Source organism: Lynx canadensis, chromosome D1, assembly GCF_007474595.2.
Source record: "Lynx canadensis isolate LIC74 chromosome D1, mLynCan4.pri.v2, whole genome shotgun sequence".
NCBI classification, from domain to species: Eukaryota; Metazoa; Chordata; class Mammalia; order Carnivora; family Felidae; genus Lynx; species Lynx canadensis.
Window position 1 is genome coordinate 111446987 of NC_044312.2, and position 68134 is coordinate 111515120.

The 68134-nt window shown below is 57.8% G+C and overlaps 2 protein-coding genes across 7 annotated transcripts; one reads left to right on the plus strand and one right to left on the minus strand.

Moving 5' to 3' along the window:
• Window positions 1-14834: 14834 nt before the first annotated feature.
• Window positions 14835-28137, minus strand: MRPL21 (mitochondrial ribosomal protein L21). Its single transcript, XM_030332804.1, has 7 exons — window positions 28034-28137; window positions 24054-24111; window positions 21920-22005; window positions 20581-20744; window positions 17420-17472; window positions 16352-16455; window positions 14835-14951 (listed from the first exon to the last, which is right to left on the minus strand). Exons 1-7 carry the CDS (start codon window positions 28131-28133, stop codon window positions 14887-14889), a joined length of 630 nt encoding a protein of 209 aa, XP_030188664.1. The 5' UTR covers window positions 28134-28137; the 3' UTR covers window positions 14835-14886.
• An 85-nt stretch (window positions 28138-28222) lies between these two features.
• IGHMBP2 (immunoglobulin mu DNA binding protein 2) lies at window positions 28223-55041 on the plus strand. Of its 6 annotated transcripts, none has more exons than XM_030331309.1 (15): window positions 28223-28355; window positions 30719-30888; window positions 34220-34403; window positions 34635-34732; window positions 36315-36478; window positions 39117-39317; window positions 40906-41053; window positions 42476-42650; window positions 45238-45420; window positions 45735-45853; window positions 46249-46343; window positions 47277-47400; window positions 48179-49024; window positions 51223-51395; window positions 54023-55041. In XM_030331309.1, exons 1-15 carry the CDS (start codon window positions 28270-28272, stop codon window positions 54218-54220), a joined length of 2964 nt encoding a protein of 987 aa, XP_030187169.1. In that variant the 5' UTR covers window positions 28223-28269; the 3' UTR covers window positions 54221-55041. The 6 variants fall into 6 exon arrangements, with proteins under 6 accessions (XP_030187169.1, XP_030187174.1, XP_030187170.1 ...); XM_030331314.1 differs by lacking the exon at window positions 54023-55041 and adding an exon at window positions 49178-49253 and having other exon boundaries at window positions 51223-51306; XM_030331310.1 differs by lacking the exon at window positions 39117-39317.
• Window positions 55042-68134: the final 13093 nt, after the last annotated feature.

A 68134-nucleotide genomic window follows, 5' to 3' on the forward strand; every position in this document is an offset into this window, starting at 1 on the left:
TTTTGACACCATCCTTGGGTGTGAAGGAGTGTCTCATTACGGTTTTGATTTGCGTATCTCTGATGGCCGACCGGTTTGTTGACCTGGATTTTCTTATGAGGAGTGTTTTCTGTAGTCAAGTCCACTTTCTTTTCTAGCTTCTGAATATTAACTCATAGAGAAAACTGTCCCCGCTCTAGGATTATAGAGAGATTTTCCTATATTCTCTTCTAGTACATCTATGCTTTCAGATTTTACCTCCCAACTTGGATCATTTGGATTTCAGTCTGGCAAATGAGGGGAAATATACATCAGCCTCTCTCTTTTTTTCCGGAAGCATGCTGTGTCCTGGCACCTCTGTGGGGAGGGATTCTGAGCAGGTGGTCAGGAAGCCCAGTGCCAGGAGGTGACATTTGCACGGGGACCCGAGTGGTAGGCGGAGAGAGCAAGCCTGCGTCGCAGGTGAAGAGATATGCAAACATAGGGGCCTGAGAGTGGGAAAGAGCTCGGCAGTTTCTAAGAACAAGACGAGGGTGGCTGCGGGTGGTGAGAGTCCAAGAATGTAGAGATGGTTCTCGGAGGTGGCCAGGTCACGGAGGGCCTCCTAGGGAGCTGCGAAATGGGATTTTATTTTGGGTTTAATGGCACTGGACTGCTGCACGTAAGATCCTGACAGCTATTTCCTCGGTAAGAGAACACCTAGAAACTAGGTTCAGGGCAATTCGTATTTTTCAGCGCATCGCCAAATTGTTCTCCGCAAAGGCTCTGCAAAATTTCCCCCTCCCCCCTGACTCCCCTCACTTTGTTACTTCAATGCTATTTGCTGCCGAATTCAGGATTTTCGAAACGTGGTTTAATGACAACATTAAATGTGTTTTTTTGTTGTTGCTTTTTTAATGTTTTAGCATTCATTTATTTTTTGAGAGGCAGAGAGAGACAGTATGAGCAGGCAAAGGACAGAGACAGAGGGAGACACAGAATCCAAAGCAGGCTCCAGGCTCTGAGCTGTCCGCACAGAGCCTGATGCGGGGCTTGAACCCACGAACAGTGCGATCACGAACTGAGCCAAAGTCAGGCACTTAACCGACTGAGCCACCCGGGTGCCCTGTTTTGTTTGTTTTTAACATTTTGTAAAATGTTTTTTGTATCCATTGGGAGAAAGGTGGGGAGGGGCAGAGTGAGGGGAGAGAGAGAATCGCAAGCGGGCCCCGTGCTGTTAGCGCAGAGCCAGATGCGGGGCTCGAACTCACAAACCGCGAGATCAGGACCGGAGCCGAAGTCGGACTCCTAACGACTGAGCCACGCAGGCGCCCCTCCCTGTGGTTATAATACTAGAAATCACGCTCAGGGGGTGGAGCTTTAACCTGCTCAGTAGATGCCCCACAGAGGCAGCATGACCTCTGAGCGTGCGGGTTGGTAACGAATCCCCCCCACATGCTTCCACGGCACTCTTTTCCTCGCCGGTTTCTTTAAAACAGTCCGTGGGGAGTCAGCCTGAGAATTCTTTGCTCTGTGTGGCCCGCACCCCTTGCCGGAGCATAAGCCCCAACAGAGCCTTGCCCGGGACCCGTTTGGCCTCTTGTCAATTTCTTATCGCTTGGCGAGGCCCCGGGTGGGTTGGGTCACTCGCCCTCCATCCCCAGGCAAAGACCAGTCTGCTTTTTTGATAACTGCACAGTGCCCGCCATATGGCTGTCACCTGCTTGAGAATTCCTCTATCGCTGGGCGTCCACATTTATTCTATCTTCGCTATTTCTTAATCCAGCTGTGATATACGTCCTTGCACATGTGTATGTCTCCACACACCTGATTATCTTCTTCTTCTTTTAATTTATTTTTATTTATCGGGACGCCTGGGTAGCTCAGTCGATTGAGGGTCCGACTTCGGCTCAGGTCACGATCTCATGGTTCATGGGTTCGAGCCCCCCCCCCCCCCCCCCCCCCCCCCGCGTCGGGCTCTGTGCTGACAGCTCAGAGCCTGGAGCCTGCTTCCGATTCTGTGTCTCCCTCTCTCTCTGCCCTCCCCTGTTCTCGCTTTCTCTCTCTCTCAAAAATAAATAAGCATAAAAATAAATAAATTTATTTGTATTTATCTCTTTTTTTTAAAAAAAATTTTTTTTTTCAACGTTTATTTATTTTTGGGACAGAGAGAGACAGAGCATGAACGGGGGAGGGGCAGAGAGAGAGAGAGACACAGAATCGGAAACAGGCTCCAGGCTCCGAGCCATCAGCCCAGAGCCTGACGCGGGGCTCGAACTCACGGACCGCGAGATCGTGACCTGGCTGAAGTCGGACGCTTAACCGACTGCGCCACCCAGGCGCCCCTGTATTTATCTCTTTTTGAGAGAGAGAGTACCACGCATGCGCCAGCGGTGGGGGGGGGGGTGGGTACAGAGAAAGGGGGAGAGAGAGAATCCCAAGCAGGCTCCTGACTCTCAGCGCAGATCCCGTGAACCGGGAGATCCTGATCTGAACCAAAATCAAGAGTCGGATGCTTAACCGACTGAGCCACCCAGGTGCCTACACACACACACACACACACACACACACACACACACACCCCTACCTCTCCAGGTGTGGTTCAGATATTTCTGCTTGGAATGAGGGCTGGCTGTTTGGGGAGAGGTACGTTTGCGGCTGAGAAAGAGACAAACATTAACCTTTGATGGGATTGCCTTTGCCCCGGGACTCTAAGGCAGTCCGTGCCTTGATGGGGTCCAGCCCGCCACAGCCCTCCCTCCGCCACCCTACACAATTCTGGGGGCTCTACACCCGGGATGGCGAGATAAATACCCAGGGTCAACTTCTGTACCTGGCTCCTCCAGGAGCGACCGGGGTGGGGGGGCAGTTCCGAGGCGGGTGCAGGGGAGAAGTGGGTTTGGGGCACTAGCACTCCCCACCCCACAATAGGCCTCTTTGGCCTTTGGGTTGCTTTGAGCTAAGAGCCATTGAAAACCAGCAGATTCAGCAAAAGCTCTAAAAACCAGGCACAAGGGTTTTGGGGTTTTTTTGTAAAGGAAATTTACATTTATAAAGGTAATTTCCATTTGTAAAGCGTCTCCCTCTCTGGTACGGAAGTGGAGGACCCTCCACGCTAATCAGTAGAGGCGGCTGGGACTTGCGTCTGAGTAAGGAACCCACGGTTGCCATTCTCTTCTTGTCACCCCCGTCCCACAACGGGTCTAACACCCTGAAGCCAAATCCCCTTCCCCTTGGTTTTAGCCTAGGTTATTGTTATGGTTATTATAAGATGGTATGTTTAGGTCCAAATTCTGACCACCGTGCATGCTCCCATTTTTGTGCGCGTGTAGTGTGCACGTTAATACGCTTCTGTTTGATTTTCTGCCTCTAATCTGCCTTTGGCCGGTCCGTTCACAGGGCCCCGACCGCGGAACCTAGGGTGGGCAGAGGAAAATATTTTTTCCCTCCCCTGCAGGCATTGTTTCCAAAAATGCATCCTACATTATATAACACTTAATAGAGACAAATGCGTTGAAAAAAGTCCGGAAGATTTTGCCATAAATTGTTCCTTCTGGAGAGGATGTGCATTTGAATAACGGCCAATAAAAAGGGATTCTTTTTCTTCCTCCTCCCTCCCTCCCTCCTTTCTTTCTTTTTTTTTTTTTGTCTTATTTCTTTACGTCCTTCTTCAGGATATTTATAAGATTCCGCACAGTTCCTCCACGGAAGTTCTTCTCCGGCCTTCCTCCTGCAAGTGCCTCCTGCAATACGGCTTTCCTGGCATCCTTCTTCTTTCTTCTTTCTTTCTTCCTTTTTTCCTTCATTCTTTCTTTCTTCCTTCCTTCCTTCCTCCCTTCCTTCCTTCTCCTCCTTCCCTTCCTTCCCTCCTTCCTACTTCTTTCTTTCTTTCTTTCTTTCTTTCTTTCTTTCTCTCTTTCTTCTTTTCTTTCTTTCTAAGGCAACAACAGGCCCAAAATGGAGTACCTTCACTCTGGCCCGCCAACACTTCTTACCTAATCTGACTGCGGTTTCAGCCTCTCCCAGGCCTGGGGCTTGAAACCAAAGGTCTAGAATTTCCTGGTCACGCTAGTGAGCTCATCTGCTTGATAGACTCCCCCCAACCCCTCCCCCACCATTCTCCGACCCTGCACCCGAAAGGGAGGTGACCTTGCCTGAAACAATCCTTTCCTTTCTTTTGCTAATATCCTCCTTGTCCGCCTGCTCTGTTTCTGCCCCTGAAATCCTATAAAATCCTTCCGTTTTGCTCAGATCCTCAAAGCTCCTCCCTACCTGCTAGGTGACCTGCTTCCCAATTCATGAATTGAATCTGTTGAATAAAGCTGATTAAGTCTTTAAATTTGCTCAGTCTCGGGGCGCCTGGGTGGCTCGGTCGGTTAAGCATTCGACTTCAGCTCAGGTCGTGATCTCGTGGTTTGTGAGTTCGGGCCCCGCCTCGGGCTCTGTGCTGACAGCCTGGAGCCTGTTTCAGATTCTGTGTCTCCCTCTCTCTCTGCCCCTCCCCTGCTCGCGCTCGGTCTCTGTCTCTCAATAGTGAATAAATGTTAAAAATTAAAAATGTGCTGTTCCATTTCTGTTACGCTCCCAGGTAGGCCACTGTGTGTGTTGTGGCTTCTCTAAGCTTCAGGCTTATTACCTGTAAGGCGAGGATCACGAAACCTACCTTGCCGGATTTATTTTATTTTATTTTATTTTGAGAGAGAGCTGGGAAGAGGGAGAGAATCTCTAGCTGTCTCCACACTCAGTGTGGAGCCCGACCTGGGGCTCGATCCCCTGACCCTGGGATCTCGACCTGAGAGAAATCAAGATACTCTACCCCCTGAGCCACCCAGGGGCCACCTCTCCCCCGCTTTCTAAATATAGTTAACCCACCCTACAGGATTGCAGGATTGTTGTGAGAAATCCATGGGCGTGATGCTTGATTTTCTATCAGCCTGACTGGGGCGTCCGGAGACCTGGGAAAACGTTATTTCTGGATGCGTTCTGTAAAGGTGTTTCCAGAAGAGATCAGCCTGTAGCGGTTAGAGTGAAGAGGGTGGCCCCACGTCCCCAGGGATGCGGGCAGACACTGTCCCATCCTCGGGGGCCTGGATGGAACAAACCGGCACAGGAGGGACGAACCTGCCCTCTCGGCTTGGGCTGGGGCCTCCACCTTCGGTCCCCGGACACTGGCCTCTCCGGCCTCCGGCTGGCTCTGGAATCACTCTTTCCAGGGTGTTCGGCTTGTACGTGGTAGATCACGGGCCTTCTCTGCTTCCCTGCCCGTGTGAGTCAGTCTCTCACGATAAATCTCCTCCCGTGTGTCTCCGCAAATCCTGTGGGTGCTGTTTCTCCGGAGAGCCCTGACTCCCACGGCGCGCCCATTTGGTGACGCGCAAAAGGGCTATGGTGCAAAGGGTGCCTCCTTGCCCTGAGAGACGCACTCGGGCCAGACCCTGGCGGCAACTTCCAAAGATATTCCGTGTTGTGACGCACATCGACTTGTCTGCAATTTTTTTCCCAAGTGAAATGGTGTCTGAAGACGGCTAGCTCAGGGGCACCCGGGTGGCTCTGTCGGTTGAGCGTCCGACTCTTGATTTTGGCTCAGGTCGTGATCTCACGGTTCGTGGGTTCGAGCTGCGCGTCGGGCTCTGTGCTGACAGTGTGGAGCCTGCCTGGGATCCTCTGTCTCCCTCTCTCTCTGTTCCTCCCTCACTTGTGTGCCCTCTCTCTCTCAAAATAACTAAATAAATGTGAAAAAAAAAAAAAAAAAAAGGAGAGAGAGAGCAGCATAAGCACCTGAATGTGCCCGGCCGAGGACGTCCCAGCTCTGCGTCTGGGTCACCAGTACTGCGTGGCTGGGACCCTACACAGGAATTTGGTTTCACCTGTGTGCGAATATTTTTTGAGCATAACTGGTCTGAGAAATCAGCTTGCCAGGCAGGCCTCTCTTTAAAACCAGCATTCATTCATTCATTCACTCATTCACTCATTCATTCTTCCTTTTATTTACACAGAGTTCACGTCATATTTTGTTGTATACCCTTCATATGACTCCATGGGGTTTTGACCATTTTGCAGACAAAAAGACTGAGGCAGAGACAGGTTAAGCAACTTTGTCCGAGCTCCCATGGCTCACAGGGGCAGAGCTGGGATGCCAACCCCGAAGGTACCCTCCAGCGGAGACATGCAGCACTGGGCTCCACCAGCCCAGGTCGGGGAACGGCTTGTCACCTTGCCCCGTGTGGGGTGCCGGGCCAGGCTTTGTGCAGAACGCTGAATCTACGATTATGTTGTCCTTGTTTGCGAGGAGCTCAGCCCCCCTGGCGGATAAACAAAAAGACTTGGGGAGCTTCTGAGTGCGTGTGTCAGGACCTGGAATGAAGGGTGAACCCCGAGGCAGGGAGACCGGCCCGATGGCTCGTGCGGTGACCCAGGCATCGGCTTGCCACTATGGGGCCAAAGGAAACAAATGGATGTCCCAAAGGAGGGACAATCCAAGCGCTGCTGTGAAGGTTCAAGGGCAGAACTCCTGAGCCGTTGGTTCGAGGAGGAGGAGGAGGGGGAGGGGTGCGTGATGGTGCCGGTCCCCGTCGGGTTCCTGGAGCAACACGTGGCTGGGGGCCCAGCCACGGTCCCCAGAGGATTTCAGAAAGAACTCCTGATCCCATTACATGCCCCCTGGGGCTGGCCTCGTGTCCCTGCATCTGAAAGGTGACGTTTTTCATCACCAAAAAATGTACTATAATGGGTTCAAATGCACATTCACTGGGTTCCACTCGCCCCCCTCCCCCTGCTGTCTGTGGCCGCATTTGGGGTTAAGGGATCGGCAGGGATGGGAGTCAGAAGGAAGGAACAGAAGTTGGAACCGGAGTTTTTGTTCTTAGCCGCCCCTAGGATGTCTGTCACGGGAGAATTTAGATCCATGCGCCTCGAGGTGACGTCTTAGCAGCTCTGTCTGGCAGGGACTCGAGGTGAAGGGTGACAGGCTGGCGGGTGGGCCTCTGGGGCCGGTGGGTTGGCTCATTCATGACTCCAGCCAGCTGGCGCTGGGCGATCCCTGGAGGGGTGTGGGATGCCAGGGCGAGGAGGAACCGGGTCTCTGGGCAGCTGGCTTGGCCTTTGAAGGAAAATGTAACACATGTGGATCGAGTCCATGGCTAGACCCGGGCAGGGCCACAGGCTGGGAGCCGCGGGGCATGTCAGCAGAGCTCAGGGCTGACCCAAGGATGTGCCTTTGGTGTCTCCCCCACCCCCGCCCCGTCTTGACCACTGTCTTGGGCTTGGGTTCCCGGGCCTGCTGGATGAAGGTCCCGCAGACCGGGGATGGGGGGCGGTGGGGGGTTCACACGATTTGTTGTGTCGCGGTGCCGGGGGCTGGAGTCTGAGATCACGCCGTGGGCAACGCCACATTCCCCCGCAGGGGCCGGGCAGGCGTGTGTCCCGGGGCCTCTCCCCTGACTTCTGGTGGCCCCTCAGCTTGTGGCTGTGTCACATGGTGACCTCGCTATGTGTGTCCACATGGCCCCTTTTCCCCAAGGACACCGGTCACGCTGGATCAGGGGCCACCCTAGTCCAGCGTGACCTCATCTGAACTCATCACGTCTGCAATGACGCCGCCTCCGAGTAAGGCCGTGCTCTGAGGTGCCACGTGGGCCCGGGGAGGGGGGACACAGTTGAACCCGTGACCACCACCCACCCCGTGTTCTTTTGGCCTCCCTTCTCCGTGTTGGTCCCGGTGGCGGCTACACCTGTGTGTGTGTGTGTGTGTGTGTGTGTGTGTGCCCTCGGGGTGGGCTGCTTGAGGCTGGGCTTTGGCTTCCCCTCCAGTAGCCTGAGGCCCGGGACTTGGCTCCTGGGTGACCAGAGGACGGCTGGGCCCCTTGCGAGCAGAAGCAGCGCGTGGCTGCGGTCAGAGAACCGTGTCCCGATAGGTGGCTCTTCCCCGTGTGGCCGTGAGCAGAGTTGAGGAGACGCGCCTGCCCACGGCCTCTCCCGACCGCGCGCAGCCCGAGAGGCCAGCTGCCTTCCAACCTCTGTTCACGTCCAGATCGCAGATTCCCCGACAGGTGTTTCCCGAGGGGCCCCCGCGTGCCAGGTCCAGTCGCCACCCGGAGCCCTCGAGGGGCTCCGCTCTGGGAAGCCGGCCCAGCCGCGATTTGTTCGACGCGGGCCCCGGAATGCGGCTCGGGCGCATCCGGTAAGTAGCGAAGCGTCTTGAAACTCAAAACGCATTTGCGTCAAAGCCCGTAATTTACTCTTACCCCGGGGAGGAAGATTTCTGCTCCACGGTCCAGCTTTTTGTCGCGGAGTCTCTGGGTCTCTCGCACGACACTGGGTCTCACTGTGGACTCAGAGATGGTGGAGTCTCCCGAGATGTTCTCCGTGCGCGTGCGCGCGCGTGTGCATGCATGTGCGCGCGCGCATGCATGTGCGTGTGCGTGTGTGCATGTGCTCGTATGTGCGTGTGTTCATGTGTGTGCGCGTGTGCACGTGCGCGTGTGAGTGCGTGTGTATGGGCATGCGTGTTTGGCATGTGCTCGTGCGTGCGTACATGCGTGTGCTTGTGCGTGTGAGTGTGTGAGTGGCTTCCCCAAGAGCAAGGAGCAATGGGCAGTGCTTTGCCGTGTGCTGAGCATCATCACACATGGGATTGTATTGAATTTGCACAAGTGGCTGAGGGGTGGCTTGCTCTGAATTGTGTGTGGGGAATAGAGGCTCCCAAAGTTTCTGTTTTGTTGGTCCAAGTGTATGTCAACTGTGTCTCTGATTTTCTGCATTTCTTTTTCTTATAAAAATTTTTTTTTGAAGGTTTATTTATTTATTTTTTTCAGAGAGGGAGAGAGAGCGTGAGCAGGGGAGGGACAGAGAGAGAGGGAGACTCAGAATCCGAAGCAAGATTCAGGCTTCAAGCTGTCGGCACAGAGCCCGATGTGGGGTTTGAAAGCACAAATCATGAGATCATGACTTGAGCCGAAGTCGGAAGCTCAACCGCCTGAGCCACCCAGGCGTCCCTATTTTCTGTATTTCTGAGGCTCTGGCAACAGGGGCCTTGCTGACCCTGGAGGGACAGCCCCTCCCAGGGTTAGCGATTCCTAGAGACAGCAAATAACTAGCCTGAGAGGGTGACTTTCAAAGGAGCCCACGCAGAGCCCTCTCTCCCACCTGTCTTACTGGGGTCTCACCCTCAGGACCACGGTCCCTTGCCCTGATCAGCCCAGGGCAGGTCCCAGACAGCCGGGACAGAGGCCTTGAAATTATCCAAACTAGCCAAGCCCCAGCTTGTTCATTCCGCCTGCCTCTTCCTTCCCTCGAAACCACAGTGATGGTTCCTGCCCCCAGCCCCGTCTCCCTCTGCCTCCTGACCGACCCCCGTGTGGCTTTCCCGTGTGGCCTCCTCCTCTCGGGCTCTGCGAGCCGCAGATCTGTGGTCCTCACTGTACCTGAATGACAATGAAAACCTAGATTTAAAAAACAGAGGGGTGCAGAAGAGGGGAGGAGGGAGGTGGAGCAGGAGGACCCCAGGCTCGTCTGGTCGCAGACATGACTAGAGAAGCCATCGGGTCTGAAACTCCCAGAAATTGACCCGACAGAGCAGACTTCACAGCTGCAGAGAGAGAAGAATGCTTTTTGCTGCACAGAATCCCACCTCGCGTATTTTATTGCACAGAAAGCGTAATGCAGAATTTAACAAGCCCAGTTATAAAAGACTTACGCCAGATGCAAAAGAATAAATAATAAGAGACACCACAGAGGGACGCAGCTCCCTGCCGGCCAGGAGAAGACGTTCACATAGGTGACCACCTGGCACAGGCGTTGTGGTCCTGGGCAAGGGTACCGAACGGCCAGGGAAGGGGTCATCGTGTCCTTCTGGATACTGAGACTAATGGCCCAGGCCAAGTGCCTCCTTGAGGTCAATAGCACTGTGGCCCCATTTGGCGGAGGCTCGGGAGGCGAAGTCGTTTGCCCATCAGAGCTGGGACTCTGAACAGGGTCACCTGTCCTGAGGCGGTGGAGGAATCCCACCAGAGCACCCCATACGGCCCCTGCAGAGTGAGCACGGCAAACTCATTAATGCTACGTGTCGTTCGTACAGTGATGTTAAAAATCTGATATAATTGGGGAGGGCACGGGGGAAAAACAGGTGGGCTTTAGGGGGGAGGGAAAGGTGGTGTGGGGGAAGGGAATTTTCTGGGGTGACGGAGGGCTCTGAACCCCGGTCTCAGATCCTGCCCCCTGAAATAGCCCCACTTCTAGAATCTTCTCTTAACATCCTAGGATTTTTTTCCCCCCAGTTCAAACATTCCAGGAGAGAGAACTCCCCAAGCTGAGCTCCAGGAAGTTCCGGGCAGCAGACAGAGGAGGGGCTGGGGGCGTGTGCAGAAGGAGACATACTTGGCTTTCACATCGGGCATCAGGCTGGTCAGGAGAACAAGTTCCCTTAGGCTCCTTCGGAGACTTGGAAGGTCTCCTTAAGGAAAACACTCCTTATCGGTGGAAATCCCAGTCTCATTTCAAAGTATGGGGTTGACAATTCAGCAGAGTCTTCCCTGGAAGGGCAGGCAAATCACGAGAGGCCACATGTCTGCATTGCATTATCCTGTGAGAAGAGTCTTTCCTCGGGGCGCCTGGGGGGCTCAGTCAGTTCTGCATCCGACTTCGGCTCAGGTCATGATCTCACGGTTCATGAGTTTGAGCCCCGCGTGGGCTGTCTGCTCTCAGCATAGCCCACTTTGGATCCTCTGTACCCCCCTCTCTTTGCCCCTCACCTGCCCTCTCTCCCTCTCTCTCTCTCTGAAAAACAAATAAACATTGGAAAACATTTAAAAAAAAAAAAAAAAGAAAGAAATTGGGGCACCTGGTGGCTCATTGGGGTTAAATGTCCGAGTTCAGCTCAGGTCATGATCTCGTGGTTAGTGAGTTCGAGCCCCGCTTTGGGCTGTTTTAGATTCTGTGTCTCCCTCTCTCTCTCTGCCTCTCCCCTGCTCTCACTCTGTCTCTCTCTCTCTCAAAAATAAATAAGCATTAAAAAAAATAATAAAACGATCCTTTTACATTTTTAAAAAATGTTTATTTATTTATGGGCTCTGTCCCTCAGAGATCATTCCCAGAGACAACCTGTTAAACTGCTGACCCTGAGGTCTGGTGAGGAGCCTGGGGGCAGGTAAGACCCCCCACCTCGCAGTTCTGTTCCGCACACGGAGCCCAGACCCCTTGGCCCTGCCTGTCGTGGCGGCCTTCAGCTGGAGGAAAGAAAGAAGAAACCTGGAGGGCGTCTTTCAAGGACATCAAGGACTGGGTTTCTGTGTCTCCAGTCCCTCCCGTGTGGCTGCACAGGAAGCGGGTCAAAGTGCACCCAGCCTTCCAGCTGCTTGGCTCTCGTCTCCTGCGGCCGCTGCCGTGCCCGCCTCCACGGAAGTGGTCCTCGGGCCCAGGTGTCCGGGAGGCCCTTGGTGTGGGGATGCCGGGAGGAAAGGTTCTGACCCTTGGGCTCCCGGAGCCACGTGCAGACAGGTGAGCTCCGTGGGCACCACTTTATTATTTTAGTTTAAGATAAGTGTACTCTTTTTGATCTATATAAAGTTCATCCATTTATTTTGGGAGAGAGAGAGCATGAGTGGGAGAGGGGCAGAGAGAGAGGGAGAGAGAGAGAATCGCAAGCAGGCTCTGCACCCTCAGCACGGAGTCCAGTGCGGGGCTCGAACTCACAAATGTGCCATCACGACCCGAGCCGAGGCCGGACTCTCAACCACTGAGCCACCCAGGCGTCCCCCTGGCCGACCGTTGTAGACATCGCTGAGTCCCACCTGCACTTTAATGCTTCCAGGGCTGTGTCTTTCCGTGGCTCTGTAGACGCTGGGCCCCACCTCCTCCACAACCTCCCGGGTCATCAGCCTCGCCGGTGAGTAACACAGAATCTCATCCTTATCCTGGAGCTGGCTGTCCAGGGAGGGGGGAAGGCCAGCGAGAAACCCGGGGCAAATAAATACACATGTGCTGACCCCGGGGAGCAGACAGGGAGCGGACAGCGACCCAGGGGAGGGTCCTCCTGAGATGAGATGGCCTGGCAGCCCCCTCCGAGCTAAGACGCAGATCCCTCGCAGCCGGGCGTGCGGGTTAGTGCGGGACTCATAGCCCTTGTGCCAAACCCCTGGGCTGTCCTGCCTCCCAGTGTCCCCTTTCATGCTTTTCTTAGTCTGCCCCCCCACCGCGTTCTCAGGACATTCCAGGATCCGCTGGGAGGCTCTGAGAGGGTGAGCAGACTCTGCAGGCCAAGGTGGGTGCAGGGAGCAGGGGGCTGGGTTAAAGGGAGGTGAGGCAGGCAGGTGCCTGGCCACACCCCTCCCCTCCTCCCCCCTCCCCCGTTGTTCCTGGAGCTGCAAGGTGACCCCGTGGAAAGAACGGAAAGCTGGCCTAGGGGAGCAGGGAGGTGCTGAGGCCCCCCTAGCGCCCTACCAACCCCGGGGGGCGGCCTGTGGCGTGGCTTCCGCCCCAGAACAGCACAGCTGTCGGGAAGGGCCTGTAAGGAAAAGTTCACACTCTGCAAAAATACAGATGTGGATCTTTTTTTTTTTTCAATTTTAAAAAAAATGCTTGTTTATTTTTGAGAGAGCAGGAATGGGGGAGGGGCAGAGAGAGAGGGAGACACAGAATCTGAAGCAGGCTCCGGGCTCTGAGCTGTCGGCACAGGGCCCGACGCGGGGCTCGAACCCACGGACTGCGAGATCATGACCTGAGCCGAAGTCGGACACGTAACTAACTGAGCCACCCGGGGGCCTACCAACTTAACCATTTTCTTTTTTTTTTTTTTTTTTTTATTTATTTTATTTTTGGGACAGAGAGAGACAGAGCATGAACGGGGGAGGGGCAGAGAGAGAGGGAGACACAGAATCGGAAACGGGCTCCAGGCTCTGAGCCATCAGCCCAGAGCCCGACGCGGGGCACGAACTCACGGACCGCGAGATCGTGACCTGGCTGAAGTCGGACGCTTAACCGACTGCGCCACCCAGGCGCCCCCCAACTTAACCATTTTCAAGCGACAGTTCGGGAGCATTAATGACTGTCACAATGGTGTGCAGCCATTGCTGCCGTCTACTTCCAGGCTTTTCCATGACCTCAAACAGAAACCCTGTACCTATCCAGCAAGAACTCCCCGTCCCCTCCCCCCCAACCCTGCTCTCAGCCCCCGGGGAACCTCTACGCTTTCTCTACGGATTTGCAAATTCTAGACGTTTCATACACGTGCAATCGTACGGTTTGTGTGCTTTTGGGACTGGTGGCTTTCGGCATCGGGTGCTCAAGGTTCACCCGCGTGGTGACAGGTCAGGGCCCCGTCATTTTTAGGGCTGTACGACATTTCACTGTGTGCCCACCGCCCACATCTATCCACCCACCTGTTGACGGACACGAGTTCTTTCTGCATTTTGGCTACTGTGCACAGGCCTCGTCCAGTATGCTCAATGCTTCGTGGGCACCCGGCCAGCTCCCCGGAGCGGGGGTTCCGCCTCTTTCTAGGTGGTGCGCGCGGTCACTTCTTGTCACCCGAGTCCTCACAGCCGTCCAGCGAGGCGGGCACCGCACGCCCGGCTCCGTCTGGCTCCAGAGCCGAGCGGTACGGCCGGAATCGGTTCCGCGTTCCGGCGCGTGGATGCGCCAAAGGCAAAGAACGTGGAAGGCGGATCCCGTCCTCAAATGTGTCAGCACGAGGACGGTCCTCAGAAGTTCCTGGCGTGGCCTCGGCGGGAGTGCACCCCACGCTCTGGGGCTGGCTCCCGCCACCCCTCACGCCCAGCATCACGGGGGGGGGGGAGGGCCTGCTGTCCACTTGCGCGGGGCCCCGTCCTGCAGGGCTGCGCCCCCTGCTGTGCACGGAGGGCACTACGGGAGGGAGAGCCCCCCAAGGGTGGCCGGCATGGGGGGGGGGGGCTCCGCCTACAGAGCTGTCTTCTTCCTTCCCTCCCCTGCCCACCCCCTTGCAGGGAGGACCTGACAGGCGACTACCCCCCCTGCCCATGACTCCCCGACCCCCCAAGCAACTCCCCAGGACTCCTGCCGAAGAAAGCATTCACTCCGGTTCCACAAAAGGTTGTATTGTGCGACTTACAAGCCCTAACTGTTCTTTGGGAGGAAGGCCCTGCCTCCGGGAAGGACACAGAACAGGGGACACAGAACAGGGGGAGAGCCCCTCTCCCCCACTGGCTCCCCCTGTCCCGGGCCCACTCTGGGTTCAGGACCTGTCGTCCCTCCTTGCCTGGGGGGTTAGCTGGCCTGACTCCCAGCACACAGATCTGGGCGGCCCCAAAGGCTTCTGGGACAGGCGGCTGCTTCCAGGACCCACTTGGGAACCCCTCCCACCCCTCACCGCTCCAGGCTGCCCACTGTCCCTCCTCCCGTCCCCGCTGCCCCGCCCTTGGTGAGAGCGCCACCTCCCTGCACCGCAACCCTCCTTTCCTGCTGGACCGAGAGCAAAGGACAAGAACAGGGACTCTGGGCCCAGAAGGTTCGAACCCCAGCTTCTTGAAAAACCCAATCACTAGACACAGGTATACTCGGAGATGGGGTCCACTCGCTTTGTGTCCACCCACCTTGCCCAGAAGTGGAAGCCGGACTGTTTCTCTTGGCGTGGGCTCCCGGGTCCCGGCTGCGCCCCCCTCCACACCCTCGGGCCCCACCGCCTGCGCTGGGGTGGAGGACAGCCAAGAGAACCACAGTGTCCCTTGCACAAGCCTCCAGGCTGCAGCCCCGGGAGGGCCGTGCTTGTAATTCTTCCCGAATTCCAGGCTTCTCTGGCTCTGGGAGGCTGGCTGCTTAAAAAACTATGCTCACAGACGGGGGTTCAAGCTACAATGGCCTGTCACGGGCGCGCGGAGATTTTACGTCACAACTCAGAAACCCGGTCTCCGGAAAACGGGAGTTTATTTTTATACTCTGTAAATAGTAGCTTCGCTATCAACACAAACACGGAGCGATCTCAATGGTGTTCACCCGGAGGACAGTCTGTGGGTTCACAATAACTGGAAAAGACAGACAACAGGGTCACCGCTCGGCCACAGAATCTGCCGCTGTTCGTGAGCTATAGTGAAACCCTGCTGCTGGGCCACCGGAACTTTCCATGGGGTTGGCCTCACACCGGCTCTCCCCAGGCGGCAGGCACGTGTGGGCCCCGCCGGCCACCTGCCGTGAGCGCGTCATGGCGGGTGCTTTCCTCTCTGCCCACACGGCCCACGGGCACCATCAGACACAGCAACACCAGGGCCTGGAGGCCAGGGGCGTCCTGGCCTGGGGGCGGACGGCCCGTCTGCCCGAACCTGGGGCTACCTGATGGCGGCAGAGTGTAGGAGAGGCTCCTCCTGGCCTGACCTGCGGGGAGGCCGGCCTACTGGTTCGGGATATTTTAGTGACTCCCCGCTATGAACAGCTTAGGCAGCCCTTACGGCGTCACCAAGGACCGTGGGTGCTATGCGCTCCCGGAGGCAGGATTCCATAGCCCGCGCGTCCCAGCCACGAGGAGCCCCCACCCTGTCAGTTAACTGGGCAACGGAAGGTGGCCGTCGACTGGGGCAAAGAAGGGTGACGTGTGGGGGGTCAAAAAGAACAGGGCAGCACGGGCCAGGCCTCGGCTGGGTGCTCCCCCAGGACGGGGGGGGGGCAGAGAGTGGGTAGTGCCAGCTGGACTGAGACCCGCCTGGGGCCTCCTCCCTGTGAGCCCAGGTGCCCCGGTGCCCTCTACCCTGGATGCGTGGAGCCCGGCACCCACACCAAGAGGCTGGGCGGGGAAAGCCGGCCTCCTGCCCTTGCTCAGGGGACGCTCGCCTTCCTGACCCCTCGCATCGCACCCTCTGCAACACTCCTGCAGTGCGCTCCAAAACGCCCCGGGATGAGGCCTCCTCTCCCCTTCCCGCTCACTGACCGCTGAGCCCACCCCACGGCCCCTCTGTTCTCTCACGTGCTGCTCACGAGCCCCTGCCTGTGCACCCACGCGGGGGACACGCACAGGTGACACGCACGAGTGAGGTCTCTGCTGTGAAGTCACCCCTCAGACTCGCTGCTCCCAACTCCACCCTGGGTCTCCCCGACCGCGCCAGGGTGCCTCCTCCCTGCGCGGCTCAGGCGGTCGGCCACCGTGGGTCAGGGCCTGCCTTGTCCCGTCGTCCTCACGCTGCAAGCTGCCCGAACCGTCATCACGCAGCTCCCCCTGGTCCACGGTGGGCTTTGCTTCTTCCCTCTCCGACCTCTGACCTCACCCCCTGCCACCTGAGGGGAGCCTGAGGCTCCCGGGCCCTCCCTCTGCACCCCTCCACCTGTCCGTCCCCGTCAGACCTGTGAGGCCGGGCAGAGCTCCCTCCCTGGGGTGTGGCCGCTGTACCCCCGGCGGAGCACGAACAAGGTGCCAGCCACACTTTCTCTAACTTACCTTTCTTCTTCCTGTAGTTTTTCCTTCTCTGAAATTTCATATTGATTTTTGGCCACGATTCTGTCTTCTCAATGACTGTGGCTTCTACCCGAACGAGATCCTTTCTAGAAGACAGAAAACACCCTTTTGATTATTTTTCAAGCTTACTAATGCTTTCTGTAAGAATTTCCAAAATGAAGTTTTACTGTTGTGTGTGTGTGTGTGTGTATTATAAAAGCGATATGTCCTTTTCCCTGCAGATATTTTGAAAAGCACGTAGCCTGATCAAGATCAGTGCAGAAAGGACAGGGCTGGGGGGACTGGCAAAGTAAGTGAGGAGGGATAAACTCCCAGTGATGAAATAAATCAGTCATGGGGACGTGCCTACAGCAGAGAATACAGTCAATAAGGCTGTAATCGCTTCGTGTGGTGACAAACGGTGACCAGGCCCGTGGGGGGCGTGCACTCTGCAACGTATGAAGGTACCACACGCCTAAAACGAACGCCGTGTCGTATGTGAATTATACAATTCAACACCATAAAAAAAGAACAGCATCGGGGTGCCTGGCCGGCTCAGTCAGTGGAGCACATGGCTCTTCATGTTGGGGTTGTGAGTTCGAGCCCCACATTCGGTAGAGTTTACTTAAAAAAAAAAAAAGAAAAAAGAAAAAAGAAAAAAAGACAACAGGGGCGCCTGGGTGGCTTAGTAGGCTAAGCGCCTGACTCTTGATTTTGGCTCAGGCCACGATCTCACGGTTTGTGAGTTCGAGCCCCACGTCGGGCTCTGAGCCGACAGCAAGGGGCCTGCTTGGGATTGTCTCCCTCTCTCTGCCCCTCCCGCTGCTTGCACGCATGAGTGCACCCTCTCTCCCTCTTTCTCTTTCTCAAAATAAACAGACACTAAAACAAAACAAAACCAAAACAAAACCAGCAAGAAGATCACAGCATAGTCTGTCAACAAATCGTAAGGGCCTATGCCCTAATAAGTTAGTTAACGGGACAACACTGTGGTGCAGGGATCCTCTGCCCGGCGACCCTACGGTGGCCCGCGTGGGTCCTGGACAAAGCCAACGTGAGCGAGCGTGTTACCCGAGGAGCGGCTTGCCAAGTAACGTGAAGTTGTCGGCTCCCACCAACAGCACCTGCGGAGCGAAACAGACACGTTACCGGCAAGTGACACGAGAGCTCGTCGATCAGGCGGCGACACAAACGCCCTGGAGAATGAGACAGTGTGCCGATGGCATGCCGCCGACCAGGCTACCTCATGAGTCGGTGCCTGGGACGGTAGCCGCTCAGGAGCTGGCGAGCGGCAGCCGGGGCAGGAAAAACCGAGCCCTCGACCCGGTGATTCGGTGGCTCTTTTCTTTTTTTTTCCCTTTTTAACTTTTTATTGGGGGCGCCTGGGTGGCTTGGTCGGTTCAGCGTCCGACTTCGGCTCAGGTCATGATCTCACGGTCCGTGGGTTTGAGCCCCGCGTCGAGCTCTGTGCTGACAGCTCAGAGCCTGGAGCCTGTTTCAGATTCTGTGTCTCCCCCTCTCTCGGCCCTTCCCCTGTTCATGCTCTCTCTCTGTCTCAAAAATAAATAAAATAAAACGTTAAAAAAAAAATTTAACTTTTTATTGGAAGTTATGACATAGACAAGAAGAAAAATGCACAAATCATACTGGGGTACTTTTTTTTTTTTTTTTTTTAAGTTTACTTCTTTATTTCGGAGAGTGCAGAGCAAGCAAGGGAGGGGCAGAGGGGGGGCGGGGAGAGAGAATCCCACGCGGGTTCCACACTGCCATCAAGGAACCCCACGTGGGGCTCGAACTTACGAACCGGGAGCTGAAATCAAGAGTCGGATGCTTAACCGACTGAGCCCAGCGGGGGCCTCGTTCTGTGGCATCTTTTGAAGCAGCTCGTAATGCTAACCCTGCGCACTCAGGTTCAAGTGTATTTTCTGAGGACTGCGGAATCCCATCCAGCAGCCTTTCTTGGCATGGCCAAGTGTGGCCTCCCAGGACGACCTCTTTGCGCTGCAAGGGCAGGGGTTTTTATTGAAGTTGGAGAACCATCTGAAGTTTGACTGGTAAGAAAAATACCTGAGCGTATGTAACTTAAACATCTAAAGGCAAAAAGCGACTTTTGTAGCAGTGTAAACGGGCTCTTTATGCCAAACGATGACAATCAAAAAACTTTCACGGTTCCTTCAAGGACAATGTGTTTCCTGCTCCTAGAGTCTAGATTTCCTAAGTTAGGAATAAACAACCCGCGTTAGGTGAGGCTTTCGTCCATGTTAACGTGATGTGTTTGAGAACAATGTCTTTGGGAGGTGCCTGGCCGGCTCCGTCGGTCAAGTGTGTGAGTCTTGATCTTAGGGTTGCGAGTTCGAGTCCCATGTATAGAGATTGTTAAAAAAACAAAACAAAGCAAAAAGCCTTTTTAGAAGCCTTCACAGATACACTTTTTTTTAAAATTTTTTAACGTTTATTTATTTATTTATTTTTAAAATTTTTTTAACCTTTATTTATTTTTGAGACAGAGGGAGACAGAGCATGAATGGGGGAGGGTCAGAGAGAAGGAGACACAGAATCTGAAACAGGCTCCAGGCTCTGAGCTGTCAGCACAGAGCCCAACGTGGGGCTCAAACTCACGGACTGCGAGATCATGACCTGAGCCGAAGTTGGACGCTTAACCGACAGAGCCACCCAGGCGCCCCTTAACGTTTATTTATTTTTCAGACAGAGAGAGACAGAGCACGAATGGGGGAGGGTCAGAGAGAGAGGGAGACACAGAATCCGAAGCAGGCTCCAGGCTCCGAGCCATCAGCCCAGAGCCTGATGCGGGGCTCAAACCCACGGACCGCGAGATCATGACCTGAGCCGAAGTCGGACGCTTAACCAACTGAGCCACCCAGGCGCCCCCAGATAACCCTCTTTTTTTTTTTTTTTTTTTTTTTTTAATTTTTTTTTTTTTTCAACGTTTATTTATTTTTGGGACAGAGAGAGACAGAGCATGAACGGGGGAGGGGCAGAGAGAGAGGGAGACACAGAATCGGAAGCAGGCTCCAGGCTCCGAGCCATCAGCCCAGAGCCTGACGCGGGGCTCGAACCCGCGGACCGCGAGATCGTGACCTGGCTGAAGTCGGACGCTTAACCGACTGCGCCACCCAGGCGCCCCCCAGATACACTCTTAAAGGCTCCCGTTATCTTAGACCGTGCTCACGAGCTCATGACCGGCCACTGTGTCATTAAGGAGAGGAGAGTTCTGAGGGTTGCTGATGTCCAAAACAGTTAATTAGTCCAGCTCTGGGCTCAGATCACAGGCTGGGAGAAGAATTTCTTAGAAACAGAATTTAATGCTCTGCTTGGTGTAATACATAAAGAGTCTGCAATCACAAAGAAAGAAGTCTTAATGAAAAAACCACACGTGTTATGGTACGTTACGCTAACAGTTAAACCTATCCTACAGAAATGACCTAGTGCAAAGAACTTAAATTTTACATACTTTTATAAGTAGAACAGGCCAAAAACAAATAGAGCCGCCCAAAACAGCAAACAGAATCCTAAGTGATGGGTAGAAACGCTAAGTTCACAGACGGAGCAGTGTAGAACGGCCGTTAAGATCAACCAGTCCCAGGGAAATGCCTCTGAATCCAGTCCTCTCTGTTTAAAAGCCATCAGGGGCGCCTGGGGGGGCTCAGTCTGTTCAGCATCTGACTCTGGATTTTGGCTCAGGTCGTGATGTCATGGTTTGTGAGATCGAGCCCCACGTCGGGCTCTGTGCTGACAGTGTGGAGCCTGCTTGGGATTCTCTCTCTCCCTCTCTCCCCTGCTTATGCACGTGCTGTCTCTCTCTCTCAAATATTAAAAAAAAAAAAAAAAGAAAAAAAAGCAGCAGCCATCGATTCGAAGGCCAGAGTGGTGTTCCAGCTGAAACATTTCTCCCGTAACATGGGGTTGAAAGTCTACGTGTTCACCTGGACGCCCATTATGTTCTGTGGGAGCACGTTACGGAGACGGGAGACGAATCAGCACACGTACTTTCCTCTGCGGAACGTGCTGCCTGCCTCCCTGTGACAGGGTCTCCTGGGTGGGTGGGTGGGGGGGCAGCCGCCCGCCCCTCCCTGCCTGCCACCCCCCGGGAGGACGCTGCTCTCCTGCCCCATGGGTATGCTTGCCTTCACCCGCCGACCTGAGGGAGCCTCCCCAGTGATGCGCCCGGGGAGCGGGATGGCACGTTTGGTGACTGTCACTGACGGTCTCACCTTCTCCAGCCGGATCCTCTCCCCACACGCGACGTCTAATTTGTTGTCAATTAAAATCAGGTCCTCGGAGGTCACCTTCCACTGGTGGCTGGCAAAGTGCACCACGGCGAAGAGCCTGCCGTACTGTCCGGTGGCGATCAGCTCGTTCACCTTCCCCACAACCTCTGGGGGGGAGGGGGGCGGGAAGAGGGAGAGTCAGGACCGGGCCGGGTCGGTCAGCTACTCATGACCGGGATGGCAGCCGCTCTACCCCACCCGGCCCCAGCCGCTGTGACCGTGGTACAGGACCACGTGGCCCCTGCTCCCTCTCAGCGGGACAGGAAGCTTCCCCGGCAGCTGGCACCCTCGAAAGGGGAGCTCACAGCCGGGGGGCTGCTTCCTCTCCCTGCTGCGGGCAGTGTCAGCCCACTGTTCCCAGGAGCACAGGCACTCGGGGCACGTGGGGCTTTTCCAGACCAAGTCCCCAACCCCATACGATACCCCGCTCTGGCCTGAGCACTGTCTCTCTGACTCTGGGGAGGACAAACCTTCACCCTGTTCGATTCCCCGTCTTTACTAAGAAAAGGCCAGAGGACTGGCAAAGCGAAAGGAGAGGCCGTTTTGCAGGTAAGGAAAAGCTAGAATTATGCCGCATAGCATTGGGGTCTACCTGGAAGCTTCTGCCCACACAGCTCCCTGCTTCCGCTGCCCCGGCTCAGGTCACAGACCCTGCGGAGCCCTGACCCACCAGCCTGCGCGGGGCTGGGTGCGCGGGGGAGGAAGACATCCTTCCTGCCCTGAAAGCAGAGTCCAGGCCGGAAGCCGTACCGAGGAAGGGCAGGACGCTGTTTAGCTGGCGCGGCATCTCAAGGACGCCACCCGCTACCCTGCGTGTCTAGCTCTGTAAAAAACACCGAGGGTGCCGTGCTCCCTCATGGCAGCCACGGCGGCCGGCCACACCGTCCCTCCTCACGGCCACGAGCCCCGTGCGGACACCGTCCCGACACTCCGACGGTTTCTCCAACGCCCAGGACGGCACGGGCTCCCGCTGCCCACTGTGCACCCTGTTCTTCTGATCGCAGACAGATCTGTCCCTGACCCCGTGCTCCTACCAGCAGCGGGAAGCACGGATGGCCCGGGGGCCCCTCCCTCACTTACGCAGCCTGCCCTGAACGTGCTCGGTGCTCAGGAGTATTTGCTAAGTGAACGACGGTTTAACTTTTTGTGCTCGGTGGCGAAAATGGGCCTGAGCATTCACACTGGGCCTCAGAGCGCCCGGCGACGCGACGTCCTGTCTGCGGCCAGGTGACCGCCTCTGTCAGGGAGGGGGGCACCACCCTCCAGCTTCTGCCCCCGTTACCTGCGTGCTGTCTGGTCTCCTCAGCTGGGTCTGGCAGAACAATTTCTGGCCAAGGCGGTGAACTCAGCGATGTTTCAGGAACGTACCTGTAAAATGTTTTCACATGTGTGTATCACCGTTCAGAATCTGTGAGACGGGGCTGCGCTCCCAGGCTCGGGGGCGGAGGGGGGGGCACGGCAAGTGCAAACTCACGGCCGGCCGTGCTGCCACGTGACGACCGAGGACAGGCTCCCGCACAGCCTCTCGGAAGGAGCAGGGATTCCAAGGAACACCCACTAATCACTCGTAATTAAAACGGAATTCCGACCATCTTATTCCAGAAGATCCCCTCCTTGGAATAACCATGCCCGGGCCGGTGGCCCATCCGAGGGAGCCGGGCCCTCTCAGTGTCCCCAGGGCACACGTGCTTGGAGGTAAGGGCTGCAGCGCTGTGCTCCCCTCCCCCCAACACTCCACAAGAAGATAAGAAGCTCTCAGCACCTCCCCCCACCCAGCCCACCGGGCTCCTGTGTCTCATCTTGGCACTCGAGGGCCCTAAGGGCAGGACTCCAACGTCAGGACCGTTTCCCGTGCTCTCCCCTTTCCCCGCCAGCCCGAACCTCTAACTCCCACCCGGCAGCGGCCTGCTCGGCCTTCATGGGGGGACAGGAGCCAGGCAGGCCTGCATCTGAAGCCCAGTTCTGCCGACAGAGTAACGCGACCTTGGCAAGCGTCTCACTAAACGGGAATAAGAGCCCCCCCCCCCGGGGCCGGGCAGGGTCAGGAGGGTCAGTGTGCCTGGAAGGCTGGGCAGCGGGGACGCGCTCAGGAGCAGTGGCAGTGCTGTCGCGGGTCTGTCCTGTGCCGCAGCCAGGCGTCTGCCCATGGCACGGGAGCCGGGTGCACCGGGCCGGGAGCCTGGAGGCAAAGAGGGCCGTGGGGTCTTTCTGACTTCCCGATCTACCTCTGCCTCCAACTACTGTCGCCTGCAAAGAGGGGAGAGCTCGGGAGAGCCCAAACTGAATTATTCAGAAGCGTCTTAGAGCTTCTGTCCCTTTGCTGCCAGATGGTGACAGGTCGGCGTTTCTGCTGCAGAGCTCCAGCAAGGAGAAAAGGCCACTCGACAGGCAGAGCCGCCGACTGCGCAGCAGGACCCACGTCGCCGGCGGTCAGCAGGTGCTCAACACAGACCCGTGAGTCAAACGCTCTCCGGGACGGGGTCCACTGGCCACAAAATTAAACCGGGCTCGTCCGCTGTGCTGACCTCGGAGCACCCAGAGACACGTCCCGGCTCTGCGGCCAGGCAATGACCTCTGACGGACCCGGAGGCGCGGAGTCTGTGCGCGGGAGCCCTGGCCCCCCTGCCGGGTCGGGCGGCACCCCGCTGCAGACTGGCGAGCTGGAGGCCCGTGGGGAAATAGGAAGAATCAGGCAAATTAACTACAATCCCCCTTCAGGGGCTCTCTCTATAAGCGGATTCTGTCTTTCGACTTCTTCTCAACGTAAGAGAGCCCTGAATGTCTCCATTTCTGAGATCCTGTGACGCAGGGGCAGCTAACACTCTGGGACAACTTCCCGTCCGACAGGCACTGCCCTGAGCTCTTTAGACGTGGAAATTTACTGAGTGCTCACAGGACTCCACCGGGATGGACACGAACATCACTCCCATCTTGCAGAAGAGGAAACGAAGCCCAGAGTGGACCACCCGCCCAGGGACCTGCCCCAGGCTGCGAGAGGCGGGGCCGGGATAGGAGGCGGGGCTTCCTTGCTTTTAACTGCTACGCTGTATAGGGCGTGACTTTGTCAGATTCACTTCCTGTAGTTTTCCCCAAAGCGTGATGCTTTAATACTGAATCCGCTCCTCCCAGTGGTATTTAAGCTGTTCCTAGAAATTCTGATACAACCTTCCATACTCCCAGTTGGAAGTCTCTAACTCGGAGTTAAAAACTTTCCTTAATAAAACACAGCTGCGTAACGCCCGGGAGCACACTCGTCTTCGGGTTTCTCGACGCCCCATCCACACTTACGTCGAAGGTTTTAGAAAAACACTTTCAAAAAAGTTACATATTCTCGATAACCCACGCACGTGCAGTTTTGGCTTTAGAACGACAGTCCCACAAACGAAGGGTCGCCCGAACCCACATTTGGACATTACCCTTGTGGAACTGAAGTGCTCTGTGAACCGAACCTTCGGGAAGCCGACCCCAGGGAAGCTGAGGGGACAAGAAAAAGGGGTAGTTACTGGTATGAAATGCCACAGCTCTTCACAAAGCTAAACACACAACGCTCTTGCTGGTGCCCGAGTCAGACCACCACACTATCATGTGCCTGTGGAATAATCTAGGTCACCGAAGCTAAAAGAACGTCACTTAGTTACTGCTTGTGTGTGTCGAGATGTGCTCATCACACTATCGGAAGTTTTCAAGCAATCTCTACACTCGATGTGGGGCTCAAATTCACGACCCCGAGATCAAGAGTCACAAGTCTCTTTCTGACGGAGCCAGCCGCGTGCCCCTGACCACATCATTGAAAAGAGCCCCAAACTGGAATCCCTCACCCACGAATCCACTCCTTGACCACCAGGTACCCAGCAGGTTCAGACGCTGTTCTGGGCCTCCAAGACGGCCCGAGGGGCTATTCTCACCCCTGTACTGTCCCTCTCAGATGAAGCCGGTCTCTGTGACCGATGGCACATGGCATAAGTGATGTCGCAGAACTTCTGAGATTAGGTTATAAAAGACTGGAACGGAGGGCTCCTGACGACAGGCAAGGAGTGAGATTGGAAATGGACTGTCCTTGGGGCGCCCGGGTGGTGGCTCAGTTGAGTGTCAGCGCATGATCTCACGGTTCGTGGGTTCGAGCACCGTGTCGGGCTCTGTGCTGACAGTTCAGAGCCTGGAGCCTGCTTCGGATTCTGTGTCTCTCTCCCTCTCTCTCAAAGATAAACAAACATTAAAAAAAAAAAAAAAAAAAGAAAAGAAAAAAAAAAGAAACGATCGTCCAGCACCAGCTGACAGCCTGACTGCCATCTAATGAGAGCCAGAACCACCCAGCAAAACTGCTCCCGCACTCCTGACCATCCGAAACGGTATGACATAAAGTTAGTCGTCTTTAGCGGCTGGATTTTGGACTAACTTGTTACGCAGCAGGTGACCAATACACCAAGGGACAAAGGCAGTCACCCCCTACTGAGTCAAGACCCTGGAAATCAGATGCAGAGCTTAGGAGCAAAAAAAAAAGAGCAGCAACTCAGTGACCATTGAGGGTTTATTTATTCATTTATCTCTGAAGATGTTCTGTTATTAAAGTTCTTTTGCGGGGGTGTCTGGCTGGTTCAGTTGGTAGAGCATCTGACTTTTTTTTTTTTTTAATTTAAATGTTTATTTACTTATTTTGCAAGAGGGAGGGAGAGCATGAGCCGGCGAGGGGAGGAGAGGGAGAATCCCAGGCAGGCTGCATGCTCCGTGCAGAGCCTGACGCGGGTCAAACCCACGAACTGTGAGATCGTGACCTGAACGGAAATCAAGCATCGGATGCTTTTTTAAAAAACGTTTTTAAAGTTTATTTATTTTGAGAGAGAGAGAGTGAGCAGGGAAGGGGCGGGGAGGGAGAGACAGAGAGAGAGAGAGAGAGAGAGAGAGAGAGAGAGAGAGAGAGAGAGAGAATCCCAAGCAGGCTCCCCGCTGTCAGCACAGAGCTCAATGCAGGGCTTGAACTCTCGAACTTGAGATAATGACCTGAGCTGAAACCAAGAGTCAGATACTCAACCGACTGAGCCACCCAGGGGACCCAACGTTTTTTTTTTAAAGTTTTATTTTTATTTTGAGAGAGACAGAGACAGTGCAAGTGGGGGAGGGGCGGAGAAAGGGAGAGACAGAATCCCAGGCAGGCTGCACGCTGTCAGCCCAGAGCCTGATTCGGGGCTGGGTCCCACAAACCGTGAGATCGTGACCTGAGATGAACTCAAGACTCGGATGCTTACCTGACGGAACCACTTCCGTGCATCAGAGCAGACAACTCTTGATCTCAGGGTTGTGAGTTTGAGCCCCATGTTCGGCATGGAGCCTACTTAAATTAAAAAAAAAAAAAAAAAGTTTCCTCTGTATCTATTTTTCTGTTTTTGTTATGAACACACATTGACTTTTGTCAAATATTTCCTATATCTATTGACGTGTCTTTTTTTTTTTTTTGAGCTATAATTGACATACCATAAAATTCACCCTTTCGTAGCTACCTGCTAGCAGGTGTTCCCAACTATGGGTCTCTTGGGTTGGTTTCCTCCTCTCCTCTGCTACCTCTCTGCGCCTGGGGTTTAGATCTTGGACCTTCTCTCTCCTTTATCTACGACCACTCGTCTGGTGACTGTACTTAGCTGGATGGATTTGAGGACCACCAGTATGCTTAAGGTGCAGCCTGGACCTGACTCCCCCCTTGACCATCTGCCATCACCACTTGCGAGTCTAACAGGCATCTCGAAACCTACAAAGGCTCCAGGTTCCCCCGAGTGCCTGCTTCTCCTCCCCATCTCACGTGACCACAACTTCATCTCTCCAGGTGCTCGGGCCAAAAGTCTCCATCATTTCGGACCCTTCTCTCTCCTGCCTTCACAGCTATTGGCAGTTCCTCCTGGTTCTCCTCTTCAAGAGATCCGGGTTCTGACGACGTACGTTCTCCAACCCACCCCCACCTCCCGCCTGAACTACCACTAATGTCCTGCTCTCCCCATGACCTCCCTTCTCTGCACAGCAGCTAGAGTGATCCTGCTAAAACCTAGGTCGGATCCTGTCACTATTGTGCTGAAACTCTCCACGAGCCTCCTATTTCATTCAGAGAAAAAGCCAAAGCCCTTGCAGTGGCCTACAGGGCACAGGCAGCATGTGATCCCCTCTGTCTCTCTGAGCCCATCTCGTTCATTCCACACCCGCCGCTCAGGCTGCCTGGCTATTCCCATAACATGCCAGGCCCGTGCCAAGCACATGCCCACCTGAAAACCTGTGTTCCTTGACCGTTCTTCCCCTGGAACCTCCCTCCCCTGCAATCCACAAGGCTAATTCCCTTCTTTTCTCTGGGTCTCTGCTCAAACACTATCTCCGTAGAGAGGCTTCCTTGACCATCCTATTTAAAACTGATCCCCTCCCTCCCAACCTACGCTTTCTTTTTCTCTGTAAGACTTATTAGCTTCCAGCACACTATGTAATGTGTGTATTTAAAAAATATTCTTAAAGTTTATTTTCTTGACAGAGTGTTCAAGTGGGGTTGGGCTGGTGGGGGGGGGAGGGAGGGAGAGAGGGAGGGAGACAGAGAGAGGGAGGGGGGAGAAGCAGGCAGGAGGGGGAGAGGGAGGGGGGAGAGAGAGAGAGGGAGGGAGAGGGAGAGGGAGAGAGAGAGAGAGAGAGAGAGAGAGGCAGGCAGAGAGGGAGAGAGGGAGAATCCTAAGTAGGCTCCACTTCGTCTGTGTTTCTTAAAGTGGGCGTCCGGACTTGAACACGGCATTCCAGGGGTGGTTTTACGTGGGGGTAGAAAGCAGTGGTTTCCAGTGCTTTTGTAAAAATGTTCCTGCCAACTTAAAGCCAAGTTTCACCAGGGCACCTGGGTGGCTCAGGTCATGATCTCACGGTGGGTGAGTTGGAGCCCCACTCGCGGCTTGCTTCTGTCTGCTTGTCAGCACAGAGCCCACATCGGATCCCCTCTCTCTGCCCCAACCCCGCTTGCACTCTTTCATCAACAAACAGTTAAAAAAAAAAAACCAAAACCCTTCACCATTTTCCAGACGGGGACAGGGAAGGTTGGAAGAGTGGCTCGTAGCCCGGGGGCGATGGTAAAGCACAGGCGCCTGGAGGTCTGTATCTCTCTTCCCCCACCTCCCTGCCGTGTGACCCTGGGCAAGTTACCTAAGCTCTCTGAACCGAGCCTCAGTTTGCCCCCCCGGGTAACACCGGGCCTGCAGAGAAGTTGAAGGGCTGAGGTCAGCAGCTAAGCTCCTAAAGGACCCAGGATCCGAACCCAGGTTTCACCCACCGCAGGGCCGGTGCTATATTCGCCGCATCAGGGAAAGCGGTCAACACCGAAGGCACCGGGGCGGACACAGACACGCGCGCCCCGACCCCTCCTCTCACCCCGCCGCCCGGGTCTCACCCGCTCCGGGCCCCGACGCGCTCAAGACGCTGCGGCTGCAGGCGGACGCCAGCCGCCCGAGGCCGACCCGCACGGTCCGCGCGGCCATGGCCGCCGCCATCTTCCCGCGGCCTCGGCCGGAAGCGGAAGCGGCAGCGGCGCGAACCTTGTGCGTCGACGCACCGGGCCCGGCCGGGAACCCCGCCGCGCGCCGCAGCCGGACCTCTGCCGCCGCGGGCCCGGGCCGGGCGGCGGTCATGGCCTCGGCGGCTGTGGAGAGCTTCGTGAGCAAGCAGTTGGACCTGCTGGAGCTCGAGAGAGACGCGGAGGTCGAGGAGCGCAGGTACTGGGTGGACCGGCCGGGATTTGCCCTTCTGCCCCCTGAGTCCCGCCCGCGGCGCTGTGCGTGTGTGTGTGCGTGTGTGTGTGTGTGTGTGTGTGTTTGGGGGGGGGGGCTCGACCGCCTCTGGAGATGGGACCCTGTCGCCTCCCGGGCGGCCGTACCGGTTTGGGGCCTTCAGGAAGCCCTTTCTTCTTGGCCTGGAGCCCCCACCCCCGAACTTCCAGTCCCAGGCCTTGCCCCTGCCTCCAGCGCGTCCTCAGCCCTTCTCTCTTTCCGGGCCGGGCGGGTGGGAAAGCGCGACGATGCGGCCTCCTGGGCCCTGGTCTGGGTAGGGGACGGGCCTGGCTTTGGGCGGGGGGTGGGGGGGTGGGGGAGGTGGGCCTGGCTTTGGGCAGGGAGTGGGCCTGGACCTGGGCCTGGCGGGGGGGGGGGTGAGGGGGGGAGTGGGGAGTAGTGGGGGTAGGGGGGCAGGGGGTGGTCCTGGGCCTGGGCGAGGGGGGTGGGGGCTTGTAGGTCTGGCTTTGGGCAGGGAGTGGACCTGGGCCTGGCGCGGGGGGAGTGGGGGAGGTGGGCCTGGCGTTGGGCAGGGGGTGGGCCTGGGCCTGGGTGGGGAGTGGGGGGGGTGGGGGGGTGGAGGGGTGGGGGAGGTGGGCCTGGCCTTGGGCAGGGAGTGGGCCTGGGCCTGGGCCTGGGCAGGAGGTGGGCTTGCCTGGACCGTTACTTCCAGTTGGGCACACTCATGCTGTGTGTGCGGAAAGGGCTGTGCAAGCTCGGATGGCGACCAGCTCCCCCTGGGGAGGGCGAGGCTAAGGCTGGCTTTGGGGACAGGTGGTGCCTGAGCAGAAAAACAGGAGTGAAGGTTTCCTGGATAGAAGAGGAAGGAGAGGAGCCTTGAGGAGCCTTCCTGGATGAGATGGGAGGGCAGCCTTGCACCTGAGGGTGCGTGCCATAGAGAGCCCGGCTTGCTTCTCAACGCGAATATTCATTTAGCTGAAGAAGTAACAGCCAGGGCTTATGGAGCGCTCACTGTGAATGCTCTTTCCAGACCCTCGTTCCTTCACACCTCAGTGTCCTTCTCATCTGGTGCACGAGGAGGCTGTGACAGAGCGGTTCAGTCACTTGCTCAGGTTAACACAGGTGGAGTCAGGATCGGAGGCTAGGAGTCTGATTCCAGGGTCCGCACTGCAGACATCGATGGGCTTTGCTTTGTGTGTGGCTGTGTGACTTCGCAGGCTACGTCTCTGAGCCTTAGAGCCACCTCGCCTGTAAAGTGGGATTATTCCCACCTCATGGGTTTGCTGTGAGCACAAGATGGCCTGCTGTCAGGTGCCCAGCTCAGTGCCGGGCGCAGTGAGCACCCACAGAAGGGTAGGCATCGGTCAGGTTGAGAAGGGTCTTGCGGGTGAGCTTGTGTTATATTCCGTGTGCAGAGGCCGGCTCTCCGCACAGGTAAGAGGGTGGGGTATTCACCTTAGAAATAAAACAGCCAGTTCCTCTCCTAGCAAGATGGGTTTATCCGTAACAGCAGAGGATTGCAGTTCTGGACATGGACTCTGGCCTAAGCTCTGGGCTGGTGCAACCAGGGAAGGGGAGGACCTTTGTTTTGTGGAGGAAGGAGTTGGGAGGGGTAGTTTCGAACTGAAGTCCGTCACAGAAGGGGCAAGAGTTCGGGAAGACGGCCGCTTCTCGCTGGCTGCGTCCAGGGGTAGTGGATTTCTTGTAGGAGTTGCAGGGTGCATCGTTCCTGTTGTGGGATGGTCTGGCCCCTTTGCTGTGGGGGGGGGGGGTCTGTCACTGACAGTTCTGGTCGCTGACATCTGTAGGTGCAGCTCCCCCTTCTGGCCTCCCCGCTGCATTTCAGTGAGGTTTTTTTCTCTTCGTTTTCACGGGTGGGGGGAGGGGAGGCGGGTGAATAGATTCGTGTTTTGGGTGGATTGCTTGGGTGCCGCTGCTTGGGACTGGACAGGGCAAGCCCCAGAGGTGAGGCAGTTAGGAGGCCCTGTCTAGTCCAGACGATGTAGTTGGTGTGGGTTGAACCAGGGTTATGGTGGGGAGGATGGAGGCAGAGGCGGATTCGCGAGGGTGCAGATGGCGGGGGGTGGGGGTGGGGCTACGATGGACTTAGTGACAGGTGGGAACCAGGATGTGCAGTCAGAGCAGAGCAGGGCCAGCGCGTAGCTCTACCTGCAGGAGGATGTGGGGGAGCCCGATCCGAGGGGCAGATGTGGAGCCCCCTTGGGGTCTTACTTGGTGCCTGCGCACGGATCTTTGTGTCTCTCTCCCTTTTTCCTTCCTCCCGTATGGGTGGAAATACAAGCTGGTGGAGTGTAAGTATTGAACTCTCAGTGTTGGGTATCTTCCAGGTCCTGGCAGGAAAACATCTCTCTGAAAGAGCTCCAGAGCCGAGGGGTCTGTTTGCTGAAGCTGCAGGTGTCCAGCCAGCGGACCGGGCTGTACGGGCGGCTGCTGGTCACCTTCGAGCCCAGGAGATGTACGTCTGCCACGGCCCTTCCCAGCAACAGCTTTACTTCCGGTCCGTGCGTCTGTGACGTAGGCATATGTTGTTTACTGCTCGCCTCCCGACTGCGACTTTCGCTCTGTGAAGGCTGGGTTACGCATGACTGATTGGGGAATAAAGCATTGCAGTGAAGACCCCTTAGTTAGATATTCGCCAGTCACGTGGCTTTTTGGCAGTCTAGGTCAGCGCCGTCCAGACGGCAGCCACTGGCCACACGTGGTCATCGAACACTTGAGACGTGGGTCGCGATTGCCGCAGGCATACCGTGCACACCCGGTTTGGAGATTGAGTACACACAGATGTTTAGGCTATCTGAAGGGTAACCTTTTTTTTTTTTTTTTTAAATATTTTATTATTTATTTTTGAGAGAGAGAGGCAGAGCGTGAGCGGGGGAGCGGCAGAGAGAGAGGGAGACCCAGAATCTGAAGCAGCTCCAGGCTCCGAGCTGTCAGCCCAGAGCCCGACGCGGGGCTCGAACTCATGAAACGTGAGATCATGACCTGAGCCCAAGTCAGACGCTTAACCGACTGAGCCCCCCAGGTGCCCCGGAAGAGTAATCTTTTGGAAACCTGACTACTTGTTGAAACAGTGTTTGTCATATATCGGATGACGTACATCATCACTAAAATAAGTTGACTTGTTTCGTGAAGATTATTTTTTTCACGGCTACTAGAAAGGGCAGAATTACGCGTGACCGTGGCCGTGCGTGTCTTGGGCAGCTGTGGTACAGCACGTCTCCTTCTGTATTCCCACAGCCTCTCAACGCCGAGCGTATTCGGGGCACCCTTGTGCCGGCCCTGCCCGAGAGGAGCAGCGGCCGGGAGGAGCTGGACTTGCTCTAGAAGAGTCCGCCTTGTTTTGGTGGTGATGGGCTTTTGATTTCATATTCGGGTTTCCCAAACTCCTGCCCGCGGTTGTTGGAGTGGTGGCTGGATTTGGAGATGGGGGGGCAAGGGGGGCTGCTGGCTGCAGTCCGGTCTTCCGTGTTCTTGTTAAGCGAGCTAGAGCTCACCGCTGCCTGCCCGCTGCCGACGGGCCTGGGGGCGCCTTGGCACATTTCCTCCTCGCCGCCAGGGTTGAATGTCCATGCGGGGGGTTGTAAACTCTGAAAACCAAAAGTGAAAACGCATCCAGTGGTGTATACGGTTAGCAGGCATCGCGGAGTGTGATCCACATGGTTGGCGAATGGTTCGGAAATGGGAGTCCGGGAGCGGCAGTTGGGCGCGAAAGGATCTGGCTGAGAATCTGCCGCGTAGCTGAGGCTGTGGGCCAGACCCAGGTGGAGCTGTTAGTTTCTCGTCTTCGGAAGAGCAGTTTTAAGGCTCAGCTTAGAAATGTAAATTCCTTTTTTTTTTTTTTAATTAAAAAATTGTTTTATGTTTTTATTTATTTCTGAGAGAGAGAGGTGGGGGGGAGAGAGAGAGACAGCGTGTGAGCAGGGGAAGGGCAGAGAGAGAAGGAGACACAGAATCCGAAGCAGCTCCAGGCTCCGAGCTGTCAGCACAGAGCCCGACGCGGGGCTCGAACTTGTAAACTACGAGATCGTGACCTGAGTCGAAGTCAGACGCTTAACTGACTGAGCCACCCAGGCGTCCCTAGAAATGTAAATTCTGAGATGGATCCTATTCAGGGCACTAGTGGGGAGGTCACAGTAGGGACGGGGTCCTCTGTGCTCAGCCCCATGGTGCGCACAGACAGAACTGGACTCTGCCCCTGGGGGATTGTTGCCACCTGCTGTCTGTCTTTATAAAGTTGGGGAGAACACAGAGAAAAGGTTTAAGGTGCGGGTGAAACTCGTTGCTTGAAGAAAAACAGCGCAGGGTCAGTGCATCTGGTGCCTGGTTGACCTGGGGCACACACTTTCAGACACGGAATGAATGGGATGTAAGCGTGTGGGTGGCTCTGGCTTTATCTCAGAGTGGAGTCTGTTTTGGTTGGAATGTCTCCCCTTCCAGGTGATGAAAACCCAGGCCACGCTGGCTTGGGCAAGAAAGATTGCGTCGGTTGTGATGCTAGAAGGTTGGCTTCAGGGCCCACGGGAGGTCGCTCGGACTTCTCTCCGTTTCTTGGCTTTGCCCTGTCCTGGGGTGGCTTCCTTCTCAGGCGACACGTGATAGCAGTTATAGCCCCCGTGTGCCCTCAGGTTTCTGGTCCAGCTGGACAGAGGGAGGGCCTTTTTGCCAGGTGCCAAGCAATGGTCTCACCGTGTTCAGGGGGCTCACATTTGGTCCTGTGCTCATCGCTGAGCAGTCACTGTGGCCAGGGACGTGGCAGCAGTGATTGGCTGAGGTGTAGGTTGTGTGCTCTGTCCCTGGCATCAGGGAAGCCCCTCAGAGTCACCCGGCGGATGGCGAGTCACCCGACAGTTACTGTGGGAAGTGGGGAAATCCGTACTTGAGTGGGCAGCAGATGACCTCTGTCCCCCCGTTGATGCTCCCGTTCTGCCTGGAATGTTCTCCTCTAGATGTGCTCGTGGCCCCCGCTTCGTTCAGGGCCCATCCTGCTTACCTGTGGCCACTCAGGGGCCCTTGCCACACCCTGTTTCTAAAATGACACGCTGGGGCGCCTGAGTGGCTCAGTCGGTTACGCATACAACTCTTGATTTCGGCCCAGGTCATGATCTCACGGTTCATGAGTTTGAGCCCCGCGTCGGGCTCTGTGCTGACGTTGCGGAGCCTGCTTGAGATTCTCTCTCTCCCTCACTCTCTGCCCCTCTCTCACTTGTGCATGCCACCTCTCTCTTTCTCTCTTTGAAAATAAAAAAATTAAAAATTAATAAAATGACACCCCCGTCCCTCTCCATCCCCTCCTGGGCTGCATAATTCCTTGAAACCTCCAGTGCTGACACGTGTGTCTTATTTCTAATTGGACCAGCACCTAGACCAGTGCCTAGCACAGAGTAGGCACTTCAAAAGGTTTTATTGACTGGCACGTTTGTCTTAATTTTTTTGTTAAAAATTTTTTTTAAATATTTATTTTTGAGAGAGAGAGAGATTGAGAGAGAGGGGGACATAGGATCCGAAGTGAGCCTGGTGCTTATAGCAGAGAGCCTGATGCGGGGCTCGAACTCACGAACTATGAGATCACGACCTGGGCTGAAGTTGGACACTTAACTCACTGAGCCACCCAGGTGTTGTCCCTGGCGTGTCTGCTTTAAATAGTTCATTGACCTCAAGTCAACTTTTGTACGTAATTTAGATGTCAGTTAAACTTTTTTATTGCTATTGATTTCATTTCTAAAGAAAGTTAACAGGGTATTTGAAATAATGCTGGAATTTATCATAGAAAATAATCCACAGTTTAACTTGGCTCAGTGTTTGTATAACCGGAGTCTCTGTTCCTGCAGGAGATATAGTGGGTCTGTATGACGAAGGCGGTCAGCTGGCCACGGGGATCCTGACCCGGATCATGCAGAGATCGGTCACAGTAGCCTTTGATGAGTCCCATGATTTCCAGCTGAGCTTAGACCGAGAGTGTGCCTACAGACTGTTAAAGCTCGCCAATGACGTCACTTATAAGCGGCTGAAAAAGTAAGGGCGAGTGAGCCTGGGAATCACATGTTCTTTTTCCTTTAACGTGGCTTACTCACCCTGGCCACCTGTCCTGTGGTGGAAAGGAGTGCAGTCGAGTTGAGTCTGGAGTCGTTTGGTGCCCCTCCCAGGGGGTGGTGGCTGCAGGTGGCTGTTGGGACAGGGGCTCGGGCACTGAATCAATGGCTGGTTTTCACCCAGCTCCTAATTCTCGTTTTTCTCCCTGGGCAGAGCTCTCATTTCCCTAAAGAAGTATCATTCTGGCCCCGCGAGCTCCCTCATAGAGGTCGTCTTCGGTGGATCACCCCCCAGTCCTGCCAGTGAAACACGTAAGAGCCTTTTCTTCCCTGGTCGACGAGATCACTCCGGAAATACTGAGAGCAGAGTGAGCTGGGGTGTTTCAGCAAGAGGTTGAGGATGTACAGTTGGAGGGAATGTCTGTGTCTTATTTTATTTTTTTTTTATTTTTATTTATTTATTTATTTTTTTTCAACGTTTATTTTATTTTTGGGACAGAGAGAGACAGAGCATGAGCGGGGGAGGGGCAGAGAGAGAGGGAGACACAGAATCGGAAACAGGCTCCAGGCTCTGAGCCATCAGCCCAGAGCCCAACGCGGGGCTCCAACTCACGGACCACGAGATCGTGACCTGGCTGAAGTCGGACGCTCAACCGACTGAGCCACCCAGGCGCCCCATCTTTTTTTTTTTTTTTTTTTTTTTTTTTTTTAAATTTCTTTGACTCACGTGAACCGGACTCTCCAGTACTCGGTGCCAAGACGCAGCTCATTCCATCGACTTTCCGACGTTCTTTCGAGTGTTCCTAAATACATCGTTTTGAAACGTGAGGATGTTCTAGCTCAGTGATCCGTGAAAATACATGATGGCTGGGTATAGCGTTTGCCCAGTAGTATTTTTTGTTTGTTTGTGTGAAAAGTCTCCGTTCTAAGTGCATTTTGTTACTTTTTCGGCATCTTTCAAGCTGCACGTGTTCTGGTCTTTTCTACGTACAGACACACGTACACGCACGTGCTCCCCTTCCTCGCCTGCACTTTCTCACACCCCTCAGTGGTCTTGAAGAGCCTCAGTTTTGAGGGGGCTTGTTGCCTTCCCAAGCACCGCCCGCGATGTCACACTCGTCCATCTCCTGACTCGGCAGCGCTCGGTCTGTCCCTGCTGCCTGGGGTGGCGGGGCTCATTCACGCCCTCGTGATGCCGTGCCAGTATCCTTTAAAGATGTGGCTGCCATATGGTACTTCTCCAGATTCTGAAAGCACTCACGTCTCAACGTTTTATTCTGTCACCTATTTATCGAGAGGCTGCTATGCACGGGAAACTGAATTAGAAGTTTATTTGCCGTGTTTTAAGGAGCACGCTACGTGGTGGTTATGGCAGGTGTCCCTGAGGAAAAGGGATGCGGTTCCAAGAGGTGGGGCGCGCTGGGACTTCGGGTCAGGTGATTGCTGCTGCTTGCCAAGCTGGTTTCAGTCTGGCCTGCCTCGACCAGGGCGCTGCGCCTGGGAGCTGTGCTCACTCAGGGGTCGGGTGCCCTGCGGCGGGTGCTGGGGGCAGAGCTGGACGCCCAGGGCCCGCTCTCGGAGCACACGGCACACGAGGGAAATGCTTGGCGGTGGCCGGAGGCCGCGTGTAAGCAAACGGGCGTGGCTGGGTTCCGGTGAGACCGGACGGCCGAAAGCGGGCAGCAGGCTGGTTGGGGCCTGTGGTCCACAGCCTGCCGCTTCCTGTTCTGGGAGGAAGCTTTTGGAGACAAAGCAGGTGGGTTCTGTGTTGACGGGCTGATGCCCGGGGAGACCCAGGAGGCTGGTGCGCGCTTCCTTCCACCCGCGCCGTCCGCGAGGAGGAAGCGCCGGGGGGGTGCGGGGCCCCGGCCTGACCGTGTTGCCCCTCCCGCAGAGCCGCCGCCGTTCTGTAACACCTCCCTGGACGCCTCCCAGAAGGAAGCCGTCTCCTTTGCGCTGTCCCAGAAGGAACTTGCCATCATCCACGGGCCTCCTGGCACTGGGAAGACCACCACTGTGGTCGAGATCATCCTTCAGGCTGTGAGACGGGGCTTAAAGGTGGGCGTGGGCGCCAGAGCCCCGACAAGGCGAAGGGGTTCCATGTGCCCGGCTCACGGGTGCTCAGCAGTGTCCTCGCCTGCGCTGTGGGGTTGGTCAGGAATGTTCCCGAGCGCGGACTGATTGGGCGTGGGGCTGGGCCCTGGCTGATCTCTGACAGCTGCAGGGCGCCTGGGAAGGGCACACGCTTGGGAGCATCGGTCCGCAGGGTTCCGCTCGGCGCACTTGCTGTGCCCGCGCTGTGCGCAGGCCTGTCCGTGCCCTCAGGAGCCCTGCGGTTGGTCGAGGGAGACAGACGTGTTGCCGTTAATGGGCGCGCTGCCCGTGTGTGGTGCCCAAATGACTGATTTCCCGAGATGTGGAACAGGGTGATTGTATGCTGTTATTCACGCACGTTTTCAGTGGTCCCGACGGGGTCTTTCGTCCTCGTGTGCATCCACGTGAGTCCTCGTGGGTTCTGAGCCCGTGGAAGACTTTAGAAAGTCTTTCTCGTTTAGAAACGTCAGATGGTGATGAGAATTAGAGTGATAATGGTCAACGTTTGACTTTTTTTTTATTTATTTTTATTTTTATTTTTATTTTTTATTTTTTTTTAAATTTTTTTTTTCAACGTTTATTTATTTTTGGGACAGAGAGAGACGGAGCATGAACGGGGGAGGGGCAGAGAGAGAGGGAGACACAGAATCGGAAACAGGCTCCAGGCTCCGAGCCATCAGCCCGGAGCCTGATGCGGGGCTCAAACTCACGGACCGCGAGATGGTGACCTGGCTGAAGTCGGACGCTTAACCGACTGCGCCACCCAGGCGCCCCACAACGTTTGACTTTTTACGACGCAGTTCTCCTGAGCGCTCTCCGCGTGTTCGCTCAGGTCGGGGCAACCCTGGGTGCTGGGGACCGTTGGCACCCCCGGGTCCCAGAGGAAAGCAGGCACTGAGGTCCTGTGCCCCGGTCACAGTGCGTGGCAGGGCCAGGATTGGAACTCGGCAGACACGCTCCCCAGAGCCTTTGCTCTGTACCTCACGCTTCTCCGCAAGGCAGAGCTGCCGTTGAGAGCGTAGGGAGGTCTGTCACTTGGTCACGGGGCTGTCCGGTGGCTTCTGCCAGGTGAGTGGCACTTGAAAACTGGATGAATGACCATTCGCTGGTGGGAAACAGGTCTGGTGGTTTGATCGGATGCCTTCCGTTTCCATAAACGGTGAAACAGGACACACTCGTGCTCACGCTCGGGCCCTCTGTGGGGGTGAAGGCAATGGGGTGGGGGTGGGGCGCCTGCCGCCGAGGCTTGTGTGTGTGCGGGGGGGCTCTCCTCTCCACCTCCTCTGCCAGCTGCCACCTGCTGCTTTTTGTTTTTAAAGTTTATTTGTTTTGAGAGAGAGAGAGAGAGAGAGAGAGAGAGTGCGTGCGTGCCCGTGCAGGGGAGGGGCAGAGGGAGAGAACCCCAGGAAGGCTTCTCACTGCCAGTGCATAGCCCGATGCGGGGCTGGGCCTCACGAACCGTAAGATCATGACCTGAGCTGAAATTAAGGGTCGGACGCTCGACCTCCTGAGTCCCCCAGGAGCCCCCGCCACCTGTGTTTCATAGTGGAACTTCAGGTTTTTCTTTGCTGGTGGAAGGCACTACAGAAGAGTTCTAGAAGCAAGATTGAGCCCATCAGAAAGATTTTTCCCTCGTACCTTGAGTCCTTTTTTTCCCCCAGTTGCCAGTTATTTAACATTTTTGGTGTTTTGGTCACCAGTAGTCATTATTTAAAAAAACTTTTTTTTTTTTTTTATATTTTATTTTATATTTGAGAGAGAAAGAGGCAGAATCCGAAGTAGGCTCTAGGCTCTGAGCTGTCAGCACACAGCCCGTCCTGTGGTTTGAGCTCAATGAACTGTGAGATCATGACCTGAGCCGAAGTTGGATGCTTAACCCACTGAGCCACCCAGGTGCCCCTCAATAGTTCTTAAGACCAAAGTTCCAGATACGGTGTCAGTGTGTGGTAATGTGTTCTTTTTTTAAAAAAAATATACATATATATTAAAAAAAAATTTTTTTTTTCAACGTTTATTTATTTTTGGGACAGAGAGAGACAGAGCATGAACGGGGGAGGGGCAGAGAGAGAGGGAGACACAGAATCGGAAACGGGCTCCAGGCTCCGAGCCATCAGCCCAGAGCCCGACACGGGGCTCGAACTCATGGACCGCGAGATCGTGACCTGGCTGAAGTCGGACGCTTAACCGACTGCGCCACCCAGGCGCCCCAAAATATATATATTTTTAAATACTTATTTTGCGTGTGAGAGTGTGCGCACGTGTGTGTGGGCGGGGGAGGGGCAGAGAGGAAGGAGAGAATCCCAAGTAGGCCCTGTGCTGCCATCACAGAGTCTGACTCAGGGCTCGAACTCCCGAACTGTGAGGTCATTACCTGAGCCAAAAATCGAGGGTTAGACGCTCCCCTGACCGAACCACCAGACGCCCCTGTAGCACGTGTCCTGTGGGGCGTGTCCACTCATGCTTGCGTCTGCGTGTTTATGCGTTGACACCACCTCTTGTACACGCTCCGATCCTCCTCTCTTGGCCTTCAAGCCTTCCGGTCCGTTTTAGCGTGAACCTGAGTGGTTAAAGAAGTCGCTGAACGCGAGCCTTGCTTCCCCAGGTGCTGTGCTGTGCCCCCTCTAACGTCGCCGTGGATAACCTGGCAGAGCGGCTGGCGCGGTGTCAGCAGAAGGTCCTGCGCCTCGGGCACCCCGCCCGCCTGCTGGAGTGCATTCAGCAGCACTCCCTCGACGCCGTGTTGGCACGCAGCGACAGCGCCCAGATCGTCGCAGACATCAGAAAGGACATCGACCAGGCCTTCGTACGTCCCTCTGTGTGGCTTCTCATCTGAGGTCTCTCCCGGGAGACATTTCTGTCTGTGTTTCTCTCGCTTTTTTTTGGCCTCCGTCAGCTCCTCTAAGAATTTCAAACGTTAGGGGGCGCCTGGGCGGCTCAGTCGGTTAAGCGTCCGACTTCGGCTCAGGTCATGATCTCATGGCTTCATGGGTTCAAGCCCCGCATTGGGCTCTGTGCTGACGGCTCGGAGCCTGGTACTTGCCTCGAATTTTGCGTCTCCCTCTGTCTCTCTGTCCTTCCCCAGCTCGTGCACTCCCCCCCCCCCTCTCTCTTTCAAAAATGAACATTTAAAAAAATTTCAGATATCAGCATGGCCCATTAAAAATTTTTCCCCCAAGTTTTACTAAGAAAGGAAGGGCTGCCTGTTTTTGGTAGAGACTTGTACTTGGCATCTCGTAGGGACTCGACTTGTCAAGGTAGTTTCGTGAGTAGGTGAGGGGTCGTCTTCAAGAGGACCTCTCTCTAAGCGCCTCTGCTTCTGATCTTGCTGGCTGGGTCACGTCGGCAAGAAAATACCCAGCGGCCTGAGAATAAAAATTCAAAAAATATTCATCCTCCCAGTCTCTGGTCCATTTTCCACCCTCCCTGTGGAAGAGAGGCAGCAGGCAGGGGGTCGGGCGGAGACGTGTTTCTTTTTGCATTTGGGGCTCTGGAACTCCGCGGTCCTGTGACTTAACGTTCCGCTCGGATTGCTCACTGTCAGCTGGCCTCACGTTGGCGTGGCCTCCTCCGTGTCCCCGCCCCACAGGGCTGTGAGTCAGCCTTCCCGCGGGCCTGCGGGATAGTGGGATGGCGCACGGGATGCCAGCGTGGGCCCAGCAGAGGTGGGGATGAGTTGGAAATATGTCATTCAAGGGTACAGGTGGCGTGGGAATGTGCAGCGATGGTATTTCCTCCATTGCAAATGCGGATGATTTCACTTCTTGTTCCTGTTTAATCAGTGCTTTCGGGATCTTCTTCTCCGTAAGGGAGGCGCCGTAAAACCCCTCCGCCAGCCCTGGAAACCCTGTGCTCCAAAGCAGAAACCACAGATAAGGAAGGATGTCTTTTTTAGTATTGCAGGAAGTTGGGGCTTAGCTAAGCATTTTATGGGCCCGGGAAGACCTGTTACTCCCTTGGCGGATGTGGAGTGGAAACTGGCGTGCAGCCTCTCCTCTGTAAGCAGCGAAAACCCAAATCCTGGGCTGGCAGGCGCTCTTTGTTGCGCGGGCGTGTGCGGCAATTCCGTGCAGGGTCGGGCAGGGCCCAATTTCCGGTTTTGTGTGAGCTTACAGTTCAAGACACCGTCTGCTTCGAGGACCTGGCCTTTGTCCCTCTGCCTCTGCCGGGGCAGGTGACAGCAGCTGTAAGGCCACAGAGGGCGTCAGGTGCTCGGTCACCTGCGTGTGTCTGTTTGCTCCGTCGAGAAAGGTTTTTGACATCTCAGTGCCCCTCAGGGAACTTCACGCGGTGGACCCGCTGGTTGTAAACAGAAGCGCTTTGGGAGCGAGAAAGAGCTAAGCAGGTGCAAAGTCACGTCCAAATACTTACGTTTTCTTGGCTTTCCTTTGTAGTTGAAGAACAGGCAGACCCAGGACAAGAGAGAGAAGAGTAGTTTCTGGAACGAAATCAAGCTGTTACGGAAGGAGCTGAAGGAGAGGGAGGAGGCCGCCATGCTGGAGAGCCTCAGGTCGGCAGCCGTGGTGCTGGCAACGAACACAGGTGAGGGGGCCGTGCGCCCCACTCCCTGGGGCCCCCCTCGACGGAGGCGCGGTCCCTCCCACGGGCTGCGGGGGGCGGGTTTGCATAGAACCGTCCGTCGGTGTCGGGTAGGGTTCCCAGGGAAGCCTTCGGGCCTGCGGTCTTCCCGTAAGGAGGTTTCTCGAATCGGTACGGGGGCGCTCACGTTCCCTCTCACGGAGCCAGCTGGCGTCTTCCAAGGAATCTGTTCGTTGAGTCTACGTGATTGCATTTGTAGGTCTAGCGTTCACTCTTTCCCATTCTTTGACAGTGTAGCATCTCGGGCGACCTCACTTGTTTCCTTCCTGGTGTCGGTAATTTGACACTTTGTCAGGACAGTGATTAGCGGGGGCGTCCGGGCTGTGCAGGCCCGAACCAGCCTTCCAGCAAGTACCGTAGAGTCAAGTGCCTCCAGGGGCGCCTGGGTGGCTCAGTCAGTCGGTTAAGCGTCCGACTTCGGCTCAGGTCATAATCTCGCGGTCGGTGAGTTTGAGCCCCAAGCATTTGTCAGTCTCCATAACTGCAGGAGAAAATTCCTTACAAAAAATCACTATGTTATATTGAGGTATACATATAATATCCTACAGGTTGTGTTTCGTGGTGGGTTGAGCGCCTGACTTCAGCTCAGGTCGTGATCTTACGGTTCGTGGGTTCAAGCCCCATGTCGGGCTCTGGGCTGACAGCTCAGAGCCTGGAGCCTCCTTCTGCTTCTGTGTTTCTGCGGAGAACACTAACTAACACAGGGTTTAGTTGGTTTAGTAGCCACTGGGTGGCTCAGCTGGTTGAGTGTCTGGTCTCGGGAGCCGTCCTGTGCGATACAGGTGGTGCCCACGTTTGTAGATGAGAGAGGTTCAGGGTTGGGGGCCCTGCCCGGGCTCACTGCTGTCTGTGGGGGTTGGCGTGGGGCCCGGGTCATCCTCACACGTGAGCTCTTGCCACGGCACTGCTCCTCCTCCGAGGAGCCGGGGCTGTGCTTTCGTGCCGTCAGACACACGGAGGCTTCCCCCTGGATGGACGTTCAGTTAACTGTTCGGTACGTCTGGGAGAGCAGCAGAGAGGGGAATTAATTAAGCTCGAAATTCAGAAATGATACAGGAATAATATTTAGAAAAGAGACGCCGTTCAGGGGACTTGGGCCCAGACCCAAGGGGGAGATCGATTCTGGTGATTGGACTGTGGGAGTGGCCCTTGGCCAGGGGCCCGCTGCTCGCACTTAGACGCAGGTGGGCTGGAACGGGAGGTTTCTCGTGACCTTCCCCGTTTTTATTCTAAGACGCCCAGTACTTCTTACACAGTCTTCATGCCAGGCTGGGTTCTGAAACCCCCGGCCTGTCGCGGCCTCGTCCGGCGTGGGTGCGGCCTCTGGCACCTTCTGTGAAGGCTCACGGTTCCGATTTCCACCAGGCGCTTCTCCCGACGGCCCTCTGAAGCTGCTGCCCGACGGCCACTTCGACGTGGTGGTCATCGACGAGTGCGCCCAGGCCCTCGAAGCCAGCTGCTGGATCCCCCTGCTGAAGGCCGGGAAGTGCATCCTGGCCGGAGATCACAAACAGCTGCCGCCCACCATCGTGTCCCCCAAGTAAGACCCCTGCCCGCGGCGCTCCTCGGCCCTCACCCGCCACCCCTTCCGTCTCTCCTTGGGCGCAGCGGCCCTGACGTGCCCTCCTGCACGTTCCTGACGACAGCCCCTCGCGCCCGTTTCTTTTTTTTTTTAGTGTTTAGTTTTGAGAAAGAGAGTGCGTGCGTGAGTGAGCAGGGGAGGGGCAGAGAGAGAGGGAGACATAGAATCCGAAGCCGGCTCCAGGCTCTGAGCCGTCAGCACAGAGCCTGACGTGGGGCTCGAACTCATGAGCTGGGAGATGATGACCTGAGTCGAAGTTGGACGCTTAACCCACTGAGCCACCCAGGCGCCCCAAGCCCTGGCACCCGTTTTATTGCGTGTACTTGTTTAGAGGTCAGGCGATCCCACCGTGTGCTCCTGAGGTCGGGGGTCGTGGCCACCACACGCCCGTCTGTAGCGTCAGCACCCGGCGCCGTGGCCGGTCTTGCTGGTGGCACGGAGCTTCTCTGGCGAGGCCGGCAGGCTGATGTGCCCGTTCCCGCCAGGCGAGCCTTCCTGAGCCGAGGGAGGCGCCCCTGCGGGCAGGCCGGCTGGCCTCCGGGTTCGTTGGCGCACGGCCTGGCACGGGTTCTTCCAGTCCTGACCTGTAGGCGCGTCCTTTGACCTGGGCCACAGGGGGGTCTCTGTAGAGACACAGCGGTCCCTGCCGTGGCCGAGCTGCACTGGTCTTGCCACCTCTCCCGCACCGCTTCGGCCACACAGGCCTCTGTCCTTGCTGTCCCCGTCTGGACGGCTCCTTCCCGGACCCTGGGTGGCCATGCCCTCCCTCCACTCAGTACTTTCTCAGATGAGCCCACTTCGCGGGCTCCCGTGACCACCCCGCCTCAGCACGTCCCCACCCCCTGTGGGTCCCTTGTTACAGCTGCGCGTTCCTGAGCGCTCTCTGGCGGTGGTGCGTGTCTCTCTGTCCGTTCCCTGGCTGGTCCGCCTAGAACGGAAGTCGCGTGCAGCCGGGACCACAGCCAGCGCGTGGGTATCTCTGACCCAAGCGCGTCTCTAAGTGCGCCCGGGACCGTGGCCGCTCCAGCCACCCCCGAGGCGGGGGACAGGAGACTCCCAGAGCCCGGCGCCGGGGCTCTCCCTTCACGCAGGGGGCTTTCTTCTTGTCCCCCTGCTGCCTGAGCCCGGCCTCTCCTTCGGGGTGAGTGTGGACGGGCTGCGCTTGACTGCGGGACGCTCCCTACTTGTTCTGAGGTCCAGCAGCCCTCGGAGATCTGGGGGATGTGCCCGCACGTCTGTCGGGTGGAGCCTTGCTGGAGGGGGGTGCGGCCCCCGGAGCGGGGGGGGGGGGGGGCGTCAGGTCAGGATCCCTCAGAGAGAGAGGGCGTCCCATCCACGCGGTGTGGCTGGCAACCGGGGACTGCATTTGGGAAGTTGGTCATGGCCGGGGAACGGCCCCCACGGTGGGAGTCAGCGTGCAGACTGCAGGACAGGAGCGGTCTGTTCCGGGGTCCCTGGGGGTCCTTGAGAGACAGCGTTGTCCTCCACAGACCTTTGTGTGGAGAATGTCTGGAGCTGTGCCCTTGGGAGCAGGGACCCTCTTGTGTCTAGGGGGCAGACTGTCAAGGGGACACGTGCTGGGTGCTTCCGTGTTTGCCGTTGGGACCGGTAACCACTTCACTCATTTCTCTGGCGTTGTTTTTGGTGGACGCCTTTATTACAAAAGGTTAAGCGCGAGATCTTACGAACTTCCGGGGAAGGGCCCCCGAGCTAGAATGAGTAAGCGTCCCCTGGTTTTAGTGTCACCCACGCGGCGAGAGCTGTGGTTAAGACGGCGGCTCCGGAGATCGCTGGCTGGGCGGCCTTGAGCTGCTCCCTTAACCTCTCTGGGTCGCACTCTCCTCCTAGGGAAGGGGCAAGCGCAGCGGTGACCCCCGCCTCAGGTTTTGTGGGCGTTAGGTTGACAAGTATCAGGGGTGCAGAGCGGCACCCGGGACACAGGAAGCGCCCAGTGCACGTTAGCTGTGGCTGCGCTTAGCAACGGATTACTTGCGGCCGAGGGTATCGGCTGTTGAAAAGTTTACCCGTAACAGCTCGCTGTTGCCGCTGCGCTAGATTTTCACAGACGCGGACGAGGTAGGTTTGCGTGGGTTCGTCGTTCCGCGGATCTGGAAATCAAAAGTCCGAAGGCTTCCTCGGTGGGTTCAAATCAAGCGTTGGCAGGCACGGGTTCCTTCTGGAAGCTGCGGGGGAGGATTCACTTGTCGGCCTCTTCCAGCCGGCAGAGGGGCCGCCCCCTTCCCTCGGGGCCCCTGTGGAGCCGCCGGCAGCGACTCCCGCCCTCCGGTCCCGTCTTCTCTGCCCGGACCCTCTGAGGAGGAGCCCGTGGCGGCCTCGGGCCCACCTTAGCTTCGCGCTCGGAGGGTCCCACATTCGCAGGTCCCAGGCTCGGGACCCGGGCTTCTCTGGGGGCCGGTGTTCAGCCGAGCACACCCTTAACTTTAGGCGGGAACTTGGGCGGAGCCGGGGCCCGAGGTTTGAGGGCCGGTGTCAGGAAGGACGGGGGGAACCCAGGCGCCCCTTCCCGGTTCCTCTCTCGGGGCAGGGCCGCGGCGGCGGGCCTGGCGCGCAGCCTGATGGAGCGCCTGGCGGCGGAGCAGGGCGCGAGCGTGGTGCGGACGCTGACGGTGCAGTACCGCATGCACCGGGCCATCATGCAGTGGGCCTCCGAGGCCCTGTACCACGGGCGGCTCACGGCCCACCCTTCCGTGGCGGGCCACCTCCTGCGGTGAGTGACCCGTCGTGCCCTCCCCGGCCCGTCCTGCTGGGTCCTCGTGCCCCGGAGTCCCCTGTGTCCCCCGAACCACACGCTGTAAAGACTTCAGAGTCACCCTCGAGGCCGCTTTCCGGGAGGGGGGGAGGGGCCTGGCCCTGGGGAGCTCCATCGGGGCGCTCAGTCTCCGGTGCTCCCGGGGCTCCTCGTCCTCCAGAGGGAAGGGCCCGCACCAGACGGGGCGAAGGGAAGCGTCAGTCCTGTCGGGAGGGCCCCGGCTCTGCTTCGTTGCCCTGGCCTCACGTGTTCAGTGTCCGCCCGCGGTGCAGGGACCTCCCCGGGGTGGCCGCCACGGAGGAGACGGGTATCCCCCTGCTGCTCGTGGACACGGCCGGCTGCGGGCTCTTTGAACTCGAAGAGGAGGACGACCAGTCTAAGGGGAACCCTGGTGAGCCTGCTTGGGCAGGGCCAGCCTTTGGGTTTGGACAGACCCTGAGCTCCTCTCTGTGGACAGCAGAGGGCCTGTGATTGTGGACCTTAGTGGGGAGGAGGGGGGGGTCCCCCGGTGAGCTGCGGGTTCCAGCCGGACGGGAGCGCGCGGTGCCCTTCTCAGCGGGTGGCGCTGCTTCGGCGAAGGAGCCGGCCCGGGTGGGTGAACGGGGTGGTCCCTGCTCCCCCGAGGTCCCAGACCGCCAGCTTGCACCCAGCGCCGCGGGGCCCACGTCCTTGCTGGCTCCAGCCGGCCCGGACGACGCTGTGTCCGCTGGCTGGGGCGGGCGGAGTCCTGAAGAAACCGGCACCACCGAGGGCGTGACCTGGACCCGCGGCCTGCTTGCTCCCCAGGCGAGGTGCGTCTCGTCAGCCTGCACGTCCAGGCCTTGGTGGAGGCTGGCGTCCGAGCGAGCGACGTTGCCGTCATCACACCGTACAACCTCCAGGTGCGAGAGGGCCCCCCTGCCGGTATCCGCGGGCTGCGGCTGATGGGAAAGGGGTGATCCATGGTCTCTTCTGACCGCAAGCTGCAGGTGGAATCGACCACCTCACGACCGGATCCGGGGCTCACGTGACCTCAGCAAGAGCCTCCGTCCGTCCGCCCGTCCGTTTTACTTGCTCTAACGTGTCTGCCCCGTCCTGATGTCCACCTGCTTCCCTGGTTGGCTTTGTTTTCTGGCCAGCTTCCCGGTAGCCCTGTCCGGGGGCGCTGTCCTTACGGGGCGGCCCCGGGGACCGCCTGACCCTCCACGGCATCTCCCACAGGGTCTCGGCTTTGGATCTTCCGCGTCGGGCTCGGGTCCCCGTCCCTGAGCTGGTTGCCGTGGCTGGTGCGGGGTCCTTGCCCACCTCTGGGCGCGGGCGCTGGCTGTGCTTCCTGGAACGAGCCTGGGCGGACAGGAAGATCGGGGTGCCGCCTGGAGGAGGGGCGGGGGTGGGCCGGCAGAACGACCCGTGCTCACTCCTTTCTTTTCTGCTCACGTCTTCTCTCTCGGCGCCTGTGGGCTTGTCAGCAAAGCCCGTCTTCTTTGGTGGGAAAGACGCGGCCACGGCAGGGTGTCGTGGGGTCCGTGGGCGGGCTGCCACCCCTTCCCGGCGTGTGGACACCGCACCAAGGGGCGTCTGAGGCAGGTGGCTGTCCGTGAGCCAGAAAAGCTGGTGTGATGTCAGCGCTGGGGCGTGGGTCACGTCCGACCTGTTCACGTGCTGCCTTGTGCGTTCACGGACAGCTGTCGGACGGCGGCTCCGGGGCTCTGCAGGGCTTCCGTGCGGTGGTTTTGGTTCTGCAGGCTGAGGCCCTCGGCGGAGTCCAAGGGCGGAGTGTCGGGGCCGCCCTGGCCTGAGCTGCGATGGGGACGCGGCCTTGCTTGGTGTTCCAGGTGGACCTGCTCAGGCAGAGCCTCGCTCACAGGCACCCCGAGCTTGAAATTAAGTCGGTCGATGGCTTCCAAGGCCGAGAGAAGGAGGCTGTGGTCCTGTCCTTCGTCAGATCCAATAGGAAAGGTACGTGGGGCTCAGCAGACTGCTCTGGGGAAGCAGAGGAGGGTCATCCGGGGGTGCGTACCAGATTTCTGCTCCGGGCGGTGCAGGGCGATGCGAGCGTGGCCTCCGTGAGCTCAGCATCGGGCGAGAGGCGGGCGAGAGAGCGGGCGGGCGTGGGGTGCAGTGAGGCCCTGACCGGAGCCGCCGGGGCCTGTGAGCTGGGTGTTGTGGGGGGTGGGGGGGAGGGCAGAGCTGGCGGCTGAGCAGCGTGCAAGGCGGGCGTGCTTGGACCACCTGGCATCCTGCCCCGGGGGCGGGCGGCGGGGCTGAGGCACAGAGCCTGGCTTTTGGCCTCAAGGTGCAGTTGGCCTCGGGGCCTGGTGTTTCTGCCACCGGGGCTTGTGGGTCCTCCATGTGGAGGGCGTGTGGGACCCTGAAAGGGCTTGTCTGGGCTTCGTAAGGCGGTTTCAGCGGAAGGTTGAAGGCAGACAAGAGAGGTGGGGTAGACGGGGGTCGGGGACGGGGGAGAAGTCTCGGCTGCAGCCACCCCCTGGGCTGGGCAGAGGGAGGAGCCCGTACCTGGAAGTGACCGACGGTTTGGGGGTCCCACACCCGGACCGGGTGCCGTGGAGCCAGACTTGGGAAGCCGGGGTCGGGCAGCGGGGAGTCTGCGCAGGCATGATGTCCCGGCGGTGTCGCCGGAGGGGGTGTCGGCTGATCCCCGCGGTGGGCAGAAGCGTCGATTTCCTGTTCCTCAGTCTCGGGTCTGCTCGGCCACTCACTCCTGCCTCGTTCGCAGGCGAAGTGGGTTTCCTCGCCGAGGACCGGCGGATCAACGTGGCCGTCACCCGCGCTCGGCGCCACGTGGCGGTCGTGTGTGATTCGCGCACCGTTAACAACCACGCCTTTCTGAAGACCCTGGTGGATCACTTCACGGAGCACGGCGAGGTGCGCACGGCCTTTGAGTATCTCGATGACATCGTCCCTGAAAACTACTCCCACGAGAGTTCCCAGGGCCACGGCCAAGCTAGTGCGAGGCCCCGGGGCCCTGCCGCGGCTGCCGGGAAGCCTCCTGGAAGCCGGATGCGGGAGGGGGTCCGGGAGGCCCGGGCGGCCGCGGGGCTGCAGCGGAAGACGCCTGGCGGGAAGCCCTCGGGCCCTGAGGTCGGTTCTCAGCCCAGCCTCAACGGAGGCGGCCTCTGCCCCGAGGCCGCGGACGGCAGAGACCGCGCGGACCGCTTCAGGGCCGAGATAGCGGAGTTTGTGGCGAGTGAGAACACGCGGCTGGAGTTTCCCGCGTCCCTGAACTCACACGACAGGATGTGGATCCACCAGATAGCGGAGGAGCACGGGCTGAGGCACGACAGCACCGGCGAAGGGAAGAAGAGGTTCATAACCGTGAGCAAGAGGGCCCCGCCTGCCCCGCCGCCTCCAGCGGGCGGCCCCACGGCCCCCGGCCCCACGGAGGCGGAGCCCCCTCCCGGGGAGCAGAGCGGCCGGGACCCCCCGGATCTGAAGGCTCTGCACCTGGAAAGGCTGCAGAGGGAGAAGAGCCGGCGGGAGCCGCAGGCCGAGCAGGGGCAGCAGGCCTCGCGCTCAGGGCCGCGCAAGTTACCGGAGAAGAAAAAGAAAAAAGAAGTAAAAGGTAAGCGAGTTTACCTGAGGAGAACACAAGCTCGGTGTCCCCTTAACGGGGGCGTTTGCCCCCTTTGAAATCCCCCACCCCCTCCCCCAGAATTGGGACTTCCTCTTGGTGCCACGGCCCTGATTCCGCGTCCCGCGCCTTGTTTTTAATCAGTTAGGTGTGAGCTCCCCGAGGGCGGCGATTGGCCACAGTGACCTCTGCCCCCGGCTCCTCAGGTGGGGCCTGGCAGGTAGGCAGCCATCAGGGTGCAAGAGCCAGGAGGAGGGGACGGGGACGGCGAGCAGGAGCCCTCGGGCAGTTACGGACCCCCGTGCGGGCGGCAGCCTCGTTCACTCACAGCCCAGCTCGCACGTCCGCCGTCCCGGGTCCCCGTCCCAGGAAAGGGGCCGCCTGCGTCCTGCGCTGCCCCGTGGGGCTGTTTGCTCTGCCCCCGTCCCGCGCAGTGGTGGGCCTCCACGGGCATGACGCGGATTTCCTGCAGACTCTGGGTAGAGTCGTACTCCCGCTGTTGTCCTCTGAGCAGGGCCACGGAGCGTTTGCTTCTTTCACTGCATTCCTGGGAGCAAAGCCACGTGGGAATCACAAGCGTGATTCCTGGTCTGTGAAAGCACCACAGAGCGGGGGTGCAGCCGATGTCGTTCTGGGGGACTCAGCGGCCTCTAGGCGCCCGGCCGTGTGCTGGGGAGCGAGGTCAGCCCTGCTGCCCAGGAATGGGTGTTCTGGCAGAGAATGGAAATGTCAGGTGCCTCTTTAAACCACACCAAGAAGGTGCCGAGTGCCGTGCAGGGCAGATGCTGGGACGAGATGACAGCAGGACCTGGGAGAAGGTGTGTGGTGTGGTCAGCTGAGGACATAGCATCCTGGGGAGACTTTGCCCCATGTAGGGGACGGTAGCACCGCTTAGTTTTGAAGCGTTTCTTCAAGCCGCCTCCCGATTTCGCCTTGCCGCTCAGGTCAGAGCGTGACCCAGCAGGACAGGTCCCCAGAGGCTGTGCCGAGGTCCCAGCAGCCGAGAAGCAGAGGCCAGTCTGAGCGGCCCCCTCGGGCCATGGCTGGGGGCCCCCGCGGGGAAGGGTGCCACTGAGTGATCGAGGGCTGCCTGTCCCTCTGGAGGGCTGGGGGAATGACAGGTGCTCAGGCCCGCGGGAGAAGCGGTCAGTGCTCTGTTGATGAGATCTCATTTTCCGATGGGGGCCTGAACACCGTCTGCCTGGTCCCTGCGGCGCGTCCCTTTCCCGAGGTTGCCAGTGAGCAGCCAGCACCTTCTCGGGCCTTCTCTGAGCTCCCCTGGTGCTGCTCCTGGGGCATCAGCACATCTGGCCCTCCTTGCCCTCCGTAGAGCTCGCCTTCTACCACGGCCCGTCTGGGGGGACAGGGGAGGGGCACGTCCTCCTTCACAGGTGGCCCTGCCCGGAAGGGTGGCAGTGGCTGCAGCGGGGGCACTGGGAGGCCCTGTGGTGTACCGGCTGCCCCTCCCCGTCCCCTCCGAGGCTGACCTGGCCCGTGTACCTGGCCCCGCGGTGTGCCTCTTGTAGAGAACCTGCTCGGGGAAACGGCACGCCGCCTCGCCTTGTCTGTGCCCGTCAGCCACATAACTGACGAGAGCCACCCGGCTGGTGCCCCCCCGTGTTCCCTGCATGTCTGTGTCTGCGCGTGCGTTTGTGGTGGGGGCGTGTGTCCCACAGAGTTACGGGTGCGTGTGACCTCGTGTTCTTTTCCACTCGTGAGCGTTCCGCAGGAACTTTCCAGGACTTGTGTGCACCTGGTCAGGAAGCTTACGGCCCCCTGGCGCTGGGGCCCGTGACTACGCCGTGGTTCACCTGGCCATCCCGGGTACGGCAGCGTCCGTTGGCTTCGTTTTTACAGTCGATGGCATGAGGCGCGTTCTTGTCTTTAAATGTGTGCTCGGCGAAAGAGGATGTGCTTTTCAGAGGCGCTCTCCGTGGGCTGCCACCCCTTCCGGGGAGTCCGCACGGTGCTCGCGCCTCCTGGCAGTGACGGTTACTAGCTCGCTGAGGAAGGGCCGCCCCGGGCTGGACGGACACCGGGCTGGACGGAGGGTCATTGCCTGTTCACTGAGCCCGAAGGCGGGAAGCTGGGCAGAGCGGCTCCGTGGGGGTGAAGGTGGGTCCAGCGGGGGAGTTCTCGTCCTGCCTCTGTGTCCTTCCCCCGCGTGAGTGACGCTTTTCTTCCCCTAGGACACGTGGCCGTAGACTTGCCCGGTGAGGAGGACTTCGACGCTCTGGTCTCGGCCGCCGTGAAGGCCGATAACACCTGCGGCCTTGCTAAGTGCACAGCCAGCGTCGCGACCCTGGGTCAGCTCTGCCTGCACTGCGGCCGCCGCTTCTGCCTCAGCCACCACCTGCCGGAGGTGCGCTGGCCCTCCTGGGGCTCGGGGCGGTGGGTGGGTGGGGGGACGGTGGGGCTGTGTCTCCGGGGCTCGGCCCCGGCCAGATGCGCTCCCGACAGAAAGGGTGGCGGGTCACGGGCACGGAGTCTTTTAAAGCGGCCACAGGCCCGGGCTTGGTTTCTGACGCGTCGCATTACAACCCAGCCGGTGGGAGTTCCGGGCAGAGAGGGTCTTGTTTAAGCGCGTTTGGGGTCTTTCGGCGGGATAGTAGAGGGGAGCTGGGGCCTCCGGCCCACGGTCTGAAATGTGCTGGCTGCCCGGCTGCTGCTTCATTCGTTCCCTGAGCAGGAATGGCTGGGGATCTCCGCCCCGGGGGGGCCTGGGCCGTGGGGACCTGGCTGTGAGAGCAGTGGGTGGTGTCGGCTGCCGGATGTGTGGAGGGAGGGCCTCTGGCAGCAGGGGTGGGGAGCCGGGCTGGGGAGGGCACGTGGGCAGGCCCCCGGGGAGGGGGCGCATGCATGCAGCTGGGAGCGGAGCAGGGGGCAGGGGGTCGGGGGTGAGGCTGAGAGGGCCTGGCTCTGGAAGCTGCGGGGAGCGTTGGAGACCTGGCTGGGGCGCGGAGGGGGCCGCCGGCAAGGCTGGGAGGTCCCGGGGCCTCCCCTGGGGCGGGCAGTGGAGGGCGTGCAGGGGGCCCCTGGGCCCCTGAAGTGGTTGTAGGTGACGATGAGAAGGGGAAGGAGGGCGCACGGTGGCCCTGGGGTTTCTGGTTTGGGCCGTGGGAGGAAGGCAGTGGGGCTCTTGGAGGGAGAGGGAGGGGCGGGCACAGGGGAGGGATCGTGGCACCCGGGGCGTCACCGTCCTGGGCCACCTACGTGGGGGTCCTCACGGTGTCCCTATGCTCTGGGTCAGGGCTTGTAGTGCTTGCCCGCAGGGAGCTCTGCTGCCTCCGACCCTGGAAAGGGCCTCCTCCCTCCCCTCTCCCTCCCTCTTTTCCCCTCTCTCCCCCCTTCTCCCCCCTCCCCTGCTCTCTCCCACCTCCTCACCTCTTCTCCTCCTTCATCTTCTCTCCCTTTCTCTACCCCCTCCACACCTCTCTCTCTTAACTTTCCCATCTTTCCCTCTCCTTCTCCCCCCTCTCCCCCTCTTCTCCCACCCTCCCCCTCCCCTTCTCCTTCTCCCCTACTTCCTCTCCTTCTCACTCTTCCTCCCCTCCCTTCCTCTCTTCCCCCTCCCCTTCTCTTCCCCTCTCCCCTTCTCTTCCCCTCTCCCCTTTCTCTTCCCCTCCCCCCTTTTCTTTCCTCCCCCTTCCCCTCCCCCCTCCCCTCTCCTTCTTCTCTTCCCCTCACCTCCTCCCTCATTCTTTTCCTCTCCCTCACACCCTTCCTCCCTTTGCCTCCCCGCCCCTCCCCCCCACCCCGCACATGCACACTTTCTCCACACGCACGTGCACACACGCACGTGTGCGGTCTGTCGATGCCTGTTGACAAACTGTATGGTGTTTTAGAAAGATTTTCTTCCAGAGTGTTTAGAAATGGCCAGATGCCAGGTTTGGGAGGCCAGCGTGCGTTACTGGCACGGCCTGTGCTGGTCCCTGGTGCCGGGCGGTGGGAGCCCGCAGGGGCGAGCGGACCGTGCGGTCCCCGTGCCGTCCGTGGAATAGCCCGTCTGAGCACGGATACTGCTGCGAGCCGGGCCGCGAGTCTGTCTGCTCTGAGCTGCTCTGCGGGATGAGGCCCAGGGCTGGGTGGCAGGGACCTGGCCTCAGAACCCGCTCTGTCACCTGCTCCCTTTGTGACGTGGGCAAATTCACTTTTCCCCAGCCCTCACCGAGGTGCCGGGAAGGCCGGTGCTGGGTGTGGAGGAGGAAGGCCGGGCCCGAGGGCCACCCGAGGGCCCCCCCTCCCCCCGGAAAGGGCAGGAGAAGGGGACGCCCACTGAGTGGGGAGGGGACGGGCGCGGCACAGGGGTGTGGTGGGCTGCGCAGTGGGCTGGGCGAGCCGCCGAGCTGTCTGTTCTGGGGCCTTGCTGAGTCCAAACTGGGTCCCGCCCGGCAGCTCCCAGGGAGGCGGCCTTCATTTGTGCAACGGGGAAGCCCAGGCTTTCCAGAAGAAGCCGTGACTCGCACGCGTGGCACCGTGGCCTCAGTGCCCGGCGCTGGGGAAACGCTCAGGGGGCTCCTTCTGTCTTCCTTCTCCTTTCAAGAACAGAAGGGGTCGTGTCAGAGCGCCCTCGAACCGCCGGGGCACGTCATGAGCTGATGCACGTTTCGGAGCTCCTGGGGCGGGCCTAGCACTGGGGTCCGGTTAGAGAAAACGGCCTGTCGCCCGGAGCACCCTGCTCGTGCCTTGGCTGCGTGCTCGCGGAAAGGCGGTGTGGCTCGCGGGGGCTCGCGCTCTGCTTTCAAATGCCACTGCTGGTGGCACACGCAGGTGTGATGTCCCCCTGTCAGGGGACGGCGTGGCTAAGCCGAGGGCGGGGCTGGAGGCTGGGTGCGGGTGCTCCCTCCGGCCCCCCCCCAGGCCTGAACGTGCAGGATCCGGGTGCAGGAAGGGTGAGGAGCCCTCCAGGACCTCGTCCGGGGGCAGCAGGCAGAATCGCGGGGCCTTTGTCCCCACTTGGCTCAGCACCGACTGCTGTGTGCCCCCCAGATCCACAGCTGTGGGGAGAGAGCTCGCGCCCACGCCCGGCAGAGGATCAGCCGGGAAGGAGTCCTCTACGCCGGCAGTGGCACCAAGGACAGGTCCCTGGACCCAGCCAGGAGGGCCCAGCTCCAGAGGAGGCTGGATAAGAAGCTGGGTGAGCTGACCAGCCAGAGGAAGGGTAAACGGAAGGAAAAGGAGAAGTGACGGGCTTGTGTCTTCGAAAGGACGGGTGAGGGCCAGCACCGCTGCCTTCTGCTTCCTTGTGGCCGCTCCCCGTGACAGCGTGCAACCCGACCCACCTGCCTGTGCCGCGGCCATGTGGGGCTCGGGATCTGGGGGAGAAAGGGTGGGCTCTTCTAACCTGACGGGAGGGTGCCTGGGCACGTGGTCAAGGCCAGGTAGCCCTCTCCCCGGGCATGCCCACACCCTACGTCCTCCCCGTCACTGCCAGGACCATCGCCTGGTGCATTCTCTCCTTCCCGGTCAGAACCGAACCCCCCCCCCCCCACACACACCCCATCTGAATCTTGGGGTGTTGTCGTGAGGGTCAGTAAGTTCCGTTGGAGATGTGCCTCTGTGTCCCCTGCCCGGGTCCGATGCCCCCTCAGGCTTTGTAAAAGTAAATCCCTTCAGGGCCCGGCCGGCTTTCGGCCCATCAGAGTGAGGGAGAGCACCCGAGAACTCAGCGCGCCTGAGATGGGCTCTGAGAATGTTCTCTGGGGCGCTCCTCCCGCACGTCCCCCTGCAGCTGGCTCACCCTCGTCCGTCTGTCCGTCCGTCTCCTGTCCCCTGTGGCTGCCGTGAGCCACCCTGTCCCGCGGGCGGCAGACACAGCTCGGGCTGCACCTGCGAGGTCTGGAGGGCCCCTCGCGTGTGGCCTGTGCGGGCCCTGTGTGGGTGGAGGTCTCTGCCGGCTGCCTTATTGAAGAGAGCCTCAGAGGCGCATCCTGTTTTAGTCCCAGGGTGTTCTTTGTGTAAACGGGATAGAAATTATTTGAGAAAACAATAAAGACATACGCACATCACCTGGTGTCTGTTACGTGTTCATGGGGAACGTGCTGTCCCGTTTGCTCGGCGTCTCTTTCGTGGAGCGAGGGGCCCAGAGCTCAGGGTGAGCTGACGTTTGCTGTCAGCTCTTGGCCTCCAGAAGGCAAGAACTGCACTCTGAGCGAGGAGGGGGACGCGCAGGGCCACTGCAGGGGTGGGGGGGGGGGAGCTTGTCCCGTTAACAGATGACAGGAGGAGGAAAAAAAATCCCCGTTCTACTTGCCTTTGTACCGGTTGGAACGAGCGTTTGAAATCGGGAAGGTCGGGGAACCAGGCCGGGCTCCGTGGCAATGCCGTGGCAGAGCGGCTGCCCCCCGAGGGAAGAAAGAGGGAGGTGCCAGAGATGCTGCCTCCCTGGGGGCCCGGGGTCTGCCCTGTGGGCTCAGAGCTGCCTCCCCCTCACGTCCACCCACCTGCTCTCGCCCGACTCGCGATGTCCTCTGCCTGCCTTCCACCGGCCCCCCGGCCCCCCTCGCGCAGACCTCGCGTTCTCTGGCCCTGCGTGCCGTTCGCGTCTCGGCCTCCCTGACCGGGCGTTCGAGATGTCTGCATCGTCCTCAGGGGCCTCCTGGGCCTTATCCCCGTGTCGCTGTCCCCCCAACGCCGTTTACTCAGCACGTTTATTGCCTGTGTCTTCGGCGCCAGGCCCGCGTACGTGGGCCACTCTGCTTTGCCGGTGCTGGGCCACCGTCTCGTGGGGACAGCCCGTTCCCACACGCAGGACGGTCGGGTGCAGTCCTCACCGCCCCCAGCAGCCCGTGGCTGGCGGCAGGCAAGGAGATGACCGCAAGGTGGGGAGTTCCGTGCACACGACCCGCTGCTTCACCGTTGTTGACGGGCACAGAGGCGCTCTCCTGGCTGCTGAGGACGCTCGCTCTTTCTTCCTGTCTTTGTGGCCACGGTCACGGCGAGGCCAGGTACAGGGACGGGCCAGAGTCCGGCCAGGGAGCATCAGGGTTCTAGCCTGCGCTCCGCACGCAGATGCTGAGAGAGATGTTGGTCGTTGTTCCTGAGGGTGTGGCTGGTAGCCAGCCTCCCACCTGCAGGAAGCCTGTCCGCAGGAGGGGAGGAGGCCGACACGGAACCAGCCAAAAACTGGGGGAGGGAAAGAACACGATCACACTGTTTGAGCGCCTGGATCCAGCCGCACCTGACCCCCACCCCATTCTTCCCGGTGTCCTGAACTAGTCTCCTTTCTCAGCTGAAAACGGTCTGTCTTGAGGTTCTGTCACTCGCAGCTAGAATGACCTTTGCCGGTCCCGTCGTGCCTTTGTGTATCCCATTGGGTGCACCCGGCCCCAGCAGGGAGGCGGTACCGAATCAGGACTCCTCTGCTCCTTAGAGAGGGAGCGAGTCTTGTACCTTCACCCACGTGGTCTTCCCGTGAGCTATCCTGCCAGGAAGAGCTCAAAGAAAGGCCGCGGGGCTTGGGCTGGGGTCGTGGGAGGCCTCCGCGAGTCCCCGCCTCCCTGAGCCTGTCCGCTCCTCGGCGATGAGCTCACGGGGTTGAGAACCGTCTTCACCTCGCCAGCCGTGCCGACAGGCCCACAGGATGATCGACGGGCAGCGTCACGTGTTGCAAGACCCGGGTGTGGGTTAGGAGGCTCCGTGGCGGTGGCCCGGCACGGGGTTCGCTGTGGCCCCCATGCCCGCCCCCCCCCCCCCCCCCCCAGAGCCTTCACCCTCCACTGCTGACCTCCATTCAAGCTGGTCTTGACGCATCGTTGAAATATCAGAGTTGACCATTGCAACGCGTAAAGCTGCTGTTTGTCGCCCCAGAGAGACCTTGTTGGGACAATGTCCTGCATTTGGCCTGGACAGGGTAGCCCCCCAGAAAGGAAACAACATGCCAAGCCTGACATCTTAGCCAGTGAGTGTGGTCTGCTGGTAACCCGCGGGCTGCAGCCCTTCCTGGGGGAGCAGCCTGGAGCGGAGGGGTCCCTTCCGGGTGGGCGTGCTTCCTCTCCCCCGAGGCACCGAGCCGGGAGCCCTGCCTTTTCTTTTGGGGGGAGGGGGCACCGTGGCACGAAACGGAGCCCCTGCTCGGAGTGTGTCAGTCCCGGGGCGGGGGTGTGGTTCATTCTAGATTCACCCCACGTGTGGCTCACGCCTCTGTTTCCTCATCTGTAAAGTGGGTAAATGACAGGACCCGTCTCCCAGGGTTGCTGCAAAGACGAGTTAGTTGCTTGAAGGTCACCAGGCCCCCAGAACGGTGCCTGGTGCTTCAGTGCTCAGGGGGCGCCCGCCGTCCTTGTCGTCTCGCAGAGCTGCGGCAAAGGTGAGGTGAAACACACAGCCCTCCGCCCAGGGCCCCAGGCACTGGTCAGCTGCCGGCAGAAGGTGTGGGTGCGGCGAGCCCTGGCCCTCCGCGCGCGCACGCCGGGCGGCTTCCTTCGGAACAGCAGGGCTCAGCCTCGCCCCCTGCCGGCGGCCCAGGCTGCCCACTCTGTGTTTACCCGGGTTGTTTGGAGCGTTGCCCGGAGGGACCAGTGGGCTGACGGGCACCGTGCTGCTTTGGGACCTTTTAGGCCCAAGTTATAACCTGGCACTTAAAAGGAACTGTGCTCTGTGCCAGGAGCACTGCAAAAGCCGCAGCCTTATTTGGTCTGGAAACTTCTTTGCTTGGACGAAAAGCGGACTAAGTAAGCAGGCTTCTCATCCGGGCGGGCAGATTTTTAATTGTGCTGGGGATGGGGCGTCCGGTCCGAGGATCCTTCTGTTGGTGGCCGCCCGGCCGCCTGGCCCTGCCCTCAGCGGCCAGCGAGCCGTCCTGGTGTGCGGCTTTATTGAAGGTGTGATGGTCACGCCGTGAACGTGAACTCTGCCAGCCGTCACCCCACCCAACTCCCTCGTACCCGTTTGTAGTTATCAGGCCCGGAAGTTCCCCTCCGGCCTTAGTTTGTTGAGAGTTTTTGTTTATTTACTTGTTTATGAAACTGTAAAAAAAATGTTTTATTTTTGGGAGAGTGCCAGCAGGGGAGGGGCAGAGAGAGAGGGGGGACACAGAATCGGAAGCAGGCTCCGGGCTCCGAGCCATCAGCACAGAGCCCGACGCGGGGCTCGAACTCACGGACCGCGAGATCGTGACCTGAGCCGAAGTCGGACGCTTCACCGACTGAGCCACCCAGGCGCCCCACGTTTATACATTTTTTTATTTTTTAAATCATGAATCGACTTGGGACTTCATCGTATGCTTTTTCTGTGCCTGTTGAGATGGGGTTTGTCCTCGGTTGTATGAATGTGGCCTGTGGCATTAGTTGATTTTTGCGTGTCAGATCAGCCTTGAACTCCTGGATGAATCCCGCCCGGCCACGGTGTTTAGTTTATGTCTATGTTGTCGAGAGGGGTAGGTGACCAGGGAGTATTGGGAAACTACCGTTTTGGGACCTGCTCCAGATCACAAGTGACTCTCCTTCTATGGGGCAGCCACGGTTGGCTTCTTTTCGCGACACGAGACAGAGAAGTCGGGACCTGGAGACGCGCCCAAGGGTCCCCCCACGGCATGCAGCGCCCAGACCGTCCTCCGTTGTGACGCTTCTCACGTTAGCCCTCACCCGGAGCGCGGCATCAGCAGGCAGGGTGGTCCCGGCCCGGCTGGCCTGTCACCTCTTGGGGTAGACAGCAGCGGGCCCCCACGTAAGGCCGTGCAGGGTGGGCTTTAGGGGCGAGTTGGGGGCTGCAGCTCTCGTGCCTGCTGGTCAAGCTGTCGCCACTCAGAGGAAGGGGTGCCAGCTCCCGGTTTGCACGGCACTGCCCTGGAGGCTGCTGGCGGCCCTGGCTGTGGGCTTGGGGTGCGGGTGCCGGGCTGGGATCACACCGCCGACCCTGCACAGGGAATTTCTGGTCTGTCCTCGTGCCTTTCGCACTCTTTCCTCGCGTGGAGAGGACAGAGCCTGTGGCTTCCTCCTTCCCGCCTTCCTCCCCCGCTCCCCGCCCTCAGGCCCCGGCAGACCCCATCCAGAGTGCGAGCTGGCTCTCTAAATGTTCGGGAAAACGCCTTGATGCGGGCGGCCAGCGCGTCGTGGGGCAGGGTCCCGGGAGCCACAGTGGTCCTGCCCCTCGCTCCCGCCGGGCGGCCGCTCAGCTGTGCTCCGGGCGAGGCCTCCGCCAAGGACTCTATCGGTGGGGCAGCGGGGCTCTCAGGCCTCGCCGGGGGCGCCCCCAGCCCCGTCAAGGAGGGCAGCCCGCGTTGCAGGAGGCCGAGGTGACATGGCTGGTTTATGCCGAGAGGCACTGCCCCCCACCCCCGTCTCTGAGCCGGTGGAGAAAGTTTTAAAAACACAGAGCCACACTCGAAAGAAGATAAACATCCGTGTTTTTTCCAGGCACCGAGCAGGGCGGCCAGCGGCGTGGACGCTGTGGGCCCGCGAGGTACCTAGTGTGGCGAGAAGCAGGAGGCGCTTGCGTGGGTGACAGGGACCGCAAAAGGGCCGATTCTGAGCCGGGATCGGAGCCAGGTTCACAGTGAACCTGGCAGCCGGGACGGGACTCCCTGATTCATCACGGGAAGAAAGGCTGTTCCCCTTACTACAGCCGCATGATAAATTGACCCGAAACTGTCGTATGAAACAGCCAGTTACCACGCTCGTGGGTTCTGGGCGCGGGCAGATTGACTAGCCCTTCGCCTCCGGGGGGACAACTGGAGGGACAGTCTGTCCCCCAGAGCTGCCGCGGGGTCAGGCTGACGGCCCTGGTCTCCAGCCAGCTCCCCCTGAGGCCACCCTGCTTCCCCTCCGTCTTCTCCCCAGTGGCCTCTCCCAATAAAGCCCACGCCCTGGAGTTCCGTCTCGGGCTCGTGTCCCGCAAACTGGGCCTGAGCCGCTGTGCGCCCAGCCTCGGGGCTCCCCGCTGACGATCGGCTTTGCTGTCTGCCCCCAACGCCGAGCGAAGAACTACTCACACCTCCCCTTGGATATTCAAGACGCATCTCGAACCCAGCGTGTCCGAATCCGTGCGGCCTCATCTGTCAGCCCCTTGGTGGTGGGCTGAATGGTGACCCCTGAAAGATACGTCCACGTCCTAATACCCAGAACCTGGGGATGTGATCTTACCTGGAGAAAGGGTCTGCAGGGGTAATGAAGGATCTCGAGAGATCATCCTGGAGGCCGGTGGGCCCTCGACCCAGCGACAGGTGTCCTTGTAAGAGATGCACAGAGGACAGACACACGAGAGGAGGGGATGACCATGTGAAGTTGAAGGCAGGGTCCCCAGAAGCTGGGAAAGGCAGGAAGGACACCCCCCCCCCCCACAACCCCCTGCAGAGCCTTTGGAGGGGGCGTGCCTACACCTTTGGATTGCAGAAGCCAGGAACAAAGGAATTACTGCTGTTTTCAGCCTCCCGGTACAGCTGCCCCAGGACACACGGCCTCCAGATCTGGAACCTCATCCTCCAGATCCCCCAAATTCTTGCAGTCATCCTGTCCCCCCTCTTTCTCCCACACTCCACACCCGTCTGCCAGCAGCTCCTCTTTGCTAGGCCTTCAGCAGGTGCTTACCTGCCCCCTGGGTCCCGGCGCTGCCCCCTCATTGTTCCCCTGTCTTCACCCCGGGGCCGCTGGCTGTTCCCATGGAGTTGGGACGAGGGACTGGGGTCCTGTTCTTCCCTGGCCCTCCGAGCGTTCCCCACCGCCCCAGCGGTGGCAGCTGTCTCCTGCCCAGACTTCTTCTGGTCCTTCCAAAACCAGCCTCTTGCCTGATCTCAGAGGCCACACGGTGCCCCCTGTTCTGTGGGGCCTGCCCCGTGAGCTGCCGCGTTCTGGACACCCTCTGTGTCCCTTTTGTCCTGCCAGGGCTGACGGTGGTCCCTGGGACGGTGACTCAGGTCCTTCCCTCTGTGGTTAGCGCAGTGCCTTTCCCTGCTTCTGCCCAGGGGAGTTTTCCGAAACTGTTTTCCTGATTGCTCTCCCCTGTGTGGTTTCTCTCTGTCCCCTTCCCGGAACACCTCCCAGGCGTGTGGCAGGTCTGGGCCCAGTTTCTAGTTCTGTCCTCTTCTGTTTCTATCTCTCGGTCTTTTGCATGAAATATTTTTTTCTTTTTTTTATTTAAAAAAAAATTTTTTTTTTTTTTAGCGTTTATTTATTTTTGAGACAGAGAGAGACAGAGCATGAACGGGGGAGGGTCAGAGAGAGGGAGACACAGAATCCGAAACAGGCTCCAGGCTCTGAGCCATCAGCCCAGAGCCCGACGCGGGGCTCGAACTCACGGACCGCGAGATCGTGACCCGGCTGAAGTTGGACGCTTAACCGACTGAGCCACCCAGGCACCCCTGAAATATTTTTTTCTAAAGCTTATTTATTTATTTTGGGAGAGAGAGCGCGCGTGCAAGCAGGGGAGGGGCAGAGGGAGACAGAATCTGAAGCAGGCTCTGAGCTGTCGGCAAAGAGCCCGACGCAGGGCTCGAACCCACGAATGGTGAGATCATGACCTGAGCTGAAGTTGGACGCATAAGTGACTGAGCCACCCGGGCACCCCCCCCCCTTCATTTTAAAGTTTATTTTATTTATTTTGAGAGAAAGCATACGTGCGAGTAGGAGAGAGGAAGAGAGAGGGGATCCCAAGCAGGCCCTACACTGTCAGCTCAGAGCCCGATGTGGGGCTTGAACCCACGAGCCGAGAGATCATGACCTGACCTGATGTTAAGAGTCGGATGCTTAACGGACTGAGCCTCCCAGGCACCCTTGGATGGGAGCCCCCGCCCCACTTTCTCTTTGTGTGGGAGCCCCCGCCCCACTGCGCCCCAGGCCCCGAGGAGCGTCAGTCACCTGTTTTAACTGCTGTGCAGACAAGACCTGTGTTTAGTCTTCGCCCAGACTGGCTCGGAGCCTTCACTGAGGGGCACAGCGGTCGGAGGACCTGATTGCCGCTCCTTCTTTTTTTGGTGGTAAGATAAACGACAATACAGTTTGCCATTTGAATCCTTTTAAAAGGGACAACTCGGTGGCATTTACTGCATACACACTGTTGTGTGGCTGTCACAGATGGAAACTGTGTCCCGGTGAGACGCTGACACCCTCCCCCATTTCTCCCTCCCTCTGCCCTGTACGCATCCGTTAGCGGCCCCCTGCCCCGCCCCCCAGTCCCTACAGACCCCTTTGTCTATGGCTTCCCTATTCTGGACATTTCGTATAAATGGAATCACCCAGGGTGTGGCCTTTTGGGCCTGGCTTCCTTCGCTGAGCAGAACGTTTTCGAGCTTCCTCCACGCGTCAGGATTTCATCCCTTTTGAGGGCTGAATACTATTTCGTATGGATAGACGACACCATATTTATCCATTCGTAATGAATTATCCATCCAGTTGGTAGACATTTGGATTTTTTCCACTTTTTGGCTGTCGTGAATCGTGCGGCTATGAGCATTTGTGCACAGGTTTTATTTATTTTGTGTGTTTTTTTTTTAAATACTTTGTTTTATTTTCCTAAGTGAGCTCCACACCCAACGTGGGGCTCAAACTCGGAGCCCCGAGACCAAGAGCCGTGTGCTCCGCCGACAGAGCCAGCCAGGCGCCGCGGGACGAGATTTGACATGAACGTATTTTCGCGGCTTGGGCATGTGCCTGGGAGTGTAAGTGCTGGCTCATGGGGTCACTCCGTGTCCCCCAGACTTCTTGAAACGCACACGGAACTTCCTGCCTGCCCTCTCAGCCGGGCTCTTTAGAACTCTCCGGTCCTTTGGCCCTGACTGTCCTCTGTGACGGAGGCGTGCTGGCTAGCTGCATTTTTCCAGTGAGGACACGGAGGCACAGGGCAGTGAGAAGACGGGTCTGGCCTCTGCGCCTCTGCCCTGTGGCTCCGAGGCCACGTCCCTCGGACAGAGGAGCTCGTTTCGAGCCTGTGTGGACCGGGCTGGGCCTGCGGGCAGGCCGAGGGGCGCCCACGGGACACTTGCTGGCCGAGCTGGCGGCACAGAGCCGGACGCGGGGCTCGAACTCACGAACCACAAGATCGCAACCTGAGCGGAAGTCGGACGCTTAACCGCCTGATGGCCCCAAAAGTTACTTTAGTTGCTGGCCGTGCTGCGTCCCCCGGCCTCCGAAGTTTTGTTTTATGCCAGGAGCCAAGAATTGTTGTATTGGTTCTTGAAGAAAAACGTGTAGAAATAATGATGAGCACCCCTGCGCCCCTCGTGATTTGCTGACTCAGCCCGGCTGTTTCAATGTGCAGACCACCCTCCACAGGCTTTTGCATAATTTTGCATAGTCGCCATCAAGCTGTTCATCCCCTTGTGTGTTGTGCTATTTTTCACTGAACGAGTCACAAACATTTCCCGTGTTTTTTGCCTTTGTCCCAACTGTCATTTTATTTTTATTTTTTATTATTTATTTATTTATTTATTTATTTATTAAAAAAAATTTTTTTTTCAACGTTTATTTATTTTTGGGACAGAGAGAGACAGAGCATGAACGGGGGAGGGGCAGAGAGAGAGGGAGACGCAGAATCGGAAACAGGCTCCAGGCTCTGAGCCATCAGCCCAGAGCCCGACGCGGGGCTCGAACTCCCGGACCGGGAGATCGTGACCTGGCTGAAGTCGGACGCTCAACCGACTGCGCCACCCAGGCGCCCCCCAACTGTCATTTTATTTTTTATTTATTTATTTATTTATTTATTTATTTATATATATGAAATTTATTGACAAATTGGTTTCCATACAACACCCAGTGCTCATCCCAAAAGGTGCCCTCCTCAATACCCATCACCCACCCTCCCCTCCCTCCCACCCTAACTGTCATTTTAAAGAGTCTCACAGTCTCGCATCATGGGGCTCTCCATAATTTAGTAAACCATCCCCCTAATGTTTGTTCTTCAGATCAGGAATTGGCAAGTATAGCCCGCAGGCCCAGTCTGGCCCAGCACCTGGCCCACAAGCTAAGAAGGGGTTTTCCATTTTCATTTTATTTTATGTTTTACGTTTATTTTTGAGAGAGAGAGAGAGGGAGGGAGAGCGCCAGAGAGAGTGTGTGAGTAGGGGAGGGGCAGAGAGAATCCCTAAGCAGGCTCCACACTGCCAGTGCAGAGCCTGACGCAGGGCTCGAACTCGAGAACCATGAGATCATGACCTGAGCCGAAATCAAGAGTCAGACTCTTAACCGACTGAGCCACCCAGGTGCCCCAGGTTTTCCATTTTTAATGGTTGAAGAAAAAAAAAATCCAGGGGCACCTGGGTGGCTCAGTCAGTTAAGCGTCTGACTTTGGCTCAGGTCACGATCTCACGGCTCGTGGGTTCGAGCCCCACGTCGGGCTCTGTGCCGACAGATCGGACGGAGCCTGGAGCCTGCTTCGGATTCTGTGTCTCCCTCTCTCTCTGCCCCTCCCCTGCTCTCTCTCTCTCTCTCTCTCAAATATAAAATAAAACATAAATTGTTTTTTTAAATTCAAAAGAAGATCTATGATAATGGTATAAAACGCACATTTTAGTGTCTGTTAGTAAAGTTTTATTGGAACACAGCCACGCCTATGTGTTTACTGTTGTCTATAGTTGCGTTTGACTGAAATGGCAGAATCCAGTAGCTGTGTGGGGACCGTGTCATCCTCAAAGACTAAAATGTTTCCTATCAGTCCTTGACAGGAAAATGTTTGCTCACTCCTGATTAAGATTATTTACAGGTTTGTTTTTTTTTTTTTTGGTTCTGCACTTTAAAAAAAAATTTTTTTTAATGTTTATTTTATTTTTTTAAAAGAGAGAGACAGAGACAGAATGCGAGCAGGGGAGGTGCAGAGAGAGAGGGCGGCACCGAATCCGAAGCAGGCTCCAGGCTCTGAGCTGCCAGCACAGAGCCCAACATGGGGCTCAAACTCATGGACCGTGAGATCATGACCTGAGCCGAAGTCGGATGCTTAACCGACTGAGCTACCCAGGCGCCCCTTGGTTCTGTACTTTTTTAGGTGGCAGGTGCTATCTAAGCTTTGGGGTACAGTGGGACATAGAATGAACAGAGCATGCAGGGTTCTTGAGCCCTTAGGGCTGGAATGTTCTGGAAGTGATGTAGGGTGGGGTGAGGAGAGGGACAGTGAAATAAGATTGTCTCAGAGAGTGGCCAGGGGAAGCTCATGGGGTCTGGGAAGTCCTCTCCAAGGAGGTGACACCCAGGAGGTGTTGTTAGAACTGAGATCTGAATGTTAGGAAGGAGCAGCCCTGCAAAGACCATGGAGAAGGACATTCTGGGTCAAGAGAACAGTGAATGCAATATTAGCTGAACCAATTGGGGTAACCATTTTGCAACATACGTAAATCAAATCATTGCACTGTATGCCTTAAGCTTATAGAGTGATGTTTGTCAATTGTTTCTCAAACTGGGGCAAAAAAAGAGTAAGAGGAAATACTCTGAAACAGGAACAAGGTGGACACTGTTGAGGAGCCAGTAGGAGGTGAGTGTGAATGGGACAGAGAGCGATTGGATGGTCCAGGTGGGGCGGGACCTCAGACGCCATGGAAGGGAGCTTGGATTTTACTTAGAGCCACCCTGTGTGAGGGTCCTTGGCAGGCCCCCAGGGCTTGTAGAAAACAGGTTGCAGGGTCAGAGAGAGTGCAGGGTTGCTGGAGAGAATTGGGTGGGTGGAGGATATTTTAGAGGTTGGAACTTACAGGATTGCTGAAAGGATGTGGGAGATGAGGGGTTGAACAGAGGGGTTAAGACACCTCCTCGGGTTTTGGCTTGGGCAGCTGGTGGATGGGGTTATAATTCCTGAGACAGAGCAGATTGGGAGAGGAATGAAGTTTTGGAGCCAGGATCTGCAGGACTGCAGGGACTCTGCTGATGGTATGCTAGGTCTGTGGGGCCTATTAGACACCCAAGGAGAGATTTTTTAAGAAGTCAGGTCGATAGCAGAGTTTGAAGCTCAGTAGGGAGGTGGGTGATGGGATACAATAGGGGAGGGGGATCACTGACTCCACAATGCATTTAAGGCATGGGATGGGATGGGCTCATGCAGGAGGACAAATCAGGGTAGAAGAAAGAAATAGGGTAAACTCTGACTACATTTCCTTCTTGGACAGCTCTTTGTTTTTACTAGTTATTCATTGCCTTGTTTTTCTCATTTGCTTAATTTTCTATGTACTTTTCACAAATTCATCCTCAGACATTCTCACGAAACTAAAAACCCCTCTTTCTTGGTTCTTGGTTTTTGGTATTAGTGACTTTCCTGAGAAAGAGTGAATGGGAGGTAGTTGGATTTTGGTTTTGTTTTGTTTTTGAGGACTTTTCTTTATCTAGTCTCAGTCTTGAATTGACAGTGTGGATTCTAGGTTGAAGATCGTTTTTACCCTGGCATCAGAAGGCATTATCTTCTGCTGTTTTGCTTCTTCCCCCAACACCCTGCATGATCTGTTTCCTCTGAGTTCCTTTCTCCATTTTGTTTTGGCACCTCGTCTTTCATGTTTAAACGTTCCCTGGAGATCATGGACTCTATTTTTATTTTATTGAAGAGTGCAGTACTAAGAGCTGATGGCAAACTCTGTTGGGGGGGGGGCACCAGTGATTACTGGTTTCACTATCAGGTTTATAGGGAAGGGCTCATTGGTTTCTTTGGGAAAACCTTACACACTGTCTGTAGGTCCTATCTCTTGGGCAGGCCACTTCCCACAGTATGGTAGACAGACTAATGGCCCCCCAAAGATATTTGTGTCCTCATCTCCAACGCCTGTGTATATGTGACCTTAATGGCAGAAGCTACTTTGCAGATGTAATTAATTTAAGGAACTTGACATAGATTATTCTGGATTGTTCATGTGGGCCTAATTAAGTCCTTAAAGAGGGAGGCAGGCATGCGAGAGACAGAAAAGGTGAGCGGAGAGAGTGATCTGAAGGTGTTAGCCTGCCGGCTTTGAAGGTGGAGCAGTGGCCCCAGCCAGAGAATGCAGATGGGCCACTAGAACCTGGAAGAGACAAGGACACAGATTCTCCTCTGCAGCTCCCAGAAAGAAGTCGGCCCTGCCCATCCATTTCAGACTTCAGACCTCCCAAACTGTACGACAATGCATTTGTGTTGTTTGAAGCCACTAAGTTTGTGGTCAATCACGGCAGCCCCGGGAACCTAACACACGCGGTAAAGAACCCTCCAACCTTCCGCCCGGCGAGCTGGGGGGGGGGGGGGGGGGCGTCTCTCTGCTCTGACCAGCGGGTGCTTCTGCTTTTTCTCCAGTTTTCAGAATGGCCCCTCATTCCTGTTCTTGGCCTTGTCGCTGGATACAGACCTGAGGTTGGTTGGTTTTACGATGGAGAATACTAAGCATTTGTTGACCAGTGCGAATTTGTGCTGGGCTCTGAGTTTGCGGAAGAGTGTGAAACCTTCCCACCTGGGTGCCCACCCTCTGGGGGCTGAAGAGCCTGTGGGCCAAGTTCATGGATTCTGGAGCCCAATTCCTGGCTTCTCAGTCCACCTCTGCTGCCCCCTGGTTTGGTGACAGGCCACTCAACCCCCCCCCCCCCCCCCCCGCCCCAACTGCCTCAGCCGTATGAGGAGGGTGCTCATAACAGCAACCTGCCGGTGCTGTTGGGTACCGGGCGGTGCCTAGAACCGTCCCTGGCCCCCAGTGAGGGCTCCTGACTGCTGCTTAACAACCACGTGGCGAGTGTGTCTCACGTGCCTGGCATTACGCCGTCCTTCACCTGCTTTCTCTCATGTCCTTTTCCCTGTGGCCCCATAGGGTTGATGTAGTGGAATCTTTCCCTGGGAGAAATTCCCTGGAATGGGAAGTCTTGGGTCAGTGTCGCAGCTGGGGATAGGGGAGGGAGGGGAGTGCTGTACGCGTCATGCTTTGGGGCCTTACTCAGCACACCGCCCGCCCCCGCACCCCTACCAGGCTGGGAAGGGGGAGGCTGGTCTCAGGCGCCCCTAGGATCCAAGGCCCAGAGGCCAGGGGATCCCGCGTGGGGATGTGACTGGAGGCAGTTGGCACGAAGGGGGCTCTAGCAGGAGGAAGCTTCAAGCCCTGCGTCTCTACCGGACAGGACTCTCCAGCCCTGCTGGGGAATCCTTTTTAGGAGGCGGAGGGTGGGGACCAGGCACAGCAGGAGCGTGGGTGTGGTGTACTTGGGACTTTGCTCTGGGAGCCACTTGGCAAAGTGGGGGCTGGGG

Excerpts from the sequence above, each read along its gene's own strand:
- MRPL21 (XM_030332804.1), bottom strand. The coding sequence starts at position 28,133 with ATGGCGGCGGCCATGGCCGCGCGGACCGTGCGGGTCGGCCTCGGGCGG. Across the intron at positions 17,473-20,580 it reads AGAGGATCCGGCTGGAGAAG|GTGCTGTTGGTGGGAGCCGA; the intron begins GTGAGACCGTCA and ends TTCGCTCCGCAG. Across the intron at positions 14,952-16,351 it reads AAACTACAGGAAGAAGAAAG|TTATTGTGAACCCACAGACT; the intron begins GTAAGTTAGAGA and ends TGTCTTTTCCAG.
- IGHMBP2 (XM_030331309.1), top strand. The coding sequence starts at position 28,270 with ATGGCCTCGGCGGCTGTGGAGAGCTTCGTGAGCAAGCAGTTGGACCTG. Across the intron at positions 42,651-45,237 it reads CCCACCATCGTGTCCCCCAA|GGCCGCGGCGGCGGGCCTGG; the intron begins GTAAGACCCCTG and ends CTCTCGGGGCAG. Across the intron at positions 45,421-45,734 it reads GTGGCGGGCCACCTCCTGCG|GGACCTCCCCGGGGTGGCCG; the intron begins GTGAGTGACCCG and ends CCCGCGGTGCAG.